Here is a 72089-nt window from a genome sequence, read left to right on the forward strand (position 1 = left end):
CTGGTTTAAGTTCTCTTAGGGAATTATATTTCTCAGCAAATGTTTTCAAATAGCTTTTATCTAAAGAAAACTTTATAAACCTCACATATAAACATGTCACTCGTCATGCAAAGGAAGCTGGCATAATGTTAAAAACTTCCATTGCTATAATTCAAAATAAAACAACATAGATTATTTTTTGTAAAAAAAAATCTGTTATGTGAAATTCAATTTCAAATCAGTTTCTTTAGAAAAGTGTGGGACGACATTTTCTGTTTCCTCTGCGGAAACATCGAGGTCAAGACTGCACTTCTGTCCCTCACAGAAGGATCTTGACATTTCACAATAAATTTGGTCACATCGCACCCTGAAATAAAAATACATAAACAAATAAATCAAATAAATTACATTTGCATGATGAAAATATACGTTTTTTTTTACTTCCCATCACTTCCCCTTATCTCCAGTACCATAATGCGAAATTCAATTTAATTCAATTCTCTTTGTCCACTAGAAATTTAGAGGAAGTTTAGTGTTTTCTGTGTGTTTTGCTCTGCTCGATCTCCCAGGTTGAAAACAGTTTGCCTTATTGAACAGACTGCACTTCTGTCCCTCACGGCCTTATTTTTATTCACAACAAATGAAATCTGGCATCAACTCTGATTGCAGTCTATAATAAAGTGCAGTATACTGTAAACTCTCTCTCGAGCTCATTTCTGGGCAAGGACATCTTTCTGGCTGGCTGATCTCCCTCATTGAACACTTCTTTTGCAGTGTCAGGATCTCATGTCCCAGACCTCGTCTCCTCTCAGTCACTCAGACTCCTACACGCGCTCCATGGATCCCCTGTTACCTGCTGGTGATTCTGGAAGGAGGAGAGGTCCCGACTCAGAATATGACGTGGCTATTCGACAGCGGCCCAATGACAGGCCACAACCACAAGTGAGTCAAACTCCACCAATCCTTCTCTTTCTGCTCAAATCATGCACATTTCGGTCAGTTTATCCTGAAAGCGTGTTTCCTTCCTAAAGGAGAGATTTGAGGAACGTCAGCGGGAGCCTCGCTTGACCTTACGACCCCCGAGTCTGGCGGCGCCGTACACACCGGTCCAGAACTGGCACCATCAGCCCGAGAAGCTCATCTTCGAATCATGCAGTTACGAGGCCAACGTAATAATTTTTCTATCATAAAACAGCCCCTTTATATAATAATAAAGTCATAATTCATATTTAGGTGACGGGTTATGAAATCATCCGAATTTTTGATTGTGTTTAGATAATGTGATTTAACTGTTTGTTTTTGCCAGCTGAGACCAACTGAATTCTCTCTCTCTCTTTACCGGTTTGTCCCGACTCGCTCGTTCTGCAGTATCTGGGCTCGATGCTCATTAAAGAACTAAGAGGAACGGAGTCAACGCAGGACGCCTGTGCTAAAATGAGGGTAGGTGTTCACAGAGGCTTCGGCCAATGAGAGCCCAAGGTCTCCTGTGAGGAGTCACGCCAGGACGCTGAGATTATTATTATATTCTGGAACGGGCAGCAAGCAGCACTGTCAGGGAAAATGCCACCCATGCGAGTCCTCTACGGGGCACTAGCGCAAAAAAGGACAGTTTCATAATATACGACTAACAAGGTCTGTCCAGAAAGTGGAAAATGGACTTCCGCTTCATCGCACTGTCCTGTGTGTGAGAGACAGACTGCAGATTTGCACTTCAAAGGCTGTTCTGATAAGCAGCCGTTTATGTAGGTGTTTAAAGGGTTAAATAATCAAGCAGAACTGTTTGCTCAGCCGGTCAGTGCAGGGATGCAGTCAAAATAAGCCGTCTAGTCAGTTGGGCCAGGCACTTATTGAAAAGACCAAAGCTTAAACAGTCAGAACTAACAAATGTTTTATTTGAGTAAATGATAAAAAAGGGCATAAGAAATCTGTCCCTTAAACATTAGCATTGGCTGTTGGTGAATCTCACAATGAAACTGGTCACATCTCATCCCTAAATATTAATGATAATAATAATTAAACAACATTGTAAGAACCATTAAGGCTTTTAGCATTATGACATTTATTGTCATAATAATTAAGTACTCCCTTTCCCCTCAATTCCTCATTACCATAATGTAAAACACTAATTCATTATTTGTTTAAATTGATATTTAATTATAAATGAGTAATAATAATAATAACAATTTTTAATTTAAATGTAGTGCAGCAAATACTGTCAGGGTGCCTAATACTATTTTTAAATATTATGTTTATGGTTTAATTTATTTATTTTTATAGATTTTTCATATTTATTTGTTTGTTTTTAGCAGTAGTTCTCAATTTGTTTTATTCAAAGCTGTCCATTGTCCGACATAATATTTGAAGGTGTCAATATATGAATAAAAATATATTTTCTTTCTTTTTTTTTCACCTGTAACTGTGACAAAGCTGCTTGTTTTCAGACTTGTTTTTTTATTAACAGACACTGGAAGTGTTGATAAATTAAGTTAATTAACTATTCCTTTTGTAATTCCAGAAGTTTTGAAGCTACATGAAAGCGGAATATTATTTATTTGATTTTTTTAACATTTTAATTTAGTTACAGTACTAACTATTTAGTATACGAATAGTATTAATTAGTATTCATTTAAATACTTTTAAGCTAACCTGTGCCAATTTTTTATGTTTTCTTAGAAAATTTTGGGCCAAAATGTGTCATACAGTCAATCAATCAATTAATCCATTTGTATATAAATATTTTAATATTAAACACATCCTATAATACTCTCTCTCTTTCTCTCAGAGGTCGACAGAACAGATGCGGAAGATCCCCACCATCGTCCTCTCCATCACGTACAAGGGTGTGAAATTCATTGACGCTGCCAACAAGGTGATGACATCATCCTCCTCTGTCGTTCACCCCAAGCAGGCAGATAAATTAATTGCAGGCATTATGGTTAATTGTTATTCTAAAAAACAACATTATAAAATATTTTGGGTAGTTTTGAGAAACTGCTTTCAGCAATGAGATTGTGTGTCTGTCTGTTTTATCATCCATCCATCCACCCAATCCATCTGCTATTCCATGCCATCCCTCCACTCCATCCTTCCAATCCTACCCATCCAGTCCATCCATCCTTCTATCCAATGCCATGCCGTCCCATTCCATCCACCCAATCCATCCTATCTGTCCATCCCATCCATCATCCCTCCCTCCATCTCTCCAACCAATCCATCCCATTCATCCACTCACCCAATCTATCCTATGCCATCCCTTCATCCCAACCTCCCAATCCAACTCATTCATCCTATCCATCCATCCACCCAATCCATCCCATGCTATACCATGCCATCCCTACAACCCATTCATCCTATCCATCCATATAATCCATCCATCCATCTCTCTCAATCTATCCCATCCACCCAATCCATCCAATACTATCCCATGCATCCCTCCATCCATCCTTCCAATCCAATCCATCCATCCAATGCCATGCCATTTCATTCCATCCACCCAAATCCATCGTATCTGTCCATCCCATCCATCATCCCTCCCTCCCTCCATCTCTCCAACCAGTCCATCCCACCCATCCACCCAATCTATCCTATGCCATCCTTCCATCCCAGCCTTCCAATCCAACCCATCCATCCTATCCGTCCATCTAATCCAGGGGTGTCAAACTCAGTTCCTGGTGGGCCATAGCCCTGCAGAGTTTAGCTTCAACCGTAATGAACCACACCTGATCCAGCTAATCAAATTTGAAAACTACATGGTTTGTGTGTTGGAGCAGGGTTAGAACTAAACTCTGCAGGGCTGCAGCCCTCCAGGAACTGAGTTTGACACCCCTGATCTAATCCATTCATCTCTCTCTCAATCTATCCTATCCCCCCAATCCATCCAATGCTATCCCATGCCATCCCTCCATCCCATCCTTTCAATCCATCCATCCAATGCCATGCAATTTCATTCCATCCACTCAATCCATTTTATCTGTCCATTCCATCATGATCCATCCCTCCCTCCCTCCCTCCCTTCCTCCATCCATCCATCTCTCCACCTAGTCCATCTACCCAATCTATCCTATGCCATCCCTCCATCCCATCCCATGCCATGCCATCCTATCCATCCATCTCATCCATCATCCCTCCATCCATCCATTCATCCATCCCATTTATCGCTTGATCCCATCATTCCCCCAATCTGTCTCATCCATCTAATTGTGTTTTTCTGTATCAACTGATATTGATTGTTTTAACCAGAGATGGGCACTCGAGTTAGTGACTCGCACTCCAGTCACATTTTTATAGACTTCAGACTTGACTTCAGACTCGACCTGAAATGGTCCAAGTCTGGAGTCGAGGAAAAGGAATCGTGAATATTTTAAAAGCAACTCGGAAGTCTTTTAATCCTTAAATACTTCTATAACTGATATTCAAAAGGTCGACCGATCTGCACCCCGGCATCCATCTGGACCGCGAGCCGCAACAGGAGCACCATTTTAAGTGAGCAGTACGTCAAAACAGCAGAGCGGATCACATAACAAGCCTTCAGGGTCGTTTAAGTAAATATCTTTCAGCGCTATATCCTCTAGTATTTTTATCTAAAGCCAAACAGGCTTTATTCAAGACCTTTTAGCTCTGCGGTTTCTCTCTCACTCTGGATGCGCGCTGGTGTTGTGCCGAATTCTGCATCCCTGCCAGATTATGCACCCCCTCGTTGAAGTCGCTACCTGATTACCTAATCCCAACCCCACACCTACTCCTAAACCTACCAATACTAGGGGGTGCATAATCTGGCAGGGTGCAAATTTCGGCACTCCACCGGCGGCAAGTTTAAGAGCAGCGGATCATGTGGTAAATTTAACAACAGAAACACTGAGCAGCAAAATTATAGATTACTTTCACTAAAACACAGCAGAAAACAACAATGCTGCAAATATAGTTATTTTTCGTACTATATTTATCTATCTATAACCTATGACTCTGACTGTTCAAACCAGATGTGACGAGACGTTTCTGATCTACATTTAGAATTAAGGAGTGACCGTCGACCCTAGGGAGTTAAGCTATAGGCTAAGAACTTTTTTTTTTATCATGTAATTATAATTGGGAAAATTGTTGTTAGATGGCTAGGATAGAACTTAAACTTTGAAACTGCTAGTTATTTTCTGCTCAAGATGAGATTGTTTTGATTGTAGCTACAGTCAAACCAAAATGTATTCAGACACTGTCAACATTTCTCACATTATCACAGTTTATTTGCTATAGTTTAGAAAATGGTAATAAAAAATGACAAGATCTCTGAGTTAAACTGTGTCAGAACAAATTCAGCTTAATAATGGCAGATTACTTTGATAGAAAGGTATGTAATGGATTACAATCAACCAAAAAATATTCAACTGTTAAATTTAATTACACAATTAGTTAATACCAATTTAGGTCAACTAATTACCAAGTAATGTTTTATTTTGTTCAGTCTGTGGTGTAAAAAGGTTGCATTAGCAACCATAAAGTCCCCATGAAATCCAAATTAAAGTTTTTTTGGGTGTTAGTATCAATATGTTAGTCTTAAGGTTATCTATAAGGCAGTGTAAGTCTGGTTTCGCACTGTCAGGCTAACCACCGCACCGCACACACACTCTGCTCCGGTCCAGAGACACGATAGCACGGAGCGGATCACATGCACGAGTCGCCGCAGACCACAAAATGTATCGGAGCTATTTGAATTCTACACAGAGTGCTATATTTTATAGCAATATGGATGAGATTGTGGCTGGGATTCCCTGTCAAATGCGGCTTTACGGAGCTCAACGGCTCTGAACGGCTCCAGCCCAAGCTGTGATATAAACGAACGCTATTGGCTATTTTAAAAAGGGGCGGAGCTGCTTGATATGTCCCGCCCTGTCTTCCTGTTTCAGTTAAAATGACGTCAACACAGAGTAACGCTGCGTGTTTCTAAGCATTTCAGCGGACCTTTAAGCAAAACACGGTCAGGTCAAAGTGTCTGAATCATTTTTGGTCCCAAATTTTTAGCAATTTTACTGAAAGTCCACTGTATGAAGACTTTTTGGTTAAAAAGTTCACTTTATTTTGCTATCCTCACTTACATAAATGAACTAGTGTCCTGCACCCACTAGTAAAAAAATATCAAAAATTATATCTGGTGTCTGAATAATTTTTGTTTCGACTGTACATTGTTTTAGGTAGATTGGACTCTTATAATAGAATTTGATTACAGAAAACTGTTTTGAACATGGTAATGGATTAAAACATTAGTAACAGGCTGGATGTACATTAACCTTACATCTTAAAAACCTTACATCTTTTTTTTTTGCTTTTTTACAAAGCATCATATATCATATATTTTGTCCATAGCCTATAAAACAGCTTCGTGGATAGGAAGATTTCAATCCATAAGGATTCTGAATGGGATTTTTTTAGCGAGCCATTAAATGACTTGAGACTCGACTCAGACTCATGACCAAAGACTTCTTGACTCGGGCTCCAAGTTAAAGACTTGTGAACATCTCTGGTTTGAACTATTCCTATAGAACTATAGTGGTAGTAGTAGTAGTAGTAAGGTGTTTCTGTTTAAGAAGTTCTTGGATCTGTTTGCTAATGTCATCTTGTGTTGTGTGTGCAGAACATCATTGCAGAACATGAGATCAGGAACATCTCATGTGCAGCTCAGGACCCAGAGGACCTCTGCACGTTTGCTTACATCACTAAAGATCTGCAGAGCAGCCATCATTACTGCCACGTGTTCAGCACCGTAGATGTGGTGAGACAAACATCACCATCGTTGCACTGCATAAGAGATGAACTCTTTCTCCATCAGTGGTTCTCAGCTGCTTTGCTTCAGTTCTATATGCTGATTTACAGTATTGCGAAAAAACGTCAAACTGTAAATCGCTTTTTTGCAGATGTAAATTGGATTGAAAACCACCAAATTTGCATTTCACATTGTCTATCTGTGATATTCATAACAGACCTGTTTAATGACCCACCAGGTGAGGACTACTGCTCTGAAATTCTCATATTTCTGGGCATTAAGAGTCTCTTTCGCTCTTTCTGTGGAGTGCAGAGTGCCGTGGGCCGATTGCCAGGTCTCTGATAGTATCACATAGAGTTTTATAGGAGAGGTTGTGAGCAGCAGCCCATTAAAATTACATTGATCATACAGCTGCCTGAATGATACAGACACGCACACACACACACTAGACCAATCATTGCCTTGAATACTTACAGCCAGACTCTAGTAGAGCTGCAACTAGCAGTTCATTTGATAATTCAAAAATCAAGCGATTATTAGAACTGATAATTGACTGATTGACTGATCAGGTGACTTTTTCTTTGAGTTAAGAGGTTGTATTAGACAGTGAAACAATCTTTTGAAAATACATTGGAATTACTTTTTAATATGAAAAGTTCAGTTCAGTTTTGATCAAAATTGACATTAAAGACGTATAATATATGCATGCATCTTGACTGCATTGAGAAATCTTGATTCCAGAGTTTGTTTATTTGCACAGCCTGAATAATTCATTGCATTTAAAAGCATAAAAATGGGCCAGGGTTTACTTTTAGATGCTCTAAAATGTGAGTTTTGCTCCCTTGTAGCAAAGTTTGTCATATGATGTTAATTGTATACCACGTTAGAAATGCAAGTCTGTATCTTCAAAAGCTTGTGGGGAAAAAAAGGAAACACAGTCTGAAGTTACAAGCCCTGATTATTTTGTGGAGGATCTGAGAGTTTATGTTCAATAATGTGGTGTTTGTTTTTGACCTAGAAGAGAAAAGAAGAACAAATCAAAACACCAAAATGATTTTTCATAGCCTTCATTACACATTACAGTATCTACAGCTGTCCTGGCGTCCCTTTACAGAGACTCAGTGATGTGTAATTCTATAAAAAGCTGCTCTTCGTTACACTATATGACATAGCTAAGCTTGTTATTACATACTTTATGAGTTTAAATGTCTCTTAAGTGCAGAATAATGTTGGAGGCCTGTACAAATGTATTGATGTATGTTTCTGTTGATGAGGCTATTAAAGAAACTTCTGAAGATGGATTGAGGTTATTTGAATACTTCGATCATTTCTTAATAGTGGTTTTAAGCACCTCATCATGATGTCTAATTATCGTGTCTCCACCTCCGCGACAGAACCTGACCTATGAGATCATTCTGACGCTAGGACAGGCGTTTGAAGTGGCCTATCAGCTGGCACTGCAGGCCCAGAGGACCAGACAGCAGCAGAGCGCAGCCGGAGCGACAGAAATCATCGAGACCAAGAGCAGCAGACCTGTCCCCAAACCACGAGGGAGTATGCGCAAGTCAGGGGTGAGAACACACACACACACACACAGACACACACACAGACACACACACACAGACACACACGGACAGACAGACAGACACACAGACACACACACACAGACACACAGACACAGACACAGAGACAGACAGACAGACACACAGACAGGCACACACACAGACACCCAGACACAGACACGCAGACACAGACACACAGACCCAGACACACAGACAGGCACACACACAGACACCCAGACACAGACACGCAGACACAGACACACAGACCCAGACACACAGACAGGCACACACACAGACACCCAGACACAGACACGCAGACACAGACACACAGACCCAGACACACAGACAGGCACACACACAGACACCCAGACACAGACACGCAGACACAGACACACAGACCCAGACACACAGACAGGCACACACACAGACACCCAGACACAGACACGCAGACACAGACACACAGACCCAGACACACAGACAGGCACACACACAGACACCCAGACACAGACACGCAGACACAGACACACAGACAGGCACACACACAGACACACAGACACAAACACACACACACATACACACATATATATTCACATAGTATGGTCACATCAGATGGTTACCAGAAACAAATGACAGTTTAAAAAAAAAAAAAGAAGTGGCCTTCCAAGAATAATTTTTTTGACACTGTGTTTGAAGTTTTAAACATCAAATCTTACAAAAATGTTCCAGAGTTTTGTTTGAGACACTTTAATCAGAAGTACACTACTGTTTGGAGTCGATACGATTTTTAAAATGTTTTTAAGATAAGTCTCCTTTGTTCACCAATGTAGTTTTTATATATATATATATATATATATATATATATATATATATATATATAATATTGTGAAATATTATTACAATTTAAAATAACTGTTTTATATTGTAATATATATTTAAAATGTAATATATTGCTGCGATATAAAGAAGATTTTTCAGCATCATTACTCAAGTCTTCAGTGTCACATGATCCTTCAGAAATCATTCTGATATGAATTGATATTTGCTGATCAAGAAACATTTCCGATTATTATCAATGTAGAAACTGCTTCATATTTTTGTGGAAAAATGTAAGTATTTGTATAGGTAGTTCAAAAGAACAGCATTCATTTTTCCACTTTTAATCAAATGAATGTATCCTTGCTAGTTGAAAATATTATTAATTAAAGTATTAATTAAGGGTTCCTGCACAGTATGGAATTTTGAAATGGAAAATGTATAGGAACCCTGGTTTTAAATGTCAGTGGTTAGCCACAATATGCTGTCAATACGCTACATAGACATACACTTATGTTCACAGGAAAATTAATTCTACTAATTTGTTCTGTGTTCACAAGTTAGCTTTTTCTGCCAAATTGATGATGGCTAATCCTGATTGATCCTCACAAAATTCATCCGTGTCTGAATTTGTAGTCCAGTCACTGCTCTGTTTAGATGTTCTGTTGGTTTCATCCTCTCAATTCAGCTTATTATTGTTCTCATTCTTGACACTTTCCATCGCTCTATTTCCGGTTTTCCTTTTCGCAGCTCATCCTTTATTCACCTTGTCACTTCAGTAGCTCAAATAGCTCCTATGGTTCCTCTCTTTCTATGACTTAGTGCCAGATCCATATCTATCTTTTTGACTAGTACAGTGGAGCTCCCTGCTGGTTCTTTGAAGCATCACACATTGACATGTGGCTACAGTTTATACAGTATATGAATGTTCAAAAGTTCGGAGCAGTAAGATTTTTTTTTAAAGAAATAACCAACAAGCAAGGAGACGTTAATTTGGTCAAAAGTGAAAATAATCGTTACAAAACATTTCAGTTTCAAATATTTGCAGTTCTTTTCTATTCATTAAAGAATTGTGAAAAATGTTTTCAGCTGTTAACAATAATGTATAAAGCAGCAACTGTTTTCAACATTGAAATGCATCTAGAGCAGCATATCAGAATGATTTCTGAAGGATCGTGTGACACTGAAGACTGGAGAAATGCAGCTTTACATCACAGCAATAAATTACATTTTACAATATATCCAAATAGAAAACGGTTCATTTTATTTGTAATAATATTTCACAATATTACTGCTTTTACTGTATTTTTTTTTTATCAAATAAACACAGCCTTATTGAGCATAATACTGAAAAAAATCGTACCAATCCCAAACTTTTGAACCGTAATGTATAGCAGTTTTGAATATTCCGGGTTATACAGACTTGTCAGTTCACACAAAATGATTTTTGTCTAATCCAAACATTTTTAACCATTAATATGTCTTTAAAAGCTTCAGGTCTCATTTAAAAGCTGAAACCCGACCCAAAGCTCTCATAATCGTGTCTCTCGTGAGAGGCACTAGACTAAAGCTTTACATCCATCAGCGAAATGATCGCCTGCCGTGGTATTAATATCCCACAGAGTATTTACGCCTCTCCTCCCTGCTGTTTTAGGTGGAAGCCATGGATGTGGACGCTCACGCTCAGAGCAGTGCCACCTGGATCCTGGACTCCAAAGATCCCAAGCGCACGGTCAGCACCAAGTACGAGACCACCATATTCTGACCGGAAGCGCCCCGCCCCCTCACACCTTTTCCTTTCGCTCTGTGCCTTCACTCTCTAGATAGACTCTGACCTCCCCTCGCCGACGTGACCGAACTCCTTCCCCCTCGCTCTCCTCCACACAGAAGCCTCCTGTCCATTCACCTCTTTCTTCTGCGTCTGTCTCGCACAGCTCTGGCTGTCCAGCAACCCTTTCCCGAGGCTGAAACAAACCTCCACTCTTACTCGATTCTCTGCCCTTTAAGTTGGTACAGGTATGCCGCCCAGTTTAGGAAGCCCCTCTCACCTGTAGTCGTATCATAACGGGCCTGAAACCAAAGTAAAGCTCTGCCGAGGACCAGAACATCTCGTCATTTAACCTTCCTGTTTCAAACGTGAAGAAACTAACATTTCCTTCTCATTCTGCTCAAAGGACTCTCCCTCCATCATCCACACTGACGGTTCTTCACCTAACTAGTTTTTCTTTCTTTTGCCCTTCTGTGGTGCTCGTCTCCGCCAGGCGTCGACCGCAGTGAGACACTGATGAAGACTTCCTCTTCCTCCTCCTCTTCAGTCTGAGCTGAAACAGCTGGACTCCACTAAACATGTAGCGTCAGATCGAAACAGTCCACACCGCCGAGGATTACGATAAAAGGCACTTTCCATGAATAGAGTACGGTACATTTTGGCATCCTGTAATTTTTACACAATAAAGGCACAAATTGCATATTTAGAACTGAAACTTTTGATGAATCATTGTGTAGAGTCAAAATAACATGGCATGGAAAGAGGACTTGACTTTCTGACTGTGACCAACAATTGAAAGACTACAGCATAATTAACCTAAAACATAAATTACCAAATTAATAATTAATTCACTTTAATTACATATTTAAGTATAACGTACTAAAAAACATACTGTGTGCCACAATTTGAGTGCAATCTGATTTACTTTTTTTTATTTTTTTTTTTTTATGAATTTTTCATAAAATTGTAACATCATTTAGGCATTTTTCTACAGCTTTATGGGGGAAAAGTTAATAATTAATTCCATTTTCAATTCATTACACAAATTTGTATTGACTGTATTTGTCAACTATTTGACCCAAAATTATTGTAAGGAGGAAAAAAAAAATGGGGCAAATACATTTCTTTAACTTATGGTAAATGTATCAATAGCTAAAATAGCTAACAACTGCGGCTGAATCAGTATTTTATTTTATTATTTTTAATATCATTTTTTTTATTTTATTATCACTTTATTTTATTGTTTTGTTTTTTTATTTACCGTTTTTATATCATGTTGTTGTTTTTATATTTTGTAGTGTTTTTGTTTACGTTTTTAGTGAATGTAATTATAATGAATGTTTATCGAATCTCTTATTTATTTTGTTTTATTTTTGTGTTTTTGTTGTTTATTTGGTTTATTTCTTTAAAGTGTATTTCTTTAAAACACACAAATAAATAAGGTTTTTAAACTGCATTTAAACAGGAATTCGTATAAAAGTAATATTTGTATAATCATCTTAATTAAGTGCAACTGCACAGTACTTAGTATTTGGTTGATGGACAAAGTTTTCTGAAAGTTAAGCACCACATTTCACTTTGCTATGAAGAAAACAAACGACTTCACAGGTTTTAAGCCACATTTTGTACCCTTTTTTGTGGAAAGTGCCAGCAGACTGTCAGATGTCAAGCTTTGTTTGCATTTGTTGGGCTTCTTTTAGCTTGCATACTGGCATCTAAACCTTTTATTATGGGCTGTGAGGACTAGATGGAGACAAATAAATAAATAAGGTTTTTAAACTGCATTTAAACAGGAATTCGTAAAAAAGTAATATTTGTATAATCATCTTAATTAAGTGCAACTGCACAGTACTTAGTATTTGGTTGATGGACAAAGTTTTCTGAAAGTTAAGCACCACATTTCACTTTGCTATGAAGAAAACAAACGACTTCACAGGTTTTAAGCCCCATTTTGTACCCTTTTTTGTGGAAAGTGCCAGCAGACTGTCAGATGTCAAGCTTTGTTTGCATTTGTTGGGCTTCTTTTAGCTTGCATACTGGCATCTAAACCTTTTATTATGGGCTGTGAGGACTAGATGGATTTTTATCAGTCCTGTTATGTTACTATGCACATCTAATAGATCAGGGATCCTCAAATCTGGCCCACGACATCCACTTTCCTGCAGAGTTTAGCTTTAACCCTAATCAAACACACCTGAGCATGCTAATCAGTGTCTTCAGAATAATTAGAAAATCACAGGTAGCTGAGTTTGATCAGGGTTGGAGCTAAACTCTGCAGCGCATTGGACCTCCAGGGTAAGATTTGAGGAACCCTGTAATAGATGATATGTATTCTGTCCTTCCCTCACAACCAGATGAGACATTAGACAGCTGGCAGAAGCTTGCTAGAGTGCATTAGAAGTTAATTGGATTGGTATCGAAAGTACCTCACTGTAAATTTAATTTGCTGCCAGTTTATGGATTTGCGTTTAGCACTGTGATATTATGTGTTGTCTTAAGTCTGAGTTGGCAAATTAGGCTGGGCCTAAACGTCTGAACCAAGTCACAAAGAGGTGTCTGAACAGACCGCCTGCTCAAAATGTGTCTGATGTCAAGGAGTCAGTGTAAAAAGTAATATTGGCTGCTTATTTTAGGCTTTATCAGGTGACACATGCCCAGTAAGCAGACTGTAGTCTATCATCAGTGTTGTAGTGAGCGTGAGTTTGTACAAGTCTGCATGCCATATCACTCTTGAGTTTTGGAAAATCTGTTTGGATTTTATTTTCTTCTCGTAGGAATTTAAAGGTGGAATTATATGCATATGTTCTTCATAAGCCTTAAAAATCCTCATGTGATCTTGTGAATTATGAGTGCTTAAGCATTTATTGAAAAACTCACAGCACAGCATATATCATAATGATATGGAAGCCATTTCGGTCACTTAAGAAAAAAAGCGTGCTTTGGTAATAGTTTTGGTAAAAGAATGCTTTGGACAGTCATAAACATGATGTATATAATTTATTTTTATGTCATAATTATGACTTTATGAGATCAATCATAAACATGATATAAAAAGGTGAAATTGTGTCAAAAGTGGAAGTTGGCGTAAATCAAATCTGATATAAAAAAATCATAATTATGACATGTATAAATGACATGAATTGAAACTGACGAGTCAGAGTTGAGATAAAAATTAATAATGACTTTGTTCACTTCTTAATGTTATAATTATGCCTGTTTTTCTCCATTTCAACCTTTTATCTCATTGACTTTTTCTCATAATTGGACTTTTTATCTTATAATTATGATATAGTATCTCATAACTTCACATTCATTTTCTGTCATAATTATGATTTACCAAAGCATGGTTTTAATTTTAATTAATTAATTTATTTTCTGTGGTGGAAATGGCCTTCCATATAACGACACACTAGCAGCCATTTTTATTTGTTACATCCCATTACAGTAAGGACTATTATAAAAAGATTACACCGTTCAGTGTCAAAGGTCAAATATGGATAAAGTTAGTGACCTATAATCAGCATCTCATGCAGACGAACATCACTTTAATGCCTGCCACTGTCTCCATCCTGAAAGTTTTTCTCATTTTCCCATAACAATCATCTGCTTCTGTTGTTGTGCAATATTCAGTTCTTTCCTCAAAATCCTATTCCCTTGCACCCCGAAGGCTAGTTGTTTGCAAGCCCAAAAAAACAATGTGGGATCATCCTTTTGTAGCAGATCACATAATTAGTCATAAGTACTTCACAGTGGACAGTCAATAGTCTATAGTCAGTCTGCTGTCCCTGTTGAAAAAAACAGCATATGCTGGTTAGGTATGTTTTGACGCTGGGATACTGGTTTAAGATGGTCCTTTGCTAGTTTATGCTGGTCATGTGCTGGCAAAGGACCAGCATAAAGCAGCAAAAGGACCAGTTTAGACCAGCAAAGGGCCAGCATAAACCAGCATAGGACCAGCTTAAACCAGCAAACGACCAGTTTAAACCAGCAAAGGGCCAGCTTAAACCAGCAAAGGACGAGCATAAACCAGCAAAGGACCAGTTTACACCAGCAAAGGGCCAGCATAAACCAGCATAGGACCAGCTTAAACCAGCAAACGACCAGTTTAAACCAGCAAAGGGCCAGCTTAAACCAGCAAAGGACGAGCATAAACCAGCAAAGGACCAGTTTACACCAGCAAAGGGCCAGCATAAACCAGCATAGGACCAGCTTAAACCAGCAAACGACCAGTTTAAACCAGCAAAGGGCCAGCTTAAACCAGCAAAGGACGAGCATAAACCAGCAAAGGACCAGTTTACACCAGCAAAGGGCCAGCATAAACCAGCATAGGACCAGCTTAAACCAGCAAAGGACCAGCTTAAACCAGCATCAAAACATACCTAACCAGCATATGCTGGTTTTTTCAACAGGGGTATCTCTGTTTATCTCAAAATAAAGCCTGATGTAGGCAAAACAGAGTGACATTAATGCATAGATATGAACTATTGTCTGAAGATCAGGGTCCGTATCCATCATATGCTGATTTTCTTTGTGAAAGTAAATAGTGTTGATTCACACTGTAAATTGTGGCAAAAATCTGGGCTAAAATCATGCAGTGTTTTTAATTCGTAAGGGTCTAATGCTAACCACAAGCTAACTGATTATAACTATATATTTAGTTATATCACATATAACCAATTAGCCATGGAGTCTTTGGGGTCCAAAGGGGAGATGATTTTAGGGAAAAATGATTGGCACAACAGCGTCTTCTCTTCACCTTCATTTTAAACTTTCGTCATATCCGTTGTAAATGGTATCCCACAGTCATTCGTTTGATTTGTTTTAATCCGTGTGTGTGTGTGTGTGTGTGTCTCCCTGTAGCTGATCTCTGTGTCGGATGCCAAACAGAAAGGAAAGTTGGGATGCCAATGACAGCATGACTGTGGATGAAGCATCACGTGTATTGTGCGTGTTTATATATAGATCTATGTAAGTGTCAGAAGTCTCCTCACACCTGCAGTGAACTTCACCTTGAACACACAAACACACGAGCCAAAGACAAACAAAAAGCGTCCCGTCCAGGTTAACACACTTAACAAAACCCCTCTCCCTCTGAAAAACATCTGGCTTTTATCAGATTTCTGACTGACGCATTCAAGGACTAACACTGGAAGCAGTCACTGTATTCTCCCGCAGTAACAAGAGCCAGTGTTGACGTTGCCTTTGCTTTGATTTCTTTGAGTTTTGTTTTATTTTTATTGTGAAGCGACAGTCTACACGCCCCTGTTTTGTCTGTGATTTTGTCGTCTAAACTGATGGTCTTTCATCTCACAAAGCGTAGATGCTTTTATTTTGTCTGATATCTTCGAAAATAAATCCAGCAAGTTAAAAACACTGATTCCAGTTCAGCAAAACACTGATTAGAGAAAACAATCTTGTCTTTTGATGTCCAATTAAGATCAATCCATCCGTAAGTTTGATTCTTACTGTCAGTATTTTAAGTCAGGTGACCAACAGGCTTTAGTACAAATGTTTGTCAAGCTAAACAATATGGGCAAGACCGTTCAAACATAAGAATTGTGAACTACGGTGCGAGTTTCAATAGGGACGGTTTGGCCTTTGAAGGTCACAGACAGAAGCTCGGTGCCAGATTAGTGAGAGATGCTCTGTGTTGTTATGTCTTATGGTACACTATATTGATAAGTTAATACGTTTATGATGGCATGAGAATGGTACAGTCCAGATCTTGGTACTTGTAGTGACTCTTACACGTATACTGTGATTTCTTATACAAAATAATGGCGTTAATGTGACACTACAAACAACAGCGAGTTGCTTTTGTGTGTAGAGTTTTGTGTCTTTCCTTTAATGATTAAGTTGCAGAAAGCAGGGTATGTCTAAAAAATAAAAACGAAACGGATGAAAAGGTTTAAAAATTGAAATTTGCATAGTCATCTGTCATGGACGAACCTGTGCTTATGTTTTCTGTAGATAATGATACATAAATATGAGGTGTAGATGGGAAATATTCCTGTATTAATTTAGGCCTAGTTTACAAGGATTTTAAGTCTGGTACTTTTTATTTAGATTTTTTTTCTTCTTCGTTTTTAACATGGTACGTTAAAAAAGGTTACAGTGCTAAATACAAGCAGATGCTAATGCTAGCACCTGTAACAACTGCAGTGTTTGCACAACTAATAACAACGTTAGCAAATACAACAGTGAGAGTTCGGATCATATTCTTGGCTAAATGATTAAAATATAAACAATATCGAATTGTAAAGTAATCCTGGGTGGTCTGTCTTTTGATACTTGAATGATTCTGCTTTTATAGATCTCTCTCTCTATATATGTATATGTATGTATTTTTTTTTTTCTTTAACTTTTTGGTCATGTTTTTGTCATATCTAGAGAGGAACGTCTTTTTAAAGCTCAACATATCATGATGTAAGTGAGCATGAGACTGACAATGGAATCTGTGAGAGACTTTGCCACAGAATCAAAGAACGATTGTAAATAATCTTGGGCTTCCAGTCTTTTTTATGATTATTATTTTTCATAATTGTACATCCAATAAATGAAGAGATGGTATCCAGTGACCTGTCTTTTTTTTTTTTTAATTTAATCCAAAACTTTTAAGTGGTATAAGAAGAATATTACATATAAATGTATATTTTAATTTGATTTAGAAAACGTCTTCAGCTCATTTTGTTTAGTGTAAACATGAATGTGCTAAAGCCATTGTGTTTTTGCATTTTTACATTTGATTTCTGTATTGAAGGGTTTCAAGCTTTTTGCAAATAATGGGTGAAACTCGATGATGTTGAAGTTGCAAAAGTTTTATTCAAAAACATTTAGGAGCAGAAATTCCTTCATTTTAGACCTGCAAGATGTTAAATGAACATTTGGACACAATATATTAATGTCCTGTTGACAAGTATTACAGAAGACACAAAAACGTCACTCGACAGTTTCACACAACATCATTTAAACATTTCCCAGACAAGAACATGCAATTTTTTTTTACAATATCAAAGAGGTCAGTCTGAAATGTGGTGTTGCAAGCTGACAACAAAATAATTGTAAGTGATAACGTCTGATTTGTTCCTTGAATGCTGACAAATGTGCCACAAAAATATACAATCAAATTTATTTTTCTTTGGACAATGTCAGTGTTTGACAATTGACATTACCTTTTGATGTGCCAATATTTGTGTGCTGAAAATGTCCTGCTTTTGTACTTTTTATCAATGTGCTTTTTGGTTCTTTTGTTACATGGATTCATGTGCTTCTAAAATTGTGAACTCAATAAGTCAACAGTTAAGTAATGGCTCATTCTTTTCTTGTTCTTTTGCAAACTTTTTACATTTACCAGTAAACAAAACCACACATATTGAGCCAAAACAACAGCAGCAAATTCTCAGCCAATCACCCGGTTAACTTCTGGGGCCAGTTGCATAAACACTGCCAATATGTTAATATGCTGCTTAACTTCAGTTATGAAGTTAAAAAGTTACGACTAGTCTTGAAAAAAGAGAGATGACTACTAGTCAGTTCAAGCAATAGGCCCCTGAACTTTTTTCTCTCATCATGAAATGTTCTCAGACTGAAAAGTGTTTATGAAAGAAATTAATGTTTTAATCAGTTTTGGAAATGCTCAAGACCACCACTGCATTGTAACAGTCTGAGAGTGACTCTGAAATATCAAGCATCAAAGCAATATATAGGAACAGAGAGATGCTCCCAGAGTTCATGTTAATTACGCAAAATGTACATTCATTTGCCATTAGCATTTCTGTCTTGTACATTTATATTCATCATCAACATCTCTGGATTAAACTGCAAGGCATCTTTGTCAGACAGTCGCAAATAATCGATAAACACTGTAATCCAAATATCTTTACTTTTTTTCTTGTTAAAAGGTCTCATTTCACACCAATTATTAAACAGTGGTCACGGACAGCAAAGGGTTGAACACTTTCTTCCCATCTACAGAGCGGGTCCCATGTGCCAGCAGCTCCTGAATGGTGATCCAGTTGTCCAGGATGCGTCGACTGCGTTTCTTCATACTCTTTTTCTGGCTCAGCTCAAGTATGGAAGCCTGTCCTTGAGGTCCGGAGTCTTGTTCCTTCTCTCTCTCCCGCAAGAAGTCCAGTCGGCTCTGCATCATGAACTCACGGCGTCGCCGTTGCTCGCGAGCTCTCAGCAGCTGCTGCTTACGTTCCTCCTTGCTCCAATAGCGTCCCATCTTCATTTCACTGACCGCATCATCGTCTGTGGTCATCCCACTGCGCTCCTCTCGAATCTTCATGGCACGAGCCTTTAGCAAACGATCTCTTACGGGACGTTTGGCGACATAACGTGAGCCGTCGCTACGGATCTTTACCTTCCACTCCATTCGAGGTGAAGATGGAGGCAGTGGAGGAGGTATAATCAAAGAAGTTGCAGGAGCAGCTGTGGAGTCTCTGTTTGCACAAGTTAAGGTATTGGAGTGAGAAGGAACCTCTTCATTGGCGTCCCTAACTTCTGGACTGTCGTTTGTAGACAAGTCCTTCAACTGCATGCAACTCTGGTAGCGTTGAGGCAGCGTGGTACTGCAGCAGCGACGGGACAAGTATGGACTGTTTTCTGCACTTCTTCCTCCTTTCGCGATCCCGGCAGTGAGAGTCCCATTTGCATAGGACCCCCTTCTTGGTCCATCCAAGCCCTTTCTACTACTCCCGCCATTCCGGGATAATGACCGGAGCCTTGCTGGAGTAGAGCTTTTGTTGTCCACTGTTTCTTCACTCTTTTTCTTGGCATCCGATGGTATGTTTAGATTCTTATCCCTACTTGTGCTTGTTCTGTGACGGGGCGTCCGAGGTCGCATGGTTGCAGAGGCACTGGAATCTCCGGCCGCAGACGGTGAAGGGTATCGCTCACTTGCCAAAGGCGTGCTTCTGCAACTTTCCCCACCGGTATTATAAGCGCTTGTGCTCTCTTTATCAGAGCGTTCCCTTTCTGGGATCTCGTTGATATCTGACAGGTCATGGTGGATTGCCTCTGCACCTCCACACCTTGACTTTGCTCCTTTTTCTTCATCGTCCTCTTCATCAGCTGGCCAGACCTTTAGGCAGCGTTGGCGTAACTGCTGCATCTTTTGAGCCCGCAAAACATTGCGCCACTTAAACTCCAGGTGACGTATTTCCTCATCGAGAAGAGCAATTTCGTGCTGCATCAGGCTCTCGTTACAATTCATGTCTACAGGAACACCTGCTCCTGCAAAATCCCCAACTCCTCCACCATGGTTCCTTCCATCCAAAAGAAAAAGTGCATTTCCATTCTTCTCGTAAAGGCAGCGGATCTCCAGTAGCTCTCGGTAGCGTTCATATTCCTCTTCAGTTAACCCTGGGATCATTGACCCTGGCAGTGATTCAGGAGCCCCGTGATCCACCGCTCCCACTGCATCTGGCCCCAGCAGCGAGTCGTTGCTGTAGTGAAATTCCCATCCGTGCTGAGCAGCGCGAAACTTGCGCAAACTGCCGGGTGTATTGGTGGCATTGGTCGTGCATGCGCTGGTGGCATCGTCAGCCAGCTCGGAGGACTCCTCACACCGTGTACTTTCATCGGTGCGACCCACCCCGCTGTCCAGCTCCTGGCTGTTATTGAGCGCAGTGTGCCATAAGTTGGGCCGAGCAGCTTGAATCCCATTGATGTCACTCAGCACAGAGCTGGTTTTCCTTCGATGCTGAGGACTGGGTGAGTTCGAGACATTTTCCAAGTCCTCTAGATCCAGGCCCTCGCCCAACTCCAAATCCAGATCATCAGCCTCATTCTGCCAAGAATGCATGTTTGGGATATTACAAAATGGGGGGGGGGGGAAACAATTAGTAAAATATTAAAATCACGCTAAGAATTGTGTGCAGACAAATGTGTATTGAAAAAAACAACATTCTGATTGGTGTAAAGCAGTGATTCACAGCAATGCACATTTTGCATGACTCTTTTGTCTGACACACTCATTTCAGGTCTCAGAGCTGGGTAGATTATATACTAATTGTTGTTAGTAAAGTAATCCATTACATTACACATTTTAGGTAATATAATCGGTCTACTTTGATTACTTTTGGCCTAACTCATTTATCACAATGATTTAAATAGGATAATCTTGTACCATACTGACATAAAAATACAAAAAGTAAGAAAATATTCCATTCATTGTTAACAAGTGCATTAAACATTATATTACCTTAAGATTTCCTAAACTGAGGTTCATAGAACTGCAGGAGGTTCGTGAGTTTAATGAAAAGCTAATAATTAATTAAATCATAAACATGTAAATTTCAAATGAACTAAAAAACACTTAAATAATTAATTTACCTGCATGTCATGTGACCATTAACCAACGTCAGAGAACCGTGAACAATGTGGTACTAAAATATTTATTTTAACATTTTGGTGGTACTTCAAGTAAATGTATTCGGTGAAAGAGGTTCAGATGACCAAAAAAGTTTGGGAATCCCATTACATGTAAGTGTGAAATAACGTGAATGTGTCTGAAAGACAAAAGACTTCCAAAGATTTAATAATACATGGTTAATTAACCCACTGAGTAATTAAAAAAAAAATCATTTCATCAGTAGTTGATGTAATGTTGAAACACTTCTTAAAGCTGAAATGATTTTGTAAATCCAGTGGTCAAATGCTGTGTAGCCACCTGACGAGTGACTGGTCTTTGTGTGAATGTCCACAAAACTGAAAGACTTTCTGAACATATATAAGCGGTAGGCTATTTTAGAAAGGAACATTTAAAAGAGGAATTCGGCAGAATCAACAAATTATGTATCATTTATTGCTATTATGTAAATAATATGTAGTCAATAAAAAAGTAACTAGTCTCATTACGAGTATTTTAAAATGTAATTACAAGTACGTAATGATCCAGATTACATGTAATCAGTTACTACCCAGCTCTGAGTCTCTACTGATGTGCTGATGGCCTCAATCAGGTGAGTTTGACTAATGAGACATGTAAAATGTGTGATATTTGCTCTCATGTACGTGGCTGGGATCCACTAGTCCAGGGATGTCAGATTCAGTTCCTGGAGGGCGACTGTCCTGCAGAGTTCAGCACCAGCTCTAGTTAAACACACCTGAACCAGCTTAAAAAAAAAAAAAAAAAAGATAAACCTGCACTAGTCTAAAGCAGCAACCACATTAAAACGTCCTTGTTTAAGCAGCAGAGGGCAGTGTTTGTCTGAGTAAGCCCATGTCTGGATACTGTAAATGATTGCAGGGTCTTTTCCCATCTGTTGTAGGAGACATCTAAACGTGAGAGGTTTCTCAAATGAGCCACCTGTGCTGGGGAATATACTGCCCCAAGGGCTCACACACCATCTGGAGCGTCCATAAAACACACAACACACACACACACACACACACACACTTGTGTGCTACTGACCCCAAATCCTAAAAACTGGAATCTGTAGAATATTCTCATCTCTGGTTTTAATCAGCTTCCACTAACTGTTCTTTAAAAACAAATCACAGTTAGATTGTTTACTTCATACCAAATTCATGAATACATGTACAAGTATTTTAGATACTGAATACAATTACAGGTAGAATTTTATTTTAGAACTGGGCCCAAATGAGTTTTATTCAGACCAATTGATTATATGAAGCCTCTTCATCGACATAACCTATAAACTTGTACATTTTAATAAAGAAAAATATCTGTCTTTGTGGGTTCCAGATCAGCATCTTTCTATACTTAATATATCAGGATTATTATATGCAAATAAGATGTATTTTTTGATATCTTGATGACTTGATGGCTTTGTGTCAAATAGCCTCATGCCAAATGAACTTCATAAACATGCCTGTTGACTTGGTCTATTTGTATTCATGAACTGGGTCATTCCTCTGGGGTTTGCATTATGTTTTATTTAAATATTTACCAGTGGGATATGGACTGTTGCTATGGCTTCCACATGGGCTAAAGATGATAAATCTGGTTGTTAAAGCATGTTGACAGACAATGAGGTTTGGGACCAATCAATGAAGAGACTCGCACGCAGTGGGAGTCACAAAGAAAAACATTGTTCATCATTTTTGTGTTAAACTTGTTTGTTGATTTTGATTCTCTCTCTGCTCTGTTGTAGATTTGTCGTCTGATTTTATTTCCCTTGTCAAAATGAGCCTGAACACTGCATGGAATACTATATATCCCACAATGCAATGCACGCAAGTTAACCTTCAATTTCAGTGTGATGGATTAAACTGTGTCTGCAGTAATGAATATGACAATTTTAAGGTATTTTATACAAAATTGCGATGAAAATGGAAAATAATTTCCAATATAATAAATGGATGTCACGCCTGCAATGCAATGTGGTCATGTGATAATATAGCATACTAAAGTTTGTTTATTGTATAATAATGGCTACTTTTATTTATTGATTGATTTGTTATATATATATATATATATATATAGTGTAATATACAGTGTTCAGTAAGTAGTATTCCATTCCGAACACAGCCGAAGTCTCAGACTGCCATGGAAATCTGTCGAAGGAAATTAAATGGACATGGTGACTCGCTGTTGGAGGTGGTGTATTATGGGATGTCCTAAGTGTGTTTCTCTCTCAAGCATAGCCTTGAGTAGAACAAAAGACTGCCGAACCGACCCTGTGTGTCCTTGTCTCTCCTTGGTTTTTTTTTTCTCTGCCATTCTCCTCTCCAGTAATTTCCTCGTCGGGGTTTCTGTCCTACTCTGACCTCTCCTGTCGGTTTTCATTTGTAAACAGAGAACCGAATGAAGCCATGTGTCCACCTGTACGCTGAAACACATTTGTCTGTTACTGCTTGAATAAGCAGACCATAATACACTTCACGTAATGTCTAAATATCAAATTTGTTGCCATTAATGGCTTCAGTAATACTTTGTCATTCACCAAAGCGCAGTGTTTCCGGCAGTGGCGCTGTGCCACTACTAAATCCACAGCAAAAGAAATTATATTTCCTCGAGTTATAAGTTCACGCTTTGAATTGAATGCAGTGCGATAAAGGCTGGGTGCCTCGAAACGATTCAAAGACAATAAATTGACATGTCTTTCAATTACACTCCCCCTGCTGCAAGAAAATTATGTAGGAAACACTGCCAAAGCGATTAACTTAATTGAAAAAAGTGATCATATCTGACTGTGCAAATATAGGCCTACAGTATTTATTATGGTTTATTCCAATAACTTCAAGGTGAGTCTCACCTCAATATCTGGCCGTGCCAGTAGCAGAGAGATGTTGGTGCTGTCCTCTCTGGTCAGGATGGCCACCGCTTCCTCTCTGTTCTGGACATCCATCCCATTTATCTGAGCACAGATAGACATTAGCATTATTTCACATCACATATGTGACCCTGGAGCACAAAACCAGTCTTAAGTATCACTGGTATATTTGTAGCAATAGCTAACAATACATTGTATGGGTCAAAATTCTAAAACATTTTATGCCAAAAATCATTAGGATATTAAGTAAAGATCATGTTCCATGAAGATATTTTGTAAATTTCCTATCATAAATATATCAAAAGTTAATTTTTGATTAGTAATATGCATTGCTAAGAACTTCATTTGGACAACTTTAAAGGTGATTTTCTCAATATTTCGATTTTTTTGCACCCTCAGATTCCAGATTTTCAAATAGTTGTATCTCAGCCAAATATTGTCCTATCCTAACAAACCACACATCGATGGAAAGCTTAGATTGAAGGTTATGATCCCTCTTATTTTAAAGACCATGATAAACATCTTAAGGAATTTGGAAGGAGTATTTATAAGCAAAGAATTAAAGTGCATCTTTTCCCCAAACGATCAGCATCCACTAGGTCACTATTAAAAGGAATGTTGTTCAAGCCACTAACCTTAAACTCAACTTAATTTGTGTTTTTTAAGGAAGTCGATCAGTTACCTGCAGTATTCTGTCTCCCTCACGGATTCGGCCATCTTTAGCAGCAATGCTATTAGGGTTGACCTGCAACGACAAGACACAGAATATTTGTCTTTCTCTTACAAAATTTAAGGAATATTCCAGGTAAATACAACTTAAACTCAAAGCTGCTCATTACCAAATAATGAAAACGAGGGAGCCATACCAACATCCATCTCTACTCCATTTCAGTTTCACTTTATTTATAAAGCACAACTAAACACAACTACCGTTGACCAATGTGCTGTACAAAGTAAGTAACCATTAACAGAATTAAAACCGCAAGATACAAGGCAAAGCACATGCAAATCATGAATAATAACCCAGCTCAAATAAAAATGATTTTAACCTAGATTTAAAAATGGATAGTGTAGTGTTCTGATTTCTGTAGGAAGACTATTCTTGCTCGATCACCCCTAGACTTGAGTCTGGTTCTAGGAACCACTAAGAGCCTTAAATGGGCAGACCTAAGCGGTCTTGCAGGTTGGTGGTCTATCAACAGATCAGAGAGGTATGACGGTGCTAAATCATTTAAAGACTTAAAAACCAATAAGAGCACTTTAAAATTAATCCTGTAGCGCACAGGTAACCAATGTAAAGACTGAAGGACAGGGGTGTAGCGAATCAGCTCATGGGGAAATATGAATAATTAACCATAACTAGTTATAGTTAACTATTCATATTTTAGATCCACTGTAGATATTTAGCTGACCACTCAGGGTCAACTGTCTTGTCAATTCTAAGAACGTTAATTTCCTGGTTAAGGGAAATAACTTTCTTACTGTACAATTCTATAAGCTTGTAACGTAAATCTGCATGATTATTGACTCCGGTTATGAGTAAACACTGAACACGTCAAGTGTGATACAAGTAAGGTTTTATTAACTACATAAACACTTAAACTAGTCTAACATACGACATAAACACATTAAGCCGGAATATGCTCACGCTTTCGAGCTCCCATCAGGACTCTGGCAGCAGTATTTTGAACCATCTGAAGGCCGTTTAAGGAATACTAACTGATCCCCAAATAAAGAGAGTTACAAGACTCAAGCCTCGCGGTGATAAAAGCATGGATTACTCTTTCAAAATTAGTAAAAGAAAGAAATGACTTCCTTTTTACCAGTGTTCGCAACTGATAGAAGCTTGATTTCAAAACTTGGTTGACTTGTCTATCACACTTTAAGGCACTGTCCAACACCACACCCAGATTATTCACATACGGCTTTACATAAGGTGCCAGAACACCAAGATTTAGATTTGGTATACAGTGTGTATCAGAAGGGGTACACACCACAATCTCTGTTTTACTCTCATTCAGACTTAAAATTTTAGGGACATCCATGCTTTAACATCCAAGAGGCTGGCGGCCACCGGGTCTAATCCATTCTTATTTCTTCAAAGGAAGATATATTTGTGTGTCATCTGCATAACAATGATAACTTATACCATACTTCTCAAAGATAGATCTGAGGGGAAGCATATACAAGGAAAATAACATGGGAGCTAGAGTAGAGCCTTGAGGGACCCCACAGGTCAAAGGTACAGAAGAAGAGTGAAATTTGCCAATATTGACTGAGAAACTCCTGTTCATAAGATAAGACTGGAAACAATTTAGGGCTGAATCTCTAATGTCCACTACCTGTTCTAAGTGGGACAGAAGAACATTGTGGTCTACAGTGTCAAAAGCAGCGCTCAAGTCTAAAAGTACCAGTGCTACAGAATCTCCAGAGTTGGTAGCTAAAAGAATGACATTAAACACTTTTAAAAGAGCTGTCTCAGTGGAGTGAAATTTTCTAAAGCCTGATTGGAACACATAAAAAATGTTGTCTGATTTATGTCTGATCTCAGATATCTTATTAATAAAAAACTGGCAGAAGCGCTCACACATAGCTACTGACTCTGTAGGATACACACAGACAACAGGGTTTAACACAGTATTAGTAATAGTATTAAAAAGGTTTCTAGGATTATTATGATTTTTGTCTATGAGAGTCGAAAAATAGTATGAGTAGTATCTCACCGCCTTCTGATACTTCTTTAACATTTCTTAAGAAATCTGTAGTTTGTCCTTTTTCCATTTCCTCTTGGCCCTTCTACAAGCCTGTCTCAATGCCTGAGTGGTATTATTCAACCATGGCTCAGGAGTTAACTTGTGATGTTTAGTCCTCAGTGGAGCCACATAATCCAAAATTGTAGTGCAGACAGAATTAAAACTATAAAGCAGTTCATCAGGACTGAGCTCAGATGAAGCGAGAGCAGTAGAATGGGAAAACTCCTCAAACAGTGAAGAAAAAGAAGCAGAGGTAGCAGCAGTTATCCTCCGCGTTAGGTGAGCCGATACATGAAGTTTTACAGCATTCAATGACAATGGCGTGTTGAATATAATAGGATTGTGATCAGAAAAGCTGTGGTCGCATATCTCAATATCACCCATAGAGAACCCATGAGACATTATAAGATTGAGAGTGTGTCCATGTATATGAGTAGGTCCTTTAACAAGCTGCACTAAATCAAAGGCTTCTGTTAGGCTGATAAAGTCTTTTGCAAGTGAGTTTTGGGGGCAGCATATGTGAATGTTAAAATCCCCAATAATTAAAAATCTATCAAAATTGGGGATGATTCCCCCCAAGAAATCTGCTAAAAAGCCTTTGTGTGGCTTTGGAGGCCTGTAGAGTGTCCGAGTCCAACACAAGCAACTGCAATTTAAAACTGTTATATGTAGTTCTTTGTATAGTCCGACATTGAAAACAATCTTTAAAAATTTTAACCAAACTGCGACCCCTTCTCACAGAACGGGGGGAATTTTAAAAAAAAATGTACAGTTGGGCAGTAAAAGCTCAGAGAAAGGAGTTAAATCTCCATTGGGAAGCCACGTTTCCGTGATAAATAGATAATCCAGGGCTTGGGAAGTGAAGAAGTCTTTAAGAATACAAGTCTTATTTACCACAGACCTCGTGTTGACCAATGCCATATTTATCTGCACGGAGTCTTCAAACAGCTGTGTTGCTCTACGCAGCAGGTGAAGATGATGTATAGAAACGCTGCGACGGCGGAGGCGAGGCAAGCGATGTTGAGGCCGTTGATCCCACAAGCTCAGTAGAATGGGTACGTTCCAGGAGTAAGCCCCTGCAGATGAACGCCAGATGATGGAGCGGTTGCAATCACCTTCCCTCATAGACAGACCCAGATTAATGTTCAGCTCACTGCTTGACCGAAGCAGAAGCTTGAGCTTGACAGCCACACCAGCCCCGCTTACCCCGTCTTTTCCGGCGCTTTTTCACAGGAAAATTATTTGGTGAACGGTGTAAACAAGCCGGCAGGGATGCTAAGAAGGGAGGAGGCAAGTGCCGTGGTCCTTTCTGAAGTTGATTAAGTAGCACTTCAGAGGAGATTCGAAGATTTAAGAGCGTTGCCGGTCGTATACTAAAAGAGGCGATACGACTTGCGATAAAAGAAGAAAAAACACATAGACATAAACAAACTAAAATACGCAGATGGCAGGCCACACACAACGGCGCCATCTTGATTCCCGTTTTACCAGTCGGTAAACCGTTTTCAAGTTGTGTTATTACTGTGTTATTAATGTGTATGTATGTATGCATCATCATGTATGCATCATACTATGTTTGCAGTTTGTCTGTACTTTCTTCTGCACTGGAAGCTCCCTTACGAAAACTAACCATGGTTTACTACAAATTAAACCAAAAAACCATGGTTACTATAGTTAAACCACAAATTAATCATGGTTTTGCTACACTAACCATAGTTTAACCATGGTATTTTCTAGTAAAACTGTGGTTACACAAATGGTAATCAATACACCCAGACCACCATTATTACAGGCTCTTCCACTTTCCTTATTACTTGGAAACTCTTCGGTTGGGTAATATTCTTGTGATGTGATTACTAGATGGTTGCCTTGTGGACGATCCATTATCAGTGAGTAGGATATTATCATTCGTTGTAGCCAGTGACGGCGCTACACCGGGGCTATAGCCCCGTCAGAATTTTTAATAGTCCCGGTTTAGGCCCATTTCTTTATGAAGTAACTCTGACGTCATCAATATCATTTATTTTCTTAGCACCCCCACATATTGGTCTAGCCCCCCCTTAGCACCGGTAGAGAAAAAATTCTGGCGCCGTGCCTGGTTGTAGCCTCAAGCACCTTCCATCTTAATTTTTCTTTATTTATGGACATGACGTAAACATTATGTGTACAGAAAGGAAATAAGGTAAAAACATAGACTAAATTCGGCATACTCCTCCCACTAATACAGTATACAGTAAAAAATACAGTAAATATGTGAATGGAATAATCTTTTCAAATACAAAAGTTTGTTGCGTATTGTAGCTCTATATAATTTAGACTTCTCCCTCAGGTATGCTGTGGGGGGCAAGTGCTTCCAAACAGTCAAAAGTATATATTTGTAACATATTTTTTAACATTTATTCTGTTGCATATTAAACATCCATGTACATTTTCAATGTAAATGCATTGTACTGTACATAGTTTTCCTTTTTTTTCACAGATAGAATTAATTGAAATTTAGTTGTGATCATTGACAGCATCTGTGACGTTTAATATTTCTACACTACATGCTGTAAATGGGTGATTTCTGCAATATAAACACTAAAAGCAACCTGCAAGTTCTACAGTTTAAGCGTCAATAAACAAAATGTACAAAAATAATGACAGCCATTAAGCCATGTGTCAGACTGGTCAGAATGCTCAAACAGCAATGCTGAGGCACTTCTCTGGAGACTTAACCTACAAATGGCTTACATAGAGTTGTCTCTCCATTTTAAAATCGAAAAGAAAAAAAAAAAACACTTTAACTTTTACGTTACATCCGAAATTGATAATATACAGTTGTTAGCCCATGTATTAAATAACATGCTGTGGTAATTGTCATGCTCTAGTAGAATTATCTTGTGTTTACACTGAGTCTTGAGAGATAAAATAGTGTTTTGGATTTAATATGACATTTTATTTAAATGGATGATTTATCTAACGCTGAAACACAAGGGCGTAGGTTCACAGTCCTCCCTCAGCCTTCATTCATAATTCATCAGTCAGCAGATTTCCATTATTCCCCATTTCTCATCTCACCTCACCCACGTAGATACCCAGATCCTCTTCATCATCAGTGCGATAACACACCGTTAAACCCAGTTTATCTTGCTGACAAGATTTATAAAGTTCCACCTCCTGAAGAAAAACAGATAGTGAGAGAATTAAACAAACAGAGATAAGATGCTTCTCCAGCAGTATTTCAGTCTAAAACAAACTTAAAGTAGAAGACGTTTAAAGAGACAGTGCTGACCTCATACTCCAAATCATCTTGTCTGTCCACCTCATGCTGACTGATGTCAAAGTAGTCCGTTGGGTCGTAGTACACATGGTCAATAGCAGGGCTGAGGAGAAACACAATATCAAAGATCAAAATATATAACTAACCACTAGAGTGACATACAGAAATGAAAAGTCACAGAAAATCAGTGTTAGTGTTTGTAAGTGTAACACGCTATTTGAGGTAATGCATACAATTGTTTATTGTAGAATTTTCACCATAATGACATTTTGTTTTTCTATTTTTGCAATGCATTTAAACTTAACTTAACACCACAATGACAATCAACGAACATCTTGTTTTCCTCAAAAATGTAACATTGTGATTTTTGTGTAAATACATTTGTGCGTTTTTGCTGTAAAGGACAGTGGAGTAAGACACTTTTTTTACTCCTATAAAAAAATTAAAGTACTTCCATATAATCCTTAGACAAATAATCTACAAGGTTTTATACGTGTGATTCATTGAGGTCAAAAGTTTACATCCCCCTTTCAGAATCTGCTAAATGTTTTTTTTTTTTTTTTTAACCAAAATAAGAGGGATCATACAAAATGCATGCTATTGTTTATTTAGCACTGGCCTGAGTGAGATATTTCACATAAAAGATGTTTGCATATATTCCACAAGAGAAAATAATAATAGTTGAATTTATAAAACTGACCCCGTTCAAAAGTTTACACCCCCTTGATTTTTAATACTGTGTTGTTACCTGAATACAGCTGTTTTTTTTGTATAGTGATAGTTGTTCATGAGTCCCTTGTTTGTCCTGAACAGTTAAACTGCCTGCTGTTCTTTAGAAAAATCCTTCAGCTACCACAAATTATTTGGTTTTGCAGCATTTTTGTGTATTTGAACCCTTTCCAACATTGACTGTATGATTTTGAGATCCATTTTTTCACACAAAGGACAACTGAGAGACTCATATGGAACTATTACAGAAGGTTCAAACGCTCACCGATGCTCTGGAAAAGCCATGCGTTAAGAGCCGGGGGGTGAAACTTTTTGAATTTGAAGATCAGGGTAAATTTAACTTATTTTGTCTTCTGGCAAACAAGTAATCTCATGTAGCCTCTGAAGGTGATGGTCCTCACTGCAGAACACAAGATCCAGGGGGCGTGGTTGGATCCAGATCCAACTCCTCCCACCTTACACATACAAACCCGTCTCCACCCCCTGATCCCTAAACCTACCAATCTCCACCCCCTAGATGTGGATCCAACCCCGCCCCCTGCATCTTGTGTTCTGCTGTGAGGGGCTACTGCTCTGAAGGGCAGTACTAAATTAAAAATATGATATTTAGGCAAAATAAAAACATTTACACATCTCCATTCTGTTCAAAAGTTTTCACCCCCCGGCTCTAATTAATAAATATATATACAGTTGAGGTCAAAAGTTTACACCCCCTTTCAGAATCTGCAAAATGTTAATTATTTCAAATAAATGTATGGTCACATGACTAAAAAAAAGTGTGCAAGATTTCCCCCAGTATAAGAACAGCCCTCACAAAAAGTATCTGACATAAAAGTATTTTCTGTAAAAGGTACACTAACAACATTTAAAGGTTTGGAGTCAGTAAGATTTATTTTTCTTGAGCAGCAAATCAGCATATTAGAATTATATCTGAAGGATCATGTGACACTGTGACACTAAAGACTGGAGTAATGATGCTGAAAATTCAGTTTTGCATCACAGCAATAAATTACATTTTATAGAATATTCAAATAGAAAACAGTTATTTTAAATTGCAATAACATTTCACAATATTATTATTGTTTTTTTATTTAAAAAAAAATGCTTGATGAGCATAAGAGACGTCTTTAAAAAAAGAAAAAGTTAAACTTTTACAGACTCCAGACAGCTGAACAGGAGTCTAATTAGGTATTTTTTGTATTATATGCATCATGCACAAAACACATACTAAATAGCATTGATTTTAAAAGTGATGTTCTCTAACAGTGACAACCGACATCTGTTCTCAAACCCACACTTACAGCTGGCTGAAGAGGTAGGGCTCTGGCATGGGCGGCAGTGGAGGGGAAGGAGGTGACGCTGGTCTGTTGTGATGGACGGGTCTGCCTAACGTCACCATGTGCTGGAAGCTAATATCTGTCTGTGTCCCGCTGTCCACACAGTCAGTCATTACCATCGTCCCTCCAGCAGCTCCAGGCACACCTGCTTTCCTCCTCGGACCCCACCTCATGCTCCTCCGGCAGCGCAGCGCATGCAGGCTCTGCTCCTGAGAGAGCTGAGTCAGGTCTCTACTGTTCACCTGGACAAACACATACATGGTGAGAACATTAGCACTTAACAGATTATCACTTAACATATTTTGCTAATATGTAAATGAATGCCCACATTTACATATTAGCAAGAGCTGTTTAGTGTTCAGCAGCAAGATAAGCTGATTTTAATAGATATAAGCTGCATATAAGGCAACAAAAAGGACCTTTTAAGTACGAAGGTCAAACAGAATCTAAAAAAAGTTGAAGTTTTAGTAATTTAGTTATGTGCTTTTGTCATTAAAATTTTTTATGTTTCCATTTTGCATGATTTTATTTAAGTTTTAGCAATTTTAGGACTTCAATGTAAACTTATTTCAGTTACAAATGCAACATATCTAATTTGTTTAAAAAAAAAATTAAGTTTGCTGTTTTTTTATTTAATATTTATTATTTTCCCTATCAAAACTATCAAAAACAATTGTGACCCTGGACCACAAAACCAGTCATAAGGGTCAATTTTTCGAAATTGAGATTTATACACCATCTGAAAGCTTGTTATGATAGGACAATATTTGGCCGAGATACAACTATTTGAAAATCTGGAATCTGAGGGTGCAAATAAAAAAAAATATTGAGAAAATCATCTTTAAAGTTGTCCAAATGACCCGTCTCCACCCCCTGATCCCTAAACCTACCAATCTCCACCCCCTAGATGTGGATCCAACCCCGCCCCCTGCATCTTGTGTTCTGCTGTGAGGGGCTACTGCTCTGAAGGGCAGTACTAAATTAAAAATATGATATTTAGGCAAAATAAAAACATTTACACATCTCCATTCTGTTCAAAAGTTTTCACCCCCCGGCTCTAATTAATAAATATATATACAGTTTGACGCAAAAGTTTACACCCCCTTTCAGAATCTGCAAAATGTTAATTATTTCAAATAAATGTATGGTCACATGACTAAAAAAAAGTGTGCAAGATTTCCCCCAGTATAAGAACAGCCCTCACAAAAAGTATCTGACATAAAAGTATTTTCTGTAAAAGGTACACTAACAACATTTAAAGGTTTGGAGTCAGTAAGATTTATTTTTCTTGAGCAGCAAATCAGCATATTAGAATTATATCTGAAGGATCATGTGACACTGTGACACTAAAGACTGGAGTAATGATGCTGAAAATTCAGTTTTGCATCACAGCAATAAATTACATTTTATAGAATATTCAAATAGAAAACAGTTATTTTAAATTGCAATAACATTTCACAATATTATTATTGTTTTTTTATTTAAAAAAAAATGCTTGATGAGCATAAGAGACGTCTTTAAAAAAAGAAAAAGTTAAACTTTTACAGACTCCAGACAGCTGAACAGGAGTCTAATTAGGTATTTTTTGTATTATATGCATCATGCACAAAACACATACTAAATAGCATTGATTTTAAAAGTGATGTTCTCTAACAGTGACAACCGACATCTGTTCTCAAACCCACACTTACAGCTGGCTGAAGAGGTAGGGCTCTGGCATGGGCGGCAGTGGAGGGGAAGGAGGTGACGCTGGTCTGTTGTGATGGACGGGTCTGCCTAACGTCACCATGTGCTGGAAGCTAATATCTGTCTGTGTCCCGCTGTCCACACAGTCAGTCATTACCATCGTCCCTCCAGCAGCTCCAGGCACACCTGCTTTCCTCCTCGGACCCCACCTCATGCTCCTCCGGCAGCGCAGCGCATGCAGGCTCTGCTCCTGAGAGAGCTGAGTCAGGTCTCTACTGTTCACCTGGACAAACACATACATGGTGAGAACATTAGCACTTAACAGATTATCACTTAACATATTTTGCTAATATGTAAATGAATGCCCACATTTACATATTAGCAAGAGCTGTTTAGTGTTCAGCAGCAAGATAAGCTGATTTTAATAGATATAAGCTGCATATAAGGCAACAAAAAGGACCTTTTAAGTACGAAGGTCAAACAGAATCTAAAAAAAGTTGAAGTTTTAGTAATTTAGTTATGTGCTTTTGTCATTAAAATTTTTTATGTTTCCATTTTGCATGATTTTATTTAAGTTTTAGCAATTTTAGGACTTCAATGTAAACTTATTTCAGTTACAAATGCAACATATCTAATTTGTTTAAAAAAAAAATTAAGTTTGCTGTTTTTTTATTTAATATTTATTATTTTCCCTATCAAAACTATCAAAAACAATTGTGACCCTGGACCACAAAACCAGTCATAAGGGTCAATTTTTCGAAATTGAGATTTATACACCATCTGAAAGCTTGTTATGATAGGACAATATTTGGCCGAGATACAACTATTTGAAAATCTGGAATCTGAGGGTGCAAATAAAAAAAAATATTGAGAAAATCATCTTTAAAGTTGTCCAAATGAAGTTCTTAGCAAGGCATATTACTAATCAAAAATTAAGTTTTATTATATTTACAGTAGTAAATTTACAAAATATCTTCATGGAACATGATCTTTACTTAAAGGTGGGGTAAGAGATTTCTGGTAGCCAATGTTGACATTTGAAATCACCGAAACAAACACACCCCTACCCCAAAAGTGTCTCGCCTCTATTTTGATAGCTCCACCCCACACATACGTACACAACCCAGGCAACGATTAGTTCTGTGAAACAAAGCAAACCAATGTTACACCGTGTCTACACCGGACACGAGTGGCGCGGACGGGTCCTACTTGTTGCCTTATTGCCTTCTTTTGTTCCGCAGACATTTTCCTCTTTTGTTTTTTATCTGTCATCTCTATCTTTCTGTCGCTCGGCTCGCTAATGTCCATCCTGTGCGCTGAACTCTACCTCCTCCACATCATTTGTTTTGCTACTCGGCCCGAATCAGTTTTCTAAAGCGTTTTTGTAAAATAGCTTACCCCACCTTTAATATCCTAATGATTTTTGGCAAAAAAGAAAAAGCTATAATTTTGACCCATACAATGTATTTTTGGCTATTGCTACAAATATACCCCAGTGACTTAAGACTGGTTTTGTGCTCCAGGGTCACAATTTTTAATAGATTTTGTTTTAGCTTACAGTAACAATACTGGCTGTGACTGTTTTTGGAGCAAGTGACACTGATTAAGTACAGACAATAATACTGTAACACATGAAATAAACATCAAGTGAGAATGATATCTTGAACCGATACTTAAAGAGATTCTTCACAATGTGAGTGAGCAAATTCAGCATAGAAATGCATAGACTGAATGTATGTTAGTATGAGGGACATTTGTCTGACTAACAGGGAACAGCTGTTGGATGCTCATCAATGTACATAACAAAACAAATTCGATAAACACACCAATGTAACAGAGGTGGTTATTTAAAAGGATAGTTCACCTAACTATCTGTACAGTAATTCTGTCATAATTTATTCATGCTCATTTTCCAAACCCCAATGTCTTTCTTTCTTCTATGTAACACAACAGAAGATATTTTGAAGAATGTTTTAACTGTCCAAGCAATGAGAGTCAGCGATGTCCAAAACAACATTGGACCTCACTGACTTTGTCATTATAGGGACAAAAAAAAAAAATCCTCATTTGGATTGACGATTGGATTGATTCATTGGACTGTGTTTCACTGAAGAAATAAGTTCATTAGCGTTTGGAACATGAGAATTTTAATATTTTTGGGCAAACTGTCCATTTAACATGAGCACTTAACACAATATAACATCTAAACGTATCTACAGCAGTCACTATAGTCGCAATGAACACAACATTTATGCAACACTAAACCTTTATTCCAACCTCCCCATTAAAAGAGCACAGCATGCCATTTATCTGCCCCCTCTGTGGGAGAAAGAGAAGGAAGAATTAAGATGGGGGGGGGGGGGGGAGCATATCCAAGTAGAAATCCGGTTCATTTAGTGCTGAGGAGACAGTTGAGAAACTGCAATAAGGGAAACTACAAACAACTCAGCAGAAAAAATCTCATGGTGATAAATGACCACAATACTCAATATCTGCAGAGAATAGGGTTTTAAAGTGTGTGTTTAAGAGTCTAATATAAGAGTATTGTAGATAAACCCTATGGTATGAAAATATTAAAGACTGCCTGATTTACATCTTAGATGTACTGTATTTATATTTAATTAACACGTCATTGCAGCTATTATCATGCAAGTACATTTCTTGTCTACCTTTGGGATGAAGTGCATTTAGTTGTGTTAAATGTGCACTTGTACTTCAGATCTTAAAAGAACATTTCTAAAAACCTCTATTTGCAGATAATTAGTGCTGTCAAACGATTAATCGTGATTAATCACATCCAAAATAAAAGTTTTTGTTTACATGATATGCGAGTGTACTGTGTATATTTTAATGTATATATAAATACACACACATGCATATATATATTTTGAAAATATTTACATTTATTTATATTCATATAATTTATATATATATTTAATATATAAACATAACATATTTTTTCTTAAATATATACATGCATGTGTGTGTATTTATATATACATAATAAATATACACAGTACGCACACATATATTATGTAAGCAAAAACTTTTATTTTGGATGCGATTAATCACGATTAATCGTTTGACAGCACCACAGTTTCACGGTTGCCTTCTGTGGCGAAACGAAGAACAAGGAGACGTGGGATAACTTCAAAGTAACAGTCTTTAATCTTCCAAGACGGGGAAACACAAGGCAGGCAGAGACACACAGGAAACACAACTACGACGTATAATACCGGATGTTAAATTGGAAACAACACAGGGCTTAAGTAATAAGGGAACTAATGGGACACACCTGGGATCAATAGAACTAAACGGGGAACACCTGGAAACAAATGACATAATCAGGACAGGAACAGGAAGGAAACCAAACATGGGCATTAAAATAAACATGGAGCACGTGGGGGAGGAAAGCACAACACAAGACAGGAACACCAGTCTGACATACAGATAATATAATATTTAATGAATAAATAAATAAATAGCTACTTAAGTGAACTTAAATAGCTTTCACTTGCATGACACAATTTTTTAAACACAATTAAGATACTTAAAGGTGCACTAAGCAATATTTGAAAAAGGCTTTTGACCACAGTGTCGGACTGATGCTGCGTTCAAGTCCTTCTGGGACGTTCGTACTTACAAGTTGACAAGTCGTAATTATGACGTCAGGTGCGTTCAAGTCAGTTTAGTCGGCACAGGATGGCGGTGTACCTTCTTTTACTAAATTACAAGAAAATACAACAGGGTCTGCATTTTTTTACTTGGATTTCATTAACTAGCTGCGTAACAAGACCATGACCAATTTAAGTTTATAGGACAACTAAACTATCAATTTAAACAAAAATTTACCGTCAACTACAGACGTTGCATCCATCGATTCCGCCATGTTTCTCACTGACACGCCCCCAACTCAGAAACTCGGGGCTTAAAGAAACTTTTGAGTTTCCCACTCGTAATAACGACTTTGTGGTGGCGTTCATGTGCGTTCAACTCGTAAATACGATCTATCCGACATGACTTGAACGCACCATGAGTCCCAAAACTCCCTTGTAGCCAATCAGCAGTAAGGGGGCGTGTCTTGTAATGATAGAGAGAGAAGAGAGCGCTCAATTTGAGAGCACAGGATGGATATTAGCAGATCGACTATAGATAGAGAGAGACGGCAGATAAAAAAGAGGAAAATATCAGAGAAACAAAACATTAAAAAGAAGGGTTACGATAAGGCAAGAGGTAGGACCCGCGTAAATATCGGAGAAGCTTTCCAGCGGTGGATTGAACCCAAGGAGCGGGAAGGGCTCGAATCGGACGCCGAGGTTGTGTTGTTTCTTCTTGATAGGTGAGTAACGTTGATTTTGCTTCGTTTCAAAAACTACGTGTGGGGCTAAGATTTTAAAATAAGGCCGAGGTCCTGTTGGGGTATGGGCGTGTTTGTTTTGGTGCTTTCAAATATCAACATCGTTTGGCAAAAATCACTTAGTGCACCTTTAAAAAGTAAACTTTGCAATAACGTTAAATGATAAATTTCACTTTAAAATATAAATCTTTTAGTAATCGTAAAAAAACACTTATTTTGATGTTTACTAACATATTAAAGCACATGTAAAGTAATTATAATTTTAACTATAGTGTGTTATTAGATAATACATTTAAATGTAATATATTTTAAATGCACTAAATTGCAACTTCATTGCAAATGTGTAATTACAAATGTATTTAAATACATGAAACAAAATGACAAATAATGACGCATATAAATATATGCTCAAGTCTTAAATTAATACAAAAGCATGCTTAATTTGAACTAATTGCATTAAATAAAAATGTAAACGATTTTGACATTTTCATTTCATTACAATTACCATGCAATTAAGTGTCTGAAAACATTACATTCAGTTCACATGTAAGTATATTATTTTAAAGTATTTTATTGCTGTTATAAGTTTTTTTAAAGGCACTACTTTTTCACAAGAATACCTGGATGAGAAAAGACTGAAACACTTAAATGCTTCCTAGTCTTAAATTTCATCTTGTGAGCTTGTGAAGTGATTACAGCGAGCATATTTCAGATCATCTCTGACCTCTGACCTCTGTGCCTCTCTGACCTTTCCCAGAGGCTTATGAAGCACTAGCGCTTGTATGAACGTGATCCCTTCTAAGTTATTCCTCTGTGTTTGTGTGGAGGCATGGATGAGACTGGTAATCCCTGCAGCGAGAGAGATTGGTAATTAGGGATTAGTGTGATAATATTCAGCAGGATTCTGATGGAAACAGCGTGAGTTTCTGGCTCAGGTCAGAGTGGGCGGCTTCATCAAAGAACACCGAGCTGCTACAACAGCCAGAAAACCCAGAGCAAAAGCACTTTTCCTCCCTCGCTTTCCTCCTCCAGTGACTCCGATTTAAATTCTGCTGCTCTAAATACTGCGTCAAGTAGTAGAATTAGTATGGATGAAGTTATTCCTCACAGACGCACACACTGCAGGTTTCTGAAAGAGTAATGGATATTAATTAATTAATAGGCCGGACAGAACCTGAGCACTTTTTAAAGCAAGTTGCCTCCATTTGTGGAGCCAAACCTTAACCAAACACCCCCAAGCCTACTGTTACAAATCTGTTACCCTTTCAAATATAGGGTAACTGGCAGATATTTTAAAAAGTAAAATCACTAAATAGAGACTGGAACACACTACACTTGTGTCCAGATTTTTGCCCTGATTTACAGCTTCAGACTTTGATTCCGTCCAGTCGGAGTACATTAAACATATTTGATTTCTTGAGCCAATTTTAATACAGACATGTTTTCGTTTGTCATGCATCTACAAGCAACAAAGCATATGTTTCAGTGTGAATTTGTTGTGATCTGAATTACCTGAAAGTCTGTGTGATCCTCAAGTGCTTTTTCTAACCTTAACGTTTTCAAAGCTGGCAAGTGTATGATGCCTATTCAAACCTTAAAGTGTTAGTTCACAAAAAAAGAAAAAAAGAAAATTAGCCCATGATTTACTCACCCTCAATGCATCCTAGATGTATATGACTTTTTTCTTTCAGACGAATACAATCGGAGTTATATTAAAAAAAAAAAAATTGTCCTGGCTCTATAATGGCAGTGAATGGGTGTTTTTTTCAACAGTCCAAAAGTAGTCCAATAAAGCGCATGCATCAATAATAAAATGTGCCTCACACGGCTCCAGGGGGTGAATAAATGCCTCCTGTAGTGAATCAATGCATTTTTGTAAGAAAAATATCCATGTTTAAAATGTTATAAACACTTTTCTCTCACTTCCGCTAACTATTCGTACACTGAAGCAAGTGCAAATGCCTTGTCGTTACTCCGAAGAACATTTTATACTTCCTCCGACTTAAATAATTTACTTTTCGGTCTTGTCATTGAGCTGAAGTAAATCATTTAGTAAATTGGAAGTAAAACTAAGTTTTGTTGGTGTAATTTAAACTATTTGCTTCACATCAAATCAAGAATTTTGCGTTCTGTGTAAACCACGTGACCACTGGTTCACATTCACTGGTTCACGTCATCGAGGTTCGGTTTGAGAATTTTCTGATCGACGGCCATCTTGTTTTCCCGCATCAAGACCGTGGCTGACACACACTTCCATAATATCGGTGAAATAACTTTGAGTTTATTGTTACTATAAAAGCTCGGAAGAGCCAGGACATTTTTTAATATAACTCCGATTGGATTTGTCTGAAAGAAGAAAGTCATATACAGTGGTGTGTCCGGCCAGCTGTTCGTGACCTCAAGCTGAAGTGAACTTGGGTTCTGCAGCAGGACAATGATCCAAAACACACCAGCAAGTCCACCTCTGAATGGCTGAAGAAAAACAAAATGAAGACTTTGGAGTGGCCTAGTCAAAGTCCTGACCTGAATCCTATTGAGATGCTGTGGCATGACCTTAAAAAGGCGGTTCATGCTCGAAAACCCTCCAATGTGGCTGAATTACAACAATTCTGCATAGATGAGTGGACCAAAATTCCTCCACAGCGCTGTAACAGACTCATTGCAAGTTATCGCAAACGCTTGATTGCAGTTGTTGCTGCTAAGGTTGGCCCAACCGGTTATTAGGTTTAGGGGGCAAACACTTTTTCACACAGGGCCATGTAGTTTTGGATTTTGTTTTCCCTTAATAATAAAAACCTTCATTTAAAAACTAATATTTAAATTAGTTTGATGATCTGAAACATTAAAGTGTGACAAACATGCAAAAAAATAAGAAATCAGGAAGGGGGCCAACACTTTTTTCACACCACTGTACACCTAGGATGCCTTGAGGGTGAGTACATCATGGGCTAATTTTCATTTTTCGGTGAACTATCCCTTTAAGTATAATCGTTTATTGCACAAAACACACCTATACAGAAAATAGTCCCCCAACTGTGACTATGTCTGACACTAGGGGCAGGTTGCATAAACTGCTTAGACTAGTGTTACAAAGTTAGTCATCTAATTATTTTCTTCAAGACTGGTCATAACACTTTAAAGTCAGCTGAAAAAAAGATTGTTTGTTCTAATTTTAATCTGAAAAGTAAGACTGATTTCAAATGGGCTAGCAGCTAGTTGGTCAAACCAGTTCTTAAGACACAGTCTTAACATAGTGGCTAAGTTTTTGCAGCTGGCCGCAGGTATGTTTATATGCACAAATTTTCATCAATTGGAATGCATTTTTATATATTTTATTTATTTATATTTTATTTTTTATTTATATTTAAATATTATTATAAATACTTTTTTTTTTTAATCTAATTTGATTCCAAATTCTGGAAATTCTGTTTTTATGAACCCTAAAGTTTGCAATCTGATTCACGTGTTTACATGTATTCCAAACAAAACTTCAGCGCATGCGTTCATAACCGGTGAAATCCATTGCGATAATGTCACTGAAGCTATCTCAACATACCTAAAAATAAACTGAAACTGGCTTTTTAGCAAATATTAAGTAAATGTCTCCCCCACTGACCAGTTTGTAAGATAACGATAAATAAAAATATGCACGTTCATATAGCGTATAGCGTATGTAAACATACAGGTACAGATTAAGGCACTGCACATATGCACAATTTTATTTTTTTTTATCTGATTGAGAAAATAGTTTGATTCAAGTGTTTACATGCTTATTTTTTTTCTGTTAATCGGATCATGTTTACACCACCCCTTTAAATCAGACCGAAATTCGATCTGAATCGAGCTCAGTTGGGTCGACTGAAATGTTTACATGAAGCCTTTTCAATCGAGTCCAGTTATAAACTGATATAAAGTCAGGCCCATATATATTTGGACACAGGCACAATTTTTTATTATTTTACACGATGATGAGACAGAGGACAGAAGCAGAAGATGAATTCTGAAGTGTATAAGGATATACTCTCTGCGCAGATTCAGACAAATGCAGCAAAGTGGATTGGGCGGAGCTTCATAGCACAAATGGACAATGACCCAAAACATACAGCAAACGCAACCCAGGAGTTTTTAAAGGTAAAAAAGTGGAATATTCTGCAATGGCCAAGTCATTCTCCTGATCTCAACCCGAGTGAGCAGCATTTCACTCGCTGAAGACAAAACTAAAGGCAGAAAGACCCACAAACAAACAACAACTGAAGTCAGCTGCAGTAAAGGCATGGCAAAGCCTCACAAAGGAGGAAACCCAGTCTCTGCTGATGTCCAGGAGTTCCACACTTAAGACAGTCATTGCCTGCAAAGGATTCTCAACACAATATTACAAATGAACATTTTATTTATGATTACATTTATTTGTCCAATTACATTTGAGCCCCTGAAAATGGGGGGCTGGGGCTGTGTATAAAAACGGTTGTAATTCCTAAGAATTTTATGTTTTATTTTTGTTCAACTCCTTGAATTAAAGCTTAAAGTCTGCACTTCAATTTCATCTTGATTGTTTTTTTTTTATTCTGTTCTGGTGGTATACAGAGCCGAAATTATGAAAGTGTGTCACAGACTTTGTTTGTTGTAATTGCGAATTTCTTTCTTATTTAAAAAAATAAATAAATAAATGTTATAATTATAAATAAATAAATAAAAACTCACAGTCTACTTATTATGCTGTCTGTTCGTAAAGGCATAGTTCACACCAAAAATGAAAATCTGTCATCATTTACTCCAAACCTGTATGAGTTTCTTTCTTCTATTTGAAACAAAAGAAGATGTTTTGAAGAATGCTGGTAACCAAACAGTTGACGGTAGCCATTGACTTCCATAGTATGGAAAAAAACTAAATAATACAATGGAAGCCAATGGCTACCATCAGATTTTTAGTCACCAGCATTCTTCAAAATATCTCAAAATATGTTCAACAAAAGAAAAGAAAAAACTCTTGAGTAAGTAATGTGAGTAAGTGAGTAAGTTATTAATTCCTCTTTTATTTGTTTCCGTGCAACTTTAATGAGGGGAACAGATGCTACTGTTACTTTATTAAAGAGGTTTGAATTATATGCCATGCCAAACAGGGACTCACTATCAAATTTATATTCATCATACCTCTCTTATGGTGCGTCTAAATCAATTTTGCCGTCTCTCAAAATTTGGCCAATGTTTCTTCAAGCAGTATTTGTTTTGTGTGAACTGATTTTGATGTTTTCGGACACTTAACTGCATGTTATTTACAAATAAATGAAAATGTATTATGGTTTATGTAATTATGACCCACTTAAGTAGGACTTAAGTACATCTTTATATATGATTTTATAATTATTTATATTGTCTTTGAAATATGCTTGTACTGCTGAATGTGCTGAAAAGCATTTATGGTAAACTAAAAATATACTTCAATGTAATTTCTGTTGAAACTTCTTTGTGATGTATTTAGATATATTTGTAATTACACATTTGTAATGATGATGTAATTGGGTATGTTTCAAATATATTAACTTTAAATGTAATATCATTTAAAATTATAATCAAGTACGCTAATGTGCTTTAGTATGTTAGTTAACATTAAAATGAGTGTACTTCTTTAGAGCATGACAACAGATTATTAAAACATGATGATTTAAAATGTATTAAAACTTTTACCCCCGGTTTCACAGACAAGGCTTAAGCCTAGTCCCAGACTAAAATTTGAGTCTGAGCTGTTTCAACTGAAAGAAGCTTGCACTGACTGATCTTAAAATATATCAGTGCCTTTGTTTTGTCTCAAGATGCACACCAGTAATGTGTTTTCTAAGGCACGTTTATGAAAAATTACTTACATGTCCTAATTGAACTATGGCCTAATCCTAGTTTAGTCTAAGCCCTGTCTGTGAAACCAGGCCTTAATTTGACATTACTACAAAGTGGTTTATTTTTTTAAAATGTAGTCATGAAAGCATACTCTTTTAAGTACACTTAAGTGAGCTTGTTTCATTAGCATTTCAGTAATATTATATACAGTTTTTTCTTTAAATATACTTTTATGATTAGAAGTACAATTGCACACCCAATACATTTAAGTGCACTTATTTTTCAAATGGGAAAATATACAGAACAGCCAAATATCAGATTAAATAAGTAGTGAAAAGTAGTGCTTTGTCCGCCATCTTGGATTTCCATTGCCGTGTATCCTGGGATTAAGTTCTCCACAATGACTATATACAGTGCTTATTGTTTGGCCAAAACAAAGTATAATTATTCTGCTTATAAAACAACCTTTGCATCAGAAGCCAATGGTACCTATTGAGGCAGCTCACTGAGCTCACTCAACAGAGCGAAATAGCGGGGAGACTGAGGCTGAAGTAGTTAAAATGGGATGAGTAATAATGGTGAGATGGCTGGTTTGCCTCTTATCTTGTTCCATCCTGCTCTCGGATGGGTTTTAGAAATAGTCTTGGGTGCAGATTGCCACTGGCGTGTGTCTCCAGGAGCACAGCGGTACAAGGAGACAGATTTGTAGGAATATATAAAGCCATGGATGTCTTGAATGTGTAGTGTCATTGTCATGCAGATATTGGCTGCACCTTTCAGAGCGATCTGCACCGTTACTTGCAGAACACAATCAAATGAATCTTCTCCCTTTGCCACACACATACAGTACATCCCTATTCTACACCAACTAACGCAAAAAAATCAAAATAAACGCTATTTATTGATTGATTGATTGTCACAGTTTCTGTCTTTGGATAAAAGTGTCCTTTAAATTTAGTCAGTATTTCATATGCATTCATTTTATTCTAAAATGGTAAAGTTTAGTAAAAAAAAAGCATATTTCTTACAGGGAATGGCAAAAAAAACTAATATTTAAACATTTGCATATTAATTTAAACGTGTCAATGTGTAAAATGTCCTTGTAAGAAAAAAGAAGAGATATCTTAAAATTTTTATGTGCACACTACTGTAATACAATATTGTGAATTTCTTTATGCCTTTTTTTCTAGTGCAAAATTAGTTCAAGTTCACTTGTGCTGTCATTTTGTGCAGACGCAAGTTGCAAGATATAGGATGCATCATTAGTGTGTTTGTTGTCTTGCAGTGTTTATGATACTTTAATCAAGAGTATGTTTTAATTGAAATCACTATGATGCTCATTTGTCATCTAATTTTCATTATCAGTGATGAAAAATAAGAAAAGTTGTTTACTGTTGTTGCGTAAAACAGACAGCGGCCTTCTTGGTAATGCCCAGCAGAAGCTATATCTAAGATGGTTTGCCATGTTTACACAGTTCACTAAAATCTGAATATTTCCATAGTTTCTTTAACTTAATTCAGCTATAATGCGCATGCAAATTGTTCAGTAAAACTTTCCTTCAGTAATAGCTTTAAATGATCAAATTCTTATCATGAGTTCAAATTGAAATCAAATTTACATTCAAATGGTAATTCATCTACACTGAACCGAAAGCAAAACCCTGAAAATGCAGCCATAAACGGTTTAAATCATCTAAATTCAGGCAGATTTACTGAATAGATTGTGTTTGTGTTACTCCGTTTTATAATGCTTCAGAGGTCCCATATTTCAAAACACCCTTAATACATAGGCATATAGTGCATTTTTAAAGTATTTTCTGCAAACTAAAAGAACCAGTTAATATGGGCAACAAAATGAATGTGCATCGCTTAAATGCTCCAGATGTGAGATCTGAGTTTTTTTTAAGTTGAAAGGCGTAACTTCCTTTCTTACAGCCGCCATATTGAGCAACGTGAAATGGTCTGTCTTTTGGATTAAACCTGTGTTGTGCGCGACAGAGGGTTTCTAAGAGGGTTTATTTAGCATCTAATGGTACCTCGTGTGTGTTACTATGGCATATATTGACACCTGTTTTGTGTATCTCAGCATCTGAGAGTGTGCAGGCGGTGAGAAGCATACTAATGCTCCGCTCGGTCTCCTGGGACTCCCGTCTGACAGCGGCTCAGAGTAAACGCTCTCTAGATACAACCGCTCAGAGCTGGGCACAACAGTACATTCTCACATGCAACTTTAAAGACTTGTGTTGAATTATTAAACCTGTAACTGCAGTCTTTGTCTCTGAGATAGTACTAGAGCATTGGTTAATTTCCATTCTGTAGACTTCGTCCCAAATCATCTGCGTATTCTGACAGCTTATAGATATCTAGACATTAAAAATACATGCATGCTTTTATGTCTTTTTATTTACTCCCATTCTAGTGTAGAAAGCAGCTGGTAAACTATTTGAGATTAATGATTAAATGCTCTCATTTTTTATTACCCATGCAGCATGTACTTGAAAGCTGTGGCTGTTTTGTATGTAAAAATTAACTATGCAGAACTCATATCATACCCTGCAGACAGTTTGTCAAGGGAATACATATCTGCTGAAGCACCATGAAGCGGAGCGATCCTTTCCTACTGTGGGCCTGCTGCTATGGATTTATTCAAATGAAATACAAAGTTATGTACGAAAGCCTCTTGAAAAACAAACCAATTGGATGATTTTACAGCTGGCATTGTTTGTGCAATCAGCTTTTGTTTGAACGGAGATTCAATGTTTCATTTTGTAGTCTCTCGGCACATGAGGGAGTCTAAACATCTCTGCTGTTTAGTCTGCATCTCAGTATTTCTTTCTCTTTGATATCTAAAACATTACTTTGTTTCAAAACCAAATGAGCTTTGGAACTCTATACATACTGTATGTAGAAACATCTTAAGAGTCACTGATAAGTATCACCAGGGCCGGATTTACGCATAGTCCATTGAGCAAATAAATATAATAAACAATAGGGTAAAAATGACAAACTTTTTCCATGTCTTCAACCTTTTTTATGTACGGAAATCACACTTTCTTTCTCCCGTTCTCTCTCACAGACGCACACATAGACACAGTACAGACAGACACGCACTCGCGCACACACGCGGAGACGCGGACAGAAACTTGTCAGAGCTGCGGCTGCCCCGCGAATTTAACGATAAAAGAGTTTCACAGCTGAAAATCTACATGACATTTCTCAGTAGTGAGGTTCTTGAAGCAGTTTAACTTAAAGATTCGCTATTAGTAGACGCTGCTGCTGAATACTGCTGAGAGACACACAGATGCAACACGCAAGTATTCACAGGCCCTTAAAGGGGTGGTTCATTGCGATTTCACTTTTTTAACGTTAGTTAGTGTGTAATGTTGCTGTTTGAGCATAAACAATATCTGCAAAGTTGCAAAGCTGAAAGTTCAATGCAAACGGAGATATTGTCTTTTAAAATTCTGGCAGTTTAATGCCTACAAAAACGGCTGGTAGGGACTACAACAAGTTACTTCCCGGGTTCGTGACATAACAAACCCAGATAAACCCCGCCCTCGGGAAAAGGCAGCAAAGGGGGCGAGGCCATGCTGTGCTGCTTTAGAGAAGAGGAAGAGAAAACTAGAGGTGCACGTAAAAATCTATTCATATATGAATTGCGATTCTGTCTTTTAACGATTCTAATGGATTCACAAGTTTCAAAATCAATGTTCAAAAGCAGCAGTTCTCAATCCTGTTCCTCACGTCCCCCTGCTCTGCACATGCTCTGCATCTCTCTCTCTCTCGCTCTCTCTCTCTCTCATTCAGCTCAGCTCCAACAATGAACTGTTACAATTATACACTTATTTTCACATAGCTATGAGAAGCGTTAAACATGGACGCACATGTGGTTGCTGTACTGTATTAAATCTTTAATCAGGATAAAACTGTATATTAAAAGCTAACATAAGCAGTAGTATTTACAAATAACAGCATATCTAAAAGTATGAGACAACAACAAACAAAAAAACATAGGCCTACCATTAAAAGCCGTGCTTGCACACGTTCTGCGCGATCCTCTTCAATAATATCCTCTGCTTCTCAATCGGGCTCAAACTGATAAGCGATATTAACGACGCCGTTGTTTACAATACGGGGCGGGATTTTAGATGTGCACTAAAGGCGGTTTAGCCAATCACAACACACTGGGCTAGCTAACCAATCAGAGACCATCGCCTATTTCTGAGGGAGGGGCTTCATAAAAGAAGGAAATGATCAGCCCGTTTCTCAGAGAAGGGACAGAGAGGTGTGGAATAAAGGTAAATTATGTGAAAAATAATGTGTTTTTTAAAAAACAAAGCATTAACACATGTTAGACTGCACCCCATAAACACAACCAAGCCTAGAAAAAACCCAGTGAACCACCCCTTTAATCTCTCTCTCTCTCTCTTTCGCTCTCTCTCTCTAATAACTGCGTTAGACTGCATTAATAACTGAGTTAGCCTGCATATCAATGGCTCAAGCCTCCGTTATTAGCTCTAAAATTACGTTTTGGAATTTGCAATGGAAGGTTTGGGATGAGGTGCGTAAAAAATGAGCTAGTTCAACACACACGAGATTTCAGGACAGAACCATGTCAAATGTCTTGAAACAAATCATCTGAACAATTGATGTGTGATTGTGACTCCAGGCCGTTAAAATTATTAGAGAAATAATGCATTCCCGAAGTGGTTATGTGGCCACGTCGCCGTGCCTATTAATGGAATGGTCTTTCTCAGTTCTCAAACAAATTAAGAACTACATTCGATTTTTATTGACTGAACGCAAGCGCTTATTGCGCTTATTAGGCCTATTATATTAATAGGGAAGGGGGGCCCAAAAATTAGTTTTGCCTATATCACAAAAAGAGGTAAATCCGTCCCTAAGTATCACACACATATAGGGGCCTGACCATGGAAACCTTCATTGTGTGAAGTCTCTTGAGGTTCTCAGGTGACTGTTTATTTGGAGTCTTGCAGAAACTTAACCCTAACCTTGTGTGCAGCAAATATGAATCTTATAATAGAGCAATAGCAAATACGATCTTGATAATTGAGCTCCTGGGTGCCTGGGAGATTTAAATAAAATAGTTGATTCCAATAGTGTTTGGCAATCTAGGCTAATCGGAAAAGGTGAATTTGCTAAATTAAAGAAATGTACCTATACATACATTCACTACAGTTTCCAGTGAAATAAATATAGCGGCAGTAAAACACCAACGACTTTCATTGTTTTTTGTTTGTTTGTTACTTTATAGATTTATTTTTTGGTGCTTTTGCCTTTTTTATTAGGACAGAACGGTATTGTAGACAGGAAGCAAAGTGGGAGGGGCGGGGGGACGGGAAGGGATCAGGAAAGGTCCGCAAGCCGGGATTCGAACTCGGGATGCCCGATGTGCAACGGCACTATATGTCGGCACGCTACCCACGAGGCTATTGGCACCAGTAAAGACTTTCATTGTTGTTCTCTAAAATTATGATTACAGGAGCAGATAATTGATTATTAAAGACTCATATTCACATAGTTCCTTGCACAACACAATGATATGACCTCACTTTAACCATAGCGCATGAATTGTAAAGTAATACATTTTGACATTTTATTGTATAATGAGCTCCGTATGTATGAATTTTCTGACATAGTAAAATTGCTTGGTAGCGCACCTGGTACAGCATTGCATTTTAGATGTGGAGCTCTTGGGTACCAATCCATAAAAATAGAAGTTACGACACTCGATAAACAGCTCAAAGGTTTGTAGAAGCAAGGTAAAATAGCATGGTTGTTGCAGCAAATGCTTTTTTTTAAATCTCCAGATTGCTTTTGTTAACACTATTGTTTAGGTTTAGTGTGGGCTGTACAGTATTTTTAAGCATAATAGAGAATTTTAGCGCCACTCACCCAGACATTTCATTTCCTAACTTCTGCAATAAATACAACAACCAACGTAAAATATTGCCACATCCACAGTCATCTGTTGTGTATAAAACTGAATGTCCTCTTAGCACCACTCACTTGACATTTCACTTTGAAAATGCTGGTAAAAAATAAAGCAATTTCACTTTTTTTTTCAACAAGCCTGGGTTGGTTTTTGCCTTAAGCATATTTTTAAACTAACAGTGTGAGTCTGTTATAATGAATATAATGAATGAATATATTTACATTGACATTCATGCTCACCCACCATATTGAATAATTTTTTTCTCTCTGTTTTGGAGAAGGGCTAGTATCTTGAGCAGGTTCATAATTTATTACACATAGATAATCTGTATTGCAGTCCTTTGACTTGACCTCTGACCCTTTAATTTATCCTGCACATACCCACATGTCTGATACACCTGTTGGAGCACATACTGATGAGGTGAAGGATGAACTCACTGTTGACACTCATTTCCATATTGAGTAGATCTTGATCCCTCCCTTGACAATTAATTCCACTGGGATTAATTAGACACACATAGTGCTGAACCCTCATTAACACGCTCCTGTGATATAATCTGCTACAAATGTGCTGTCTGCACACGGGTCTGTGTGTGTTCAGAGGTCTGGGCGATCCCTTACACCTAAATTATGCAAACGGATGAAACAGCTCCAAGCTGACTTTTACGTTTTCTGAGGAATATATGAGTAGTGCAGAAGTCACACCACATTGATAGGGTGTTGTGGATGATTGCTATGCAGTGTTAAGAACTGCTGAGTGTTTTAGCATGTTTCTCTGCTTTTGCTTGGAGCTTAGTGGTCTAAATAAAGAGCCAGTATTCTGATATGCCTTTCTATGTCATTTTGTTGTTTTATCAGCTGCCAGGCTGAAACTGTAAAGACTAAGGTATACTTTGTTTTTTACATGTACACTAGAGTATGCATACAGTGTGCAAAGTAAATTTCCCTTAACAGTAGCCGTATAATGTACAAGTGCAGTCAGATTTTTCTAGCCACCTGTACTCTATATGCTTAACTTATGCATGCATGTTGATGTTTCAGTCAAAATATACATTTATGAGAAAAAATAAAAGCATTGATCTGCTCAAGACCACAACAACAATTGATGCACAAGTTGATGAGCGCTTGTGTGAGGAGTTCAGAGATACATACACGCAACCTTAGTTTAAATGAGTACAAAGACATTTTAATTGCTCATAACTTCTGGAGAGATATAGTGCAGACACTGGACAAGGATGAAACTTTCTAGTGGACATTTGTCGAGCGGCTGTGTTCACACACACTATCAAATGGAATGTACTTTAAAAGGCATTTTAAAGTATACTCCATTTGACTGCACACATACGCTAAGCGTTCATGCCAAAATGGAACTGTACTTAAGTCTGATTAAGTCTTAAAGGGATAGTTCACCCAAAAATTAACATTTGATGTTTATCTGCTTACCCCCAGGGCATCCAAGATGTAGGTGACTTTGTTTCTTCAGTAGAACACATATGATGATTTTTAACTTTAACCGTTGCAGTTTATCAGTCGTATAATGGATGGCAATGGTAACAAAATCTATGAGAGTAAAAAAAACATGCACAAGACAAATCCAAAATTAAACCCTGCGGCTCGTGACGACACATTGATGTCCTCAGACACGAAACGATCGGTTTGTGCCAGAAACCGAACAGTATTTATATAATTTTTTCCTCTAATACACCACTATGTCCAACTGTCTTTGGGCGTGCGCACGGCATCCGGTGCGTGAGGTGTGTACGAGCTCTGGCGTAGTTTACGCAAGCGCCGGAAGTGATCTCTCACGTGTATACATCACTCATTGTTTACACAGTGCACAGACATTGTAGGTACGATGGCTAATCAAAATGGTACTTACTTGCGCTTATCCGGATTGTTCAAACTGACTTAAAACTAAAAGATTATGTTCTCTCGCGCGAACTCATTCGGGAGTGGTGACTTTCCACATATTCCCAACTTCTGAGCCTGCTCGCCTGAAGTTATGGTTGATTGCTCTTCGGCTGGATATCAACACACCCATTAACGTAAACTACGCCAGAGCGCGTACACGCCTCACGCACCGGATGCCGTGCGCGCACCCAAAGACAGTTGGACATAGTGGTGTATTAGAGGTAAAAAATGATATAAATACTGTTCGGTTTCTGGCACAAACTGATCGTTTCGTGTGTTAGGACATCAATGTGTCGTCTCGAGCCGCAGGGTTTAATTAAGATTTGTCTGTGCATGTATTTTTTTACTCTCATAGATTTTGTTAACAATGCCATGCATTATATGACTGATAGACTGCAACGGTTAAAGTTAAAAATCATCATATGTGTTCTACTGAAGAAACAAAGTCACCTACATCTTGAATGCCCTGGGGGTAAGCAGATAAACATCAAATTTTCATTTTTGGATGAACTATCCCTTTAATGATTGCTTAGACAAATAATGTTACATCTCTCCATAGAAGCGGTGTGATTTTAGGTTTCATTCAAAGTTTAATACTTAGGTTAAAGGTCTGATATACTTCAAGATATTTGAAGAAAGACCAGGTGTGATCAAATTTGGTTAGAACAGCTCGCCAGCACAAACTTCCCAGAAGCAAAATCAAAGAATGAAATAGTGAGACAATAGTGAAGTTTGTTTGAAGTTTGTTTTAGGGAGTTTTTAAACAGCTTGCCAAAGCGAACTTTCTGGAAAAGTTCTCCCTGGCTGGAAAACACCTTCAGACTACCATAGGTCAGTGTTGATTATGCAATAGACAGGTGTGGCTCTGGGGCTCTGCCTTTAATGTGGAAATCTTTTCCAGTTCATTTCTAGTAGAAATTGAACTTTGAAAGTAACAGTTATTTCATGTTTAATACTGACTGGACTTTAACAAAGTGCCGGATTGCAGATCTGGTGCAAACATGTCCACATTGCTATGATCTGGTGCTTTCTTAACTGCTGTTTTCTCACCACTGTCATTTTTTTTACTTATTGGAGATTTACTTATTCATCTAAACGCCACTCTCAGCATTGTGGGCAGCATCAGGATGTTTGCTAACAGTAAACCCTTCCTCAGGTATTTCAAACTTCCTTTTACCCCTGAGCAAAGAACAAAAATCTAATTCACCTTGAGTATATCAAGGCCTTTAAAGGTGTTTGTTCAAACTACCAACTCTCAGTATGAGCAATAGTAAGTTTGTTGCTTGATTTAGCAAACAGCATTAAGTTAGCATGGCCCAATTAACCCCTGCTGGTAGATACCATAACCACTCAATCTAGTTTTGAAAAGCATTTTTATCTATCAATGAAAGGCCATTCAGAATTTGATAAATGTTTCATCAAAGTATAGATTTTCTCTGGCTCTAGAATAATTATTCACATGGCACTTACAGATTAAGTAGTTTTTGTCCAGTGATGGGTAAAGTCAGTCAGTCTTTTCCAATATTTCTGGAAGGTCCTGCAACGGTTCAGCAGCTGCCCCTGAGAAGAATGCAAACGGGTAGCTTTCTGCTGCTATTCTACACTTCATCGAGCACCACTAACTAGAGGTGAACATCTTGCTAATAAAATATTCATGTAACTTTAAAGAAAACCCGTTTGATAGGCCTAGTACGAGAGAAGACGAGATGTGAGGACACGTCTGGCGTAACGAGACAGACAGACAGAAAGGGTGTGGCCGAGCGGAGCTGTGGAGCTGTGTGTGTGTGTTACATGGAGGCAGAGTGATTCTGTGATCACTTTGAGCACTTATTTGTGTCATATGTTCATTAATACTAATGCAGCTATTCAAAAACCAGAATAAGACGACTCATTCTGCTTGCTTAATGAGTCTGGTTGCCATAGTTACAGCATCCCATTGCAATGCAGCACAGAGAGAGTGAGAGAGGAAGGGGCGCTCAGAATGATTGATGGGGTGCTGGATAGCGCTAGTGTGCTGGGCAGATTGATGGTGTTTATTCTGCGGTTGGTTTTGCCAGTGGAAAGGAAGCTACACATGTGCCTCAGTGTATTGAAGAAACACTGAACACCCACATCAGATAAACACACTTTCCTGCTTTGAGAGGATTTGTGTGTGGATCTTTTCTCTGATGTCTCTGATGCTCATTTCCATGTTATCATATCTGGAATGTGGAAATGGCTTTGTGGAACATAGTGGAAATACAGGAAGGTCACGTTTAGAGAATCAAAATGGATTTTGTAAGATGACACTAAGATATAATTTCTATTTAGATTTAAAAATGGTAAAAAAAAATAGTCCATAATTCTTTGCTCTCTTAAAAAAATTATTCAACCAGAACTGAATATTCTGTCATCATTTACTCATATCATTCATCCAGTTTTTTTGTTTTTTTTACACAAAATAAGATGTTTTTAAGAATGTCCATGCTGCTCTTTTCCAAACAGTAAAAGCATATGGAGATCAGTGATTGTTAAGACCCCCAAATTACATAGAACCCATAAATGCATAATATAAGTGTGCTCCATATGACGTGTGCTAGATTCCAGGGGCCTCATTTATCAACAGTGCGCGGAAAACGTTCTATATTTTGTCCTTATTTACACACATTCCTACATATAAGTACAAGTTGGTAGATCACACACTTTGCGTGAAACTGTGCGTAAGCACTTATTACGCACACATAAATACATAAATGAGGGCCCTGGTCTTCTGAAGCCCCATGTGACAGATCTAATGGAGAAAGAGATGAAAATGGTAATAGTTCTTTAATCATATTTGCACTTTGTACTTTGCACATATTGGTGTAAAACACAATGACACATTTTTGATCAAAAATAAATTAAAGTTGACTCTTTTTCTTAGTCAAAGCTACAGTATAACTTTACTTAAGTGTACAGCACGCAAGCCATTTGATGCAGCCTGTATGGCTTTATTTATTTATTTACTTATGTGCTTGTTTGTTATTTGGGAGACTTGACAGTCCTTGGTGGCTAAATGTCTTAAAAAGGGCACTGTGAACATTCTTAAAAACTTCTGTTGTGTTCCAGTAAAGAAGTCGCATGGGTTTAGAATGACATGAGGATGAGGAAATCATGACAGTTTTCATATTTCTTCAACTCCTGTGCAATGTCAAGAATGAATCAATTGTTGTCTTTGAGAATAGAATAAATAATCATACTGAAACAAGAATAAACAAATGGGAAAAGCGTGGCTGGGCTTAAATTTTTTTTAGTCTCTTGTTATCACCTTCTCAAAGAGCTGTCATATTCCTCAGATGAAAATGACTGTGCTGTGAAATCATACACATCAGTGACAGCAGAAACTGGTACAATGAGCTTCAGTTAACCACAGCAGGGTAATATTAGTGTGCAAACCGAGCCATATGCACATTAAAGAGCTTCACAAACCAGCATCAGCCACCAAATTCATGTTGTGCATTTCTTTACAAAATGTGTAAAATGAATAGCAATGTTTTATCTTCTCTAACACTAATTCACTACCCCTAAAAGGTAATTGCATTAATGTTCAAAAGTTTGAGGTCTGTAAGATTTTAGTCTCACCAAGGCTGCATTTATTTGTTTAAAAATCCAGTAAAAAAACAGCAATATGATTGAGATATGATTACAATTTAAAATAACTGTTTTCTACTTTATTATATTGTAAAGTGTAATTTATTCCTGAGTCAAAGTTGATTTTCATCATCGTTACTCCTGTCTTCAGTGTCACATGATCCTTCAGAAATCATTCTGATATGCTGATTTGCTGCTCAAGAAACATTTATTATTGTATTAATGTTGACAACATATTTTTTGTGGAATCTGATACATTTTTTAAATATAATTTTATGGATGTAAAGTCCAAAATAACCACATTTATAGCATTCTGAAATATAAATATAAAGTCTTTACTGACTTTTGTGCAATTTAATGAATCCTGGCTGAATTAAAGTATCTCATATATAAAATCTCACTGTCCCCATTTAACGGTAGTGTAATTATATGAGGGAAATTACCAACCCCAGGCCTAACCCTTTCATCGTGGTAAGCTTGTTTAATACTGCAGACAACAGACCACAAAAGCAAACAAATTGGCCAAACAAAATAAATAAGGGTAAGTGACTTAATTAACATTAGCTTGATTGAGGTAAAAGAGCATAGGGCATGATGGATCAAATCATTATGGTCACTGTTCCACTCCACATGTACAGCACAACTTGCAATTTCTGTAATTGGATGGATTAAAGGGAATAAAATCTTCTAATTAAGCTTAATTAGCAGGGTCTTTCAGCAATGTGGATCCCAGGAAAGTCAAAGACGATGAACACAGCAATAGACTTGGATGTAATGTTTTGTTGTGAACTGCTTGGATGGTTTTATTTCTGAGAATATGAATCATCTGTGTGTGTGTGTGTGTGTGTGTGTATATATGTGTGGTTTATATATCCTGGCGGGGACTTAAACCTGACTACACACAGACTCATGGGGACTCGTGTCACGGTGGGGACCTAAATTGTGGTCCCCACGGGTACAAAAGTTTATAAATCATACAGAATTAAGTTTTGCAGACAGAAAAATGCAGAAAGTTTCCTGTAAGGGGTAGGTTTAGGGGTAGGGTTGGTGTAGGGCAATAGAATATACAGTCTGTACAGTAGAAAAAGCATTACGCCTATGGAGAGTCCCCACAAGGATAGCTGACCAGACTGTGTGTGTGTGTGTGTGTGTGTGTGTGTGTGAAATTATTTTATAGTGCATAAAAAGATGCACTAAATTGAAATTCCTCTTATTTTTTCTTCCTCTGCTCCAAATTGCATTTAATTCAACATTTGCACACTAAAACATAACATTAACACTATTTATAATTTAAAGGGGTCATATGATGCGATTTCAAGTTTTCCTTTCTCTTTGGAGTGTTACAAGCTGATTGTGCATGGATAAGATCCCTGAAGTTGCAAAGAATAAAGTCTCAAAACCAAAGAGATATTCTTTATCAAAGTTTAGGCTCTGCCACGCCCCCCTAAAACGGCTCGTTCTAACACGCCCCCACATATCTACCTCACTATGTGGAGATATTTGCATAATGGTGCCCAAATGTGCACGCAAAGAAAGAAGGCGTGGTTTCAGTAACCGCAGTTAGTGTTGAAGCAGCATGTCAGGGAGACGCTGTGTGTTTCTAGACGAAAGCAAAAGCACTTTATTTTGCCTTCCAGAAGTAGATGCATTTAGGAATCTTTAAGATTACTCACAACAGAACAGCAATGCATTTTATGGACGACCGTTTCGTGAACCTAGGAGAGGAGGTCATTCTGACTTTGCTATGACAATCTGGCACTTCTGAATCAGCTACTGTTTTGTTATTAGTTTAAGTACTTGCTATCGACTGTTCAAATGCGGAGTTTTGCGCATTGTGTGTGTGTGCACGCGAGCGAGAGAGAGAGAGAGAGAGAGAGAGAGAGAGAAAGAGAAAGAGAAAGAGAGAGAGAGAGAGAGAGGGACACATCACAAACACATACCAGCTTCATCACTGTGTCTGTCACGTGACTCTGTTCCCCTTTCGGGCTTGAACTGATGGTAAAACTAATGACATTATTTACTGTCTTTACATTTATTTTGAAAGATGAAGCTCGTGATTATGGTAAGAGCGTTACATTTCCGACGAGTGCTTGCGGTGTTCGGCCAATCACAATGCACTGGGTCAGCCGGCCAATCAGAGCAGACTGCGCTTGTCAGAAGGAGGGACTTTGTAGAAAACGAAGCGTTTGAGAGAGGCGGGGCATAGAGGACCTACAATAATGTACAGTATTTGAAAAATAATGTGTTTTTTGAACATTAAAGCATGTCAACATATTCTGTTACACCAAATACACAAAATAATGATCTTTAAAAAAGCATCATATGACCCCTTTAACTAATGCCATTGTAATACTACTTTTTTTTCTTGCATCTGTTTATACATACTGCTGCCTTAAAAAGTGTCACAATTATTTTTTGCTGTCTTGCAAGCACTGATATTTCATTCATTAACTGAATTAATCTTGTCTGTCATGCAGTTATATCTTTTTTTTTTTATCAGTGCGTTTGGCTCAGTCTCGGGAGTTGTGGAGACACTGAGAGTTGACAGTGTGACATTTGATCATGTCTCATTTCTTTGACAAGTAATACGTCTAACAAATGATAGATCTGGAAATTGTAGCGAGATGAAACTGAGATTAAACTCGACAGAGACTGTGAGAGTTACAGTCAGGCACTGCCCTGGACGGCCCCGCCGGGTCCCGAGGAACCACTACGGCCCACCAATTCATTCCTGCTCTGTGATGCGTAGAAATCAATTACTGCCGTCATATAAGGGCAAACAGCTGAAGAAAAAAGCTATCTATCCATCCTTCATCTCTCTATCCTACAGCTCACCTTTTTATCACTCCTCTCTCCATCCGATTCCAGCAGTAATAGAGTCCAAACAGCTCTTTGCTGTAATGCATTCCTCTCATTCTTCCCATCCTGTCATCATCCTCACGCCTCACACACTCATTCTGTTTTTAGGGGTCACTGGTTTAAGCAGAAGCCTGAATAGTAAGTGAGCTGGAATATGTATCATCTGCTGCACTTTTTAAAGTTCACTATCTATTTTCTAAAAACATGTTCTCTCAACGCTATTTCACGACCAGTTCGTACATATTTTACGAGGTGGCTAATTCGTACGACCTCACTCGTAAGATTTTGTACAATTTGTCTAGACCCCAGTGACGGGTAGGTTTAGGGGCGGGGTTAGGTGTAGCTCATTCGTACAAATTCATATTGTGCAACTCGTAAAATACGAACGATTTAGCAAAAATCATATGAATTTGTACAAGTGAGGTCGTACGAATTAGCCACCTCGTAAAATATGTACGAACTGCCGTGTGATCGGGCTGGTTATCTATCTTATTGTGAGCAGTTCATCCATGTATACGTTTCTTTTTCTTTTGTTAATCAAAATGTCAACTTCTATCTGGTAAAGTATACAGGACATCGCCAATCAATTAATCCACTTAAACCACACACCCCCTTCTTACAATTGGCTGCAAGCTCGCAATCAGATCTGCCACAACAGTTGAACAGAAGCAAGTCCCCGCTCTATCAACTCTTTAAATTATTATTTACAATAATACATTTCAATCGAATGTCACAATGGGCCAGATTTACTAACAGCTTCCGCCAAAGACGTACAGTGAAGAATTAGCGCTGAAAAGGCGTGGACAAAGTTATTTTTGCATCTGACCTGATTGAATATGCATTTAGGAGTTTCCCTTTCAGAAGCTAAATTTATGGGAGGAGAGTATTTAAATAAATCACGCAAGTTTGCGCTCGTCAAATTACTGGTATTTGCGCCATTATTTAACGCCCCAAAAAGCATGGCTTAAACTATTTTGCACTTGAATGGCTATATTTGTTGTTGCTAGGAGGAGGCACCGCAGAGAGCACGTGTTAGAAGGGAGAGGATTTTTTTCCACACGTATTAATTTATTTGGAATGCCAGAAGAATACATTATCTGAATCCGAACATATCCTTACGCTAATTTGTGCTGCGCTCAGTAGATTGCATTGGTCATTAGGTTGGATGCTTACCTGGCAGGGGAGACACCATGATCAAGAAGGAGGTTCACCCAGGGTGAGGCTCAGCCATTGCACTCCGGTTGTGCTGACCCCTGCAAATTCTCCAAATGTGGGAATCTTGACTGCATAATTTATGGTAGTGGGGGACTGCGTTCGCGCTCTCCCCTGAGTTTATTTTGGGGAAGTCATGGCCTAATGGTTAGAGAGTTGGACTCGTAACCCAAAGGTTGTGGGTTTGAGTCTCGTAGTCTCGTAGGTGGGGGGAGTGAATGTACAGCGCTCTCTCCCACCTTCAATACCACGACTGAGGTGCCCTTGAGCAAGGCACCGAACCCCAACTTCTAGGTTCTAAGCACCAAGGCAAAAAATGGCTGCCCACTGCTCTGGGTGTGTGTGTGTTCACTGCTGTGTGTGTGTGCACTTTGGATGGAATAAATGCAGAGCACTAATTCCAAGTATGGGTCACCACATGCCACATGTCACGTCATTATGGAAATGCGATGTTGCGTCGGTGTTCAGTAAATCACCCGCAGAAAGCCCATCGGTGCTGTTTTGGAATTGCGCTCTCACACTAATTTGCCCTGTTTAGTAAAGCTGGCCCAATGTATTGTACAAATACATGTATTTACGAGTGATGTAGAGTTGTTTTAAGGAGTGATGTCATCACACACGTAACGTCCTTGCAGAGAGGAAGCAACTTTTCAAATTTAGATTATGAAGACAAATTTCGGTTCCACTTTAGGCTAAGAGTATTTAACTACTATTTACTAGCATTTAAACAAATCATTTGATACAATATACTTATTGTGTACATGTTTTACCTTGTACTTGTATGTATTTAATTTTGTAATAAATGTATGTAATTATATCTATAATTTCACTGTTGACCCTACCACTACCCCTTAACCCATCCATAAACCTAGCAGCCCACCTCAATGGCAGCAAAAGTGTTTGCAATATAACATGAACACACTAAGTACATTGTACCTAACAATTATTTATTTCTTTTGTTAATGCAAGAACATAGTAGTAAAAGATAGTTTTTTTCTGTGGATTAATTTGTAGGTGTTTTTTTCCCCCACAAGACTAGTAATGTGCAGAAGTACGCATGTAAATAGGGTCAATGTTGATTTTATGTGGACATTAAAATTGGTCACTTGCCACCAGCAAATTTTTTTTTTTTACTCATGTAAGTTTGCAATCTGTATTGAATGTGATTAGGGAGAAAAACTCTATTCAGACGGGGCCAGTTTCCCCAATGAAGGTCAGGTAAATTTGTCTTTCACAAATGCAATTTGTGATTTCAATCTCGTCTGAATTGAACATGACTGTGTTTTTCTCACAGAACCGCTGAAAAAGATTCAGAGCAAATGACCTACTGCTTTTCTTAACTCAGCTCACCTCTGAGAAGAATGCGTGTTATTATGGTGTTGTAGCCTATTTTTCACAACACTCTTCCTCATTTATTTTGACCTTTGTCGAAAACTAAGACGCAGGTCCATTATGGATTTAGACCTGTTTGCCAATTTCCCAGGAAAAATAGCTGCTGGTTCGAGTACTGCAGACAACATATTGCTCAGAACAGCCACAATAATAGCAGCATCAGATATGATGATTTATTTCCCTATATATACACACATAGCTTATTAATAGTTGCGTTTGCTTGTATAAAAGTTTTTTTTTCATCAAATAAATTACACACATAATTATAATTTTTATTATTTTGTGCCTTTGAAAAAACGGTTTTCCATGTGAAGATTAAGACACTCCTTCTTTTTATATATAACCATGTTATATGAAAACAGCGCTTAGCTCTCTGTAAATACCACACTAGATATTGTTCTCCTCTGGTATCAATCAATAATCTGTATGCTTAAATAATTATGATGTTGGTAATTAGATGGTTGCACACTTCTCTCTCTCTCTTTCTCTGTGCAGTCTGTTAGCACTAAAGGTTGGGCTGTTCTGCTTATTGGCTTTATTAGTATTGGTGGTCTCTTCTTGACAAGACCTTCTATCGATGATACATGCAAGCTGCCACCTAGCACATGAATTGAGCATACATTCTCTGGATGTAACAATACAGTTTTCATTTAAAAGTACCCCCAAACATAATCATTTATAGAAATGCTAATGAATCGCAATCAGAAAAGCACATACTGTAGCAATGGCTTTCCTCAAAGTCGCCCCTATAGTTTCTGACACCAGATTCAATAGTTCATTGCTAGTCTTTGTTGTGTATTTTTTATTACCCAAATAAAATATTTAACAGCCCAAAAGAGTTGTAAGTCAAAGCCACAGAGACATTTGGTTACACTTTACTTGAAGGGGTGTGCATAAGACTGACATGACACCTTCATAATCATAACATGACACCTACATAATCATGACATGACACATGTCATGAATATGAAGATTTTTTATGCATGTTTATGACAACTGTCATTAAGTGTCATTCGCTCAGTTATGTAATTTTTAATGCAAAGATGACATTGTTTGAGATGTATTTGTTATGGGCTATGGTTAGGGGTAAGGGTAGGGGTAGGGTTAGGTTAGGGTTAGGTCAAATAATGTCATATTTGCATTAAAAATGACACAACTGAGCGAATGACACTTAATGACAGTTGTCATAAACATGCATAAAACCTCCTTCATATTCATGACGTGTGTCATGTCATGATTATGAAGGTGTCATGTCAGTCTTATGCACACCCCTTCAAGTAAAGTGTTACCAGACATTTTTGCTACTTCCATGAAGTTGTCTGAAAATGAAATGTTTTGATTGGCTTGGATGTTTTGATATTTGTAGGAAGCCGGGCTAACAAAGCTCATTAAATCTTATTAAAATAAGACAAACAAACAAACAGGAGAAAAACACAGACACAGACAGAGAATAAAAAACCTGTGGGGACATGATTATGAGAGACTGCAAATATCACACTAAAGGCCGTTCCTTGCTAAAAGTTACTCAAGTAAATATGCATATAATAATAATGATCACGTTGACAAAAATGTTTACATTGCATTATTGCTAAGTTTAACCCAGCAAAGACGTAGATGTAGTGCAACCCTTATAAGTAATTCACATGAATTTGTAGGTTTACTAAAGAAAAGCTGAAATGTGTTTAAATCGACTGGCTCGACTGGCTTTAGCATACAGTAGTTTCAAAAAGAGTACTCATTACATAAGAATATTAATTTGAAGCATATTATTTTTAAGTATGAACTGAATGTAATGTTTTTAGACACTTAATTGCATGTTATTTACAATTAAAGGCAGGGTAGGTGATTTGGTTCAAAAACATTTTTTGTTATGCTGCTTGAAAGTCTCTTAACATCCCAATAGCAATCACTAAGTTAAGTGGTCTAAATTTATTTATATGTATTTATATCATCTGTGGGAGGTGTAGGAGCATAAAATGTTTGACCAATGAAAATGTTCGGTCCGAACATTACGATAGGCTGTCCTGCCTTCCTGTGAAAATATGTATTAGCATACCTCTGCGCAGCCTGTTTGCGCAAACATGATACGTCATCGGCATGTTCCAGTGAGAATGAAAGGCGTTATTATTGTAATATTATGTGCTTTGTAGTGTAATGTTTTCTCAGCAGTGACTGAGACATGAGGTAATCTGACAGCGTTGCATTCAATCCTTCACAACGGTGTCTCTCATATTAATCGCTGAATAGACGCTGGTCTGCCTGTGCGTGTTTATGATCCCTTATAAGTGTATTTTTTTTGTTTAAAAACTCAAAATAGGGTTGGTGGCTTATTTAGGCTACGTTCACACTGCGAGCCTTAGTGCTCAATTTCTATTTTTGCTCACCTGATTTTTTTGTATAGCTGTTCACATTTTTGTTTTAAATGTGGCCAATATCAGATTTAGAGTGTGAATGGATCATGGTTCTGAACTGACCCACATCAGTGCAACGCAAAAGAATGATATTAACAGGGTTGCCAGGTTTTTACAACAAAATCTGCCCAAAAGCTTCTCAAAACTACTCCAAAACTAGCCCAATCCCATGGGGTAAATATCACGTTAGTGGGGTCGCTTCAACACACAAAGTTGAAAAACAACCAACGGTTGTATTCCAATTTCACAGGAAAACTGGGGACTTGGCAACACTTGCTGTCATACAATAAACAAGGAGGACATAAAGTAAGCCGCAGGACCAGTGAAATTATGCAAAGGCAATATGAAAAATAAAGACAAGGATATGAAAGAAGAGAGCAGAGTTTTGAAACTTTTATGATACGAGTCCTCATGCTTGAATATAGAGTTGTTTTTGTATACTTATGAGTTTTGACAAATCACTGTTCTTCCACTAAATACCTTTCGCAACTGTCTTGATAAATGCCTAGTTCTTTCATGAAACTCTAGATGGCAGAGGCTGATGGGTTCTTAACATAACTGATGATATTCACAGAGTTAAACTACTTGGAACAAGCTGATTGGTTCATGTTGTATACGCAGCCAATGAGCTTGCTGCTTTACATTTAAATGGCTGGTTAGCATCCACTTGAGCATTTTGCAGCGCACTTTCAGAGTTCCTCTGAAACCCTCCACCTTCCCCAGCTCCACCTGTATAGATCTGCCATGGGTTATTATATGCTATTTGTGCAGCAGTATGTCTTAAATACTCACAGCACCATATCGCTGTATGCATTGGCAGTAGCCAGTTCCTGTAATTGTTTGCAGCAGCAGCAATACTCTGCAATTACAGCAATAACCAACAACAGCAGCGATTCAGCAGCAGCATAGCAGACCTAATCCACCAAGACCAAATACATTAACATTGTCATATCCATCACCATGCTAAAATCTTCCGAGAGTGGTCATGATAGAACTTTGGGTATGTAAAACCTTCAAAGTGACTCCCATGAGCGCAGAATCATGACAAATGTTGATCTAGAGTGACATAAAAGTCGCATGAATTCCAGTATGACTGTTCAGACTAGGGCTGTCAAAATGGTTGAAAAACTAAATTAAAATTGTTTAACTAAAGGGGTCATATGATACGATTTCAATTTTTCCTTTCTCTTTGGAGTGTTACAAGCTCTTGGTGCATAAAGAAGATCTGTAAAGTTGCAAAGACTAAAGTCTCAAATCAAAAGAGATATTCTTTATAAAATGTAAGAGTCAACCACGCCCTCCTAAAATGGCTCGTTCTAACAGATTTGCATAACGCCGCCCAAATGTTCATGCAAAGAAAGAAGGCGTAACTTTTATTCTCGCTGTAGTATTGTTGCCGCCGCCGCTGCCATGTCGTGAAGGCGCTGTGTGTTTCATTGTGAAAGTGAAACTACTTTGTTTGGCCTTCCAAAAGAGGACACGACTAGAAATCAGTGGTTAAGTTGTATTTACAACACTGTTCCAGAACAGTTTAACCCAAATATTCAGATGTGTTCAGCGCATTTTATGGAGGACTGTTTCCTGATCCTGGAAGAGTAGACTACAATGCCGGCTGTTCTGACTCACAGACTGCAAGTACGTTTTTATATTTAAAGAATTTGCCACTGACGATTCAAACGCGAGTTTTGAGCAGTGTAGAGTAGCGCTTGTTGTTTCTCCGATCACAAATGCAGACATGGTTTTATGTTTACGCAGCGTGATGCAATGCAACGCGTAAAAAGACAGTATAAGTCATTATAATCCGTAATTATGTCCCCACTGGATGCAACAAATGCCTCGTTTGTAATGGGTTTTAATATTTTTGTCTTGTCACTCCGGCCGGGACAAGGCATCACAATATGGTAAGGGGCATAACATTTCTGTCACACGCTTGAGGAATTCGGCCAATCACAACGCACTGGATAGCTGGCCAATCAGAGCACACCTCGCTTTTCAGACCGATGAGCTTTGTAAAAATCGATGCGTTTCAGAAAGGCGGGGCATAGAGGAGAAACAATAATGTACAGTATGTGGAAAATAATGTGTTTTTTGAACCTTAAACTGCATAAACACATTTCATTACACCAAATACACAAAATAATGTTCTTTTTAGCAACATCATATGACCCCTTTAAATATTATCAATATTTGAATTATTTTCGAATTTAAAAGGCATAATTTCAGCAAAGTATTACTAATGCACGTTTCTTCAAAGCAATAAAATAACACGACTATCTTTAAAAAAAAGTGCATAATGTTTAAATTAATGTTTTTAAACCATATATAAATAATTAATTTGCTTAAACGATTTGAAACAAAACAGCATCATGTATGTATGTATAGTTTAATAAACAGGACCGAAAACCAATCACAAAGAGTACCTTTTCATTTAAAAACATTAGATGCAGTGAGATGGGAGACATGTCTCGAGACATGTTTTTTAAAAGTTGAACTTACATTCATTTTACATAGGTGTTTCTTGTCAGTCTCTCACTTCTCAAAGACTCTGAACTGTGTGGCTTGCATCGCATTCAGTCGGATAAACATGTGTGTTTCACGCTGGATGAATTGGTAAAAACTGGTTGCCCATGAAAGCATGAGGTGAGAGAGTCAGTACGCTTGAGGAAAATTCAATCCCACGCACTCCTACATACACATGTTAAACGCTTCTGCTTAGGTGCGAACAACAGCAAACATCCTTCACTCGACTGGCCGCCCATCTGTGACACTTTAAACTCGCTCAGGACACCAAATGCCACCAGATCCGACTAAGCAGGATGCATTTGAAGGAGCGGCTTCATATACATTGAACTTTTGTTTCGAAAAAGAACAACTATTATGCATTTATATTTATTTTGTAATAAAGCTCTGTGCATCACGGTTATTAATAACCCAATTCCTCAACAGCTAAAATTTAGGTCAATGAAGGAAAATTCAATTAAATAACACAAGCCCTTAATAGTGATCACTGGCGCTCTGTAAAATAGAAATCAATATCTTTCTTAATAAGATACCAGTTGGGTGCCTTTGGAGCTCAGTGGGTTGCGAAATTATCAGACATTCGGTTGAACAAATGCTTTGTGGTTCTGCAAGCACACTTTGTGTTAGAAAGCTAAGCTGTCCGAAGGTGCGTATAAATATTCATCCAATTGCGGGCTCAAATCTGAGGCAGCAGTCTTTAAAAAAAAAAAAAAAAAGTGTGTAGCTACTTCGCTTTTTCTTTCCTCCTTCTGTCTACTTCACACTTTCTCATCACTTCTTGCTTAGTTTCTGAGGAAAAAGTCCAAAACTCTATCGCCAAAAAAGCTTCGATTTAAGCACTGCTCATTATTAAACTACTATTTGTTTTAACAGAACTATTTGTCCAAATGTTGGCTCTCAAACCAACCAGTTTCTGACATGAACACACTTGACAGCTTTAACCTCATTAAAATGTCAAAGGGCTGGTGTTGTTTCACGTACCCCGCTGTTTGAGATTGCAGGCTAGCCATTCATGTTGCAGTAACATGCCAGACAGACCGAGACGCTAACAGGCGTCGCCCTCGTATGCCCACATACACAGACGGGTCAAACGTTACCACACACACACTCATGCAAACACGGAAGATTGGCGTATTTCACCTGAAACAACCTCAGAGAGTCTGTGCAAGACTTAGAGGGAAAGATTTCAGGGAAAAAAAATAATGTAACAGTCTCAAAATTATTCCTCAACTAGACAGCATCCTACATAAACACACCCTTCAGTCGCCACAAGTGTGTCAAAGCCGTGGGACGTGGGGAAAAAAAAGAGCATCAGACTCTCAAAGAAAGAAAGTCAGGTATGAGGGAGAGGCGTGTCATCCCTCTTTCACTCTCTTCTTCCTCCCAAGAGTGCTGCATCCTTTTGTTTGGCCGGGATTTGAGTAATCCATACTGGCATGTTTCTTTTCCCGAAAAATCCTTAAGCAGTGTTTATGGAAAAAAGCCACCAAACTGGATCAGTCCCTCCAGCTTTGGGATGAATTTCTGGTCCTGTTCAGACCAGCGTCGCTGTGATGGAGGAGAGGAGGATGGGAGAGGGGCGAGCAGGCAGGTGAGGGGAGGTTACTGCTGTCTCGTCCCCTCATGTGAGCCGCTGAATAAACTCCCCCACTGCAGCGCAGAGAGCGAGAGCGAGAGAGAGCCAGAGAGAGAGACACAGGCACACAAAGACATTAACGCCCTGTGAAGCCACACACACACCCACACACACACACACACACACACACACACACACACACTAGTGCTCATGCTGACTAGAGGAATAGTTTAGGATGCAACAGAAATCCAGCCCCTCTCGCACACACACACATTTTCTCTCTCCTTGCACTCTTTCTCTCCCCTCTGCTTTAGATTCTGTCCTCTCTATGCATCTCTGTCTCTCTCCGTTTTTTTAAAAGCAAGTTATTAATGTCCCATTTAAAATGAATTGAAGTCAGACAGCTTTATTAGCAAGTAAGTTTTATCACTATTACACAGAAAATAGAAAATAGTCAAACTGAACAACTGAAACTGGATTTGAAAACACTGAGAAAAAAGAATTATACATTTATGTGAATTTTCAATTACCATAGATATTTTTTGTAAAAAAAAAAAACAGGGTGCAAGTACATTTAAATAATGAAATGAAATGAATTAATATATTTTAAAATAATTTTATAATAAAAGTAAAATACGAAAAAAGATTCTGAAAAGTCATCCAAATCATTCCACGTCACTTTTTTTTTTTACTTCCTCATCTACATATTTTTTTCTCTATGGACAGGTTATAAATTTTAAAAGTACATTGTTCTGATTGAGAAATAATTGATGAGGTGATGATTTTGTATGAAACCTCATACGAAAATGTACTCGCATTGTATTTACATTGTACGAAATTTACGATTTTTTTGAAAAAAAAGTAGTAGCTAAGCATGAAAGTCCAGCCCTAAACCTCACCATCAGTCGTACGAAAAGCGTACTAATGAAATTGTACAAATTGCAAGAATTAGCAACCAATTCGCAAAAGCTTAAAATATTTATGAATTGCATGACTCAAATTGTGTAATTTAAATTAAATTCACAACCAATTCGGCATCGTAAATTAGTTACATTTTCTAATTAAATTATGTTCACAAAGCCTCAATATGCACAAAAAAGGTTTCCAGTAATGGCAATACAAATAACATCATTAAAATAAATAACTATAATTTTAATGAATGGCAGGAAACAGACAATATCCAATTTTATTTTAAATCAAATAAAGCTACTGTCCTTCACATTCTTCCCTAAATGCCCCCCCCCCCTCCCCTCCCACCTCCTTCTGAGGCATAATGCATTTTTAAAACGCCTGTGTACTAATGGATGGATGTGATATTCATAAGGTCATGGATTCATTTCTATTGTGCATGATTCAGGTTTGAGGTCTTTTCAAAAATATGAATCATTTATCTTCTGTATGGATCAAAGCATCAAAGATCCACACTTAATGTCTGGGGCTGTGTTCAGATGCGCTGGTGTCATCATGCAATTCACAAGGACTATTTGTTTTATGCTGATGGAAACAAAGAGCAGCTGAAAGAAAGCAGAAGGAAAATGAGAGAATGAGTGGACGAGGATGAGACACAGATGAGAAACTAGGTAACAGGTGTGAGACCGTGATGAAAGCTGAGAAACAGCCAAGAGCTGTAATGTAATTAGGGGGTGTGTGTGTGTGTAGGAAGGGCATCTCAGAGGCTTTTGGCAAGGCAGGGAAAATTAAACTGCTTGTTTATGGACATAACACTGATTCCGGAGACATTGGACAAAACATCACAAATGTATATGCTATTAGTTAAAATAGACAAATAGCAACATTTCCACTCAAATTAGATGACCACAACAATGCAACATACATAGTTTTATTTCCTCTTTGTATTATCAAATAATAATATTACATTGCCACCAACCTGTCCTCAGACTATAATACTTCATAGAGATTCAAATGTATAATACAGTTTACAGTATATAGAGGAAACACTCACAATTTGGATAAAATTCAGATAAATACAATAGATCTCACACACACACACACACACACACACACACACACACACACACACACACACAGAGAAATGTGTTTTGGTGTTGGGTTGTAACAGGATTAGAGCTGAGCAGATTGTGTGTGAGCGCTCATACTCTTCAATCTGTCCAGAGGGAACCACAGCTAGACACACATATGAAATTTAACAGCACATGAAATTGATGAATTTAACCTCTTTTTGGGAGATATCATGGAAATATATATGTTTATCAATATATATGGGCCATTCTGCTGTGCGTTCAAAATAAAGGTTGTTTATTGGCAGTACTGATGGTTCCATAAAGTACCTGTAACATCCTTGGAACCTTTCCATTGATCGTAAAAGGTTCAGATTATAAAAATGTTAAGAATTAAGAATCGTTCACTTAAAATGGTTCTTTGGGGAAACAAAAATGGTTTGAAAAACCCCTTTTGGGACCCTGTGTGTGTGTGTGTGTGTGTGTGTGTGTGTATATATATATATATATATGCCTCTTGTTCAAATGAGCTAAAGTGACATTTTGTACCAATGTTATTTTGTTGTGTACACTTAATATACTTTACATTGAAATGTCCTTAATTTATGTAAAACCTACATGAATCAGTTTTGTTAACGTAACTAACTGGGCAGTGGGTTTGTAGTTCCCAACATGCTTCACAAGGGACTGCATTAGAGTAAATTTAGGGATTAGGTGTTATTTTTATGGGTTTTTCAGTAAAGGAAATAACATGTTAGTCTTTAATGTTCCGTTATGTTGGACAGTTAGAGGATTATTTCAGAGGATAAGAAAATGTATTAAAAAAATGATTTGATCCCACTTAAGAAAATGTATTTTGACAAACGTAATAAAGTTGAACATACTACATTAAACTTATAGACTTAAACCAACTAGTTGGGTGTTGACCCGACTAAACAGATTTATTTTGAATGAACTAAATTAAATTGTGTATAAAAGCTCTCTTCGATTAAATTAAGTAAAGGTGATGAAATAATTTTTTTGAGACCTTTTTATGCGTTTTGTCCATTCATTTACATGACAACAGCGTTCTGGGAGCCTGAAAATGCAAACTTTCGAAAACAGGCTTCAAAACACACATTTTTGAAAATGATATTATCGCCAAAAGTGCGAATCTGTGAAAACGGTGGCATCAGGTATTATGTGTACAGTCTATCGGCAAGTGCAAGTACTTGATAACAATAATACAGCATTTTTATTCATTTTCATGGAACCGTTTGACCAGGGATTGCTTTGACAATGTACTTTAAATATGCAGCTCTGGCCTGTGTCCAAACGGGTAGTATATAATGCCATGCCCTAAACAGATGCAAAACAGTCTGCATTCTGAGGGTTGTCTCTATCTGAGGGTTGTCCCCCGAAAAATATGATTAAAAACCACGCTGTGTATTGTAAATAACAATGTTTTATACTTTAAATAATTGTGTAAGTAGTAAAACAACACAAACGCAAAGAAAGACAGAAATAGAGAAAGCTAGAAGGAATATGAGCAGAATTTTAACAATGTTCTCATCATTTATTTAGTGCTTGAGGGGATGAGGCAATCATTAAATAACCCACCTGACACTGCTGCAGAGATGTGTGCATATGTACATCTGTCTGTCTCTTTGCTTCTCTCCGAGTACGTTTACGTGGAAATACATATTCAGATAATATTCTGAATATTCATGCTGACATATCTGCACGTCACCAACAATCAAACTGCATTTGGAATGACACGATGGTGAATAAACAATCCAATTACTCACTGATTTGTCCAGTGAGTGTTTTTGTTGATCTCTCCGCATCTGTTGGTCTGACTCTGAATAGCTAGCCAGAAAATATCATTGGCCCAAAATCCTAGTGCATGCATATTAAATATTAAATCGGACTGTTCTACATATTATGATCATTGAAGGTGGGCATACAAATTTCTTTAACACAGGAATAATTTAATTGATCAAATGAACGTTGCTGCTTTGGTCAGCATAAGAGACTTCTTAAAAAAACACTGAAAAATCCGAATTATTTAAAACTTTTGACTGGTAGTGTATTATTAATATTATTTCGAATAATCAATTCTTTGAGCTAATGAACTGTATTATTAACCAGGGTATTAGCCTAATTGTTTTCAGAAGATGATCTTACGTGTTAAAAGAGATAAAGACAGCTGTGACAGAGTGACTATTGAGTGTAATATAATATCTGTTTCCTAGCTCTCCTCAGACTTAGAGAATAGCATGACTGCAGATCTGTTGGGTCAATAGTAAATGACTGTGATTTCTCTTGGGTTTTGTCAAGCCACGTCCAAACATCTCCCTCTGTTTCCATCCCTCATCTCTGTCTCTCTCGCTCTCTTTCATCAGAGGAATAGCTCTTTAATGAGCCTCATTAGTGAAATCGACAACAACAGAATGTTTTGAGCAACTGTGTGCAAACACTGAAAATGTAAAGTCTGAATTTTTCTTACGGCGATGAAGCCCACGGAAAGCAGAATGCTAAAGTAACTACTATAACAGATTGATAAATCAGCACTCCGACTTTGAAGATAGCATCTCTGCAATTCAGTTGTCA

The 72089-nt window shown here is 37.8% G+C and overlaps 2 protein-coding genes across 2 annotated transcripts in view; one reads left to right on the forward strand and one right to left on the reverse strand.

Annotated features, from left to right (window-relative positions):
- The window catches only part of LOC107571187 (ankyrin repeat and SAM domain-containing protein 1A-like), a 64744-nt gene extending 52941 nt beyond the window's left edge, over positions 1–11803 (forward strand). The window contains exons 15-21 of the mRNA XM_016257479.1: positions 1101–1148; positions 1348–1419; positions 2762–2848; positions 6602–6739; positions 8125–8301; positions 10760–10848; positions 11367–11803. Of these exons, the coding sequence (XP_016112965.1) occupies positions 1101–1148; positions 1348–1419; positions 2762–2848; positions 6602–6739; positions 8125–8301; positions 10760–10848; positions 11367–11382 (627 nt within the window). The 3' untranslated portion in view covers positions 11383–11803. The remainder of the gene's footprint in view (positions 1–1100; positions 1149–1347; positions 1420–2761; positions 2849–6601; positions 6740–8124; positions 8302–10759; positions 10849–11366) is intronic.
- Positions 11804–17582: 5779 nt separating this feature from the next.
- LOC107571185 (PDZ domain-containing protein 4-like) lies at positions 17583–34185 on the reverse strand. The gene is made up of 7 exons (XM_016257477.1): positions 34042–34185; positions 32163–32440; positions 30145–30235; positions 29931–30029; positions 24800–24862; positions 24100–24201; positions 17583–20666 (listed from the first exon to the last, which is right to left on the reverse strand). The coding sequence occupies exons 1-7, from the start codon at positions 34183–34185 to the stop codon at positions 18795–18797; spliced, it is 2649 nt and encodes an 882-aa protein (XP_016112963.1). The 3' UTR covers positions 17583–18794.
- Positions 34186–72089: the final 37904 nt, after the last annotated feature.

This window comes from Sinocyclocheilus grahami, unplaced genomic scaffold, assembly GCF_001515645.1.
Source record: "Sinocyclocheilus grahami isolate Dianchi unplaced genomic scaffold, SAMN03320097.WGS_v1.1 scaffold1560.1, whole genome shotgun sequence".
NCBI lineage: Eukaryota > Metazoa > Chordata > Actinopteri > Cypriniformes > Cyprinidae > Sinocyclocheilus > Sinocyclocheilus grahami.

What these genes read in the sequence shown, in the direction of transcription:
- LOC107571185 (XM_016257477.1), bottom strand. Translation starts at nt 34,185, where the DNA reads ATGTATGTGTTTGTCCAGGTGAACAGTAGAGACCTGACTCAGCTCTCT. An exon ending in AGGGAGACAGAATACTGCAG is followed by an intron (nt 24,202 to 24,799) that starts GTAACTGATCGA and finishes ATCTGTGCTCAG; the next exon opens with ATAAATGGGATGGATGTCCA. An exon ending in TGGCACGGCCAGATATTGAG is followed by an intron (nt 20,667 to 24,099) that starts GTGAGACTCACC and finishes CATTCTTGGCAG; the next exon opens with AATGAGGCTGATGATCTGGA.